Source organism: Anabrus simplex, chromosome 1 (genome assembly GCF_040414725.1).
Source record: "Anabrus simplex isolate iqAnaSimp1 chromosome 1, ASM4041472v1, whole genome shotgun sequence".
Classification (NCBI taxonomy): domain Eukaryota; kingdom Metazoa; phylum Arthropoda; class Insecta; order Orthoptera; family Tettigoniidae; genus Anabrus; species Anabrus simplex.
In genome coordinates, this window is record NC_090265.1 from 1,513,474,457 (window position 1) to 1,513,546,545 (window position 72,089).

Genomic DNA, 72,089 nt, shown 5'->3' on the forward strand with positions numbered 1-72,089 from the left:
TGGAGGAATGGGAAGATTGGAAGGGATAGGCAAGGAAAAGGGAAGGAAGCGGCCGTGGCCTTAAGTTAGGTACCATCCCGGCATTCGCCTGGAGGAGAAGTGGGAAACCACGGAAAACCACTTCCAGGATGGCTGAGGTGGAAATCGAACCCACCTCTACTCAGTTGACCTCCCGAGGCTGAGTGGACCCCGTTCCAGCCCTCGTATCACTTTTCAAATTTCGTGGCAGAGCCGGGAATCGAACCCGGGCCTCCGGGGGTGGCAGCTAATCACGCTAACCACTACACCACAGAGGCGAACTGACACTCACCTTACTCAGAAGAAGTAAGTCGTTTTAATAATTATTATTTAAGTATTTATCCACATATATTTATTTTCCATAATGGGGAGTACAGTATTAACAAGCTGATACAGTGCTGCGAACGTTCACTCCACTATTTCTGTAATAGCTAGGAGATTAAATGATGTTCCTCATAACAGCGTTATCCGTCGAATCTTATCATGTCCTCTTATCCTTTCACTAAGAACACTTCGACGTAGTGTACCAGAATTAATGAATGGATGTACGCTAATCCTACTGCTTAAAAGTTTTCATCGCACTGCATTCCCTAATAAATAAGTCAGAGAGGCATAAATAAGTAAGAGACGAAAGTGTAACCGCTAGGAGATTGCTGCCGGTGGAGCGGCTAACCGCTAGTTTTAAGCACATTGTAGAGCTGCCTGACAGAACGTGTCTCAAACCGAGCTTGCTGCTCGCGGAGCAGTGTTGCATTCCCTGGCTACGCTTGGTGGTAAACATAAACCAATACTTCGATCTACTGGCCATTTACCCAGTAATTCTGAACATATAACTTCCTACTACCACGAGGGTGAAGTGAGTGGATTGATGAATGTGTTGGAAGTACCATTTCCTTCAAATTTTAATCGCTGTGTTGAATTTGAACATAAGATGTCCTTTTTTTGTACAGTAACTCCCTGCACCACAATCCGTGCTTGTAACACATCCGTCTTCAACCTATTAGGTCGTGTTACGTACATTTAGTACGTGTTGAAGAGATGTTAAGTACAGAACAAAAATGGCCAACCGGACACCAGTGGGATCGGAGGTTGTGGGTTTGGATCCCACTGGTGTCCGGTTGGCCATTTTTGTTCTGTACTTAACATCTCTTCAACACGTACTAAATGTACGTAACACGACCTAATAGGTTGAAAGTCTCTTTCGATTACAATGCGGTCGTGAAAATTCAATATTCACACCCGTCTTCAGTTTGTGGAGAACCGTTTCTAATTACAAATTAAGATTAAAATTGTACAATAAACACTATATTAAGCTGACGTCTTAAGATTTATGGACTTGCTTCAATAAAAAATAAAACTCGCAATAGATATGCAAATGCTACGCACAAATGTGCTAACGAAGTAGTCAAATTTTGTTTAGATGAGAAGGTCTCGGATTCTATTTTTGTCCGGTTCGGGGATTTTTACTACATCTAGTTAATTCCTGTTATTCGGGGATTGGGTATTTGTGTTTTCTGAATAAATACATACTAAACTGTACAATACCAACCAGTAAAAGATCACGCAATAGTGAATACATCATTCCACATAGGGTTAGCATCCGACGTAAGAAACACGGCAAAGTCCACATGTGCGACGTAGCACGCATCTGCGATTCTGTTGGTGGAGGAAAGTTTGTGTTTATCAAGTGTGAACATGTCGCATGGAAGATTGGATTAAGGTGCTGCATGCTAACAATGTATATTCCGATAAACTACAGGGTGCGGCGACAACGCCCAGTATGTTGTGCGGAAAGGTAAAATGATTCCTTTTTTAGGCGGAGTAGACAGAAAATGCATGGCACTTCAAAGTTTGGCAACACTTCGGATATGGTGACTGGCATGCATTACCCTTTTTTAAAAGTAACCTCCACCATCCTAGTAAGACTACCATATCGTGTATCAAATTACAAAATGGGTTCGAATTTTTGAACACCAACTTGATTACGGAGCCTTCATGGATGGCGCAGATATTGTGCACATGGTCGAAGATGTGTGGTGATGAGATCAGTATTTAATTCCCTGAGATAAGTTCCTCCTTTGATGAAACAGGAATCCCGTACATCATGCCCTTGATAGTACTCCAGACAATAACGTGTTTGACCCTGTGGGCCAATCTCAGCGCCGATGTAGGCACTCCACTGAAGTCGACTTTTCAACCCTTTTTGTAATATAATGCATGTTTTGATGCCCTTGTGGGGTTGGTGGAGTTTTATAACAAAACGTTAAACACATGACCGTCACCATATACAAAGCCTTTTCAAATGTTGACGCTCCACGGTATCCAAACCATGCATTTCTATACATGGGTCCTCTCTTAACGATTAATTTGCCGTCCCAGACAACACACTAAGCGTTGTCGTATTCGTTCTGAATCACCCAGTGCAAATAAAAAAATATAATGGATAGCGGTGGTTTAGTGCAGGTTGTAGCAATACTTCTGACATCCCTGTTATATGTCCTCTTGTAGAGTCCCAGGTATCACAACTGCACTCATTTGTATAGCTTTGGTGAGTTCAATGCCAAACATAATTCTTGTTAAAACTGCACTTCGTCGAAATTCCATAGCCTGCTGGTACCACTTATTATTGTGTATTTAAACCTAATTTACGCAATTTTACTTTCAAACGTGTGTTTAGCAGCGTGGAAATATTTTATATTCTTACTGCTGATTGGTAAAGTACCCTAATTATGACCCACTAGCAAATGTACCCGTGCTTCGCTACGATATTCTACATTGTATACGGATATCGACGTAAATACTGTGCGTGCAGTAAATGAGATTGTTTTAAAATTGCATGTCTCTTAGCCTTATCCGAAAAATAGCATGGGGAGGTTCCCATACGTTGTTTCCAATGTAAAGTGAGGGTTGCGGAGTTGTGATGATAACGGCAGGCTCACTTGCCTACTGCCATTCACAATCGAGTTGGCAAGTTTACATTACAATTGCAGGCCCCATTGCCTACTGCGCGGTCACAATCGATTTAGGAAGTTTTAGTTACAATGGCAGACCCATTTCCTATTTTCAGACAGATTACAGTTGAGGAGTTTTTATTTTAATAGCAGGCAACATCCCTACCACCAAAATTGAGTTGTGCAGTTATCATTATAATGATAGGCCCTTCTTACTGCTGCCAGCTAGATTACTGCCAGTCACACAGAATTAGTGAGTTTCCATGAAAATAGCAGGCCACTATGCCTAATGCTAGTCAAATTTTAGATTGGAACATTTGTTTATAATGGCGGGCACCCTGGCCTAGAGCCAAACACAATAGGGTAGGGGACTTTCGAACAAAACTGCACGATCCCTTGTCTTCTGCAAGACAAATCGAGAAGTGAACTATTCATTGAAATGGTAGGCCCTCCTTACTAATGCCAGTTACACAGGAGTTGGAGAAGGACCCCATTCCTACTGCCAGCAGTCAATGTCGGTGTAGGGAGTACTGATTACAATAGCAGACACACCCTTTCTCGATCGCTACAAATCGACATCAACGAATATATATAGATGGACATACGAAAGTATATGCATGTTTACAATATTGCAGACCTTCATTTACAGATTAACTGCTGCTAAACGGTGCGTCATATTGACAAAGGATTGTACCGTAAGGCGCAGTATTAGCGATCTAAATGGCTGGTCCTATGATATTTTCTCGCATCTCATCTATTTATGGGTCAGATTGAGTCAGAAACGTTGAATGGGTTGAAATTTGTGTAAGATTATCTTACATTGCATTACTTTTCGGATAATTATGTGACATAGCATTTGGCTCACATATGGGCCAATGTTCGTGTAGAGTTTGATCACACTATCTTTACTGTAAGTGAATGAAAGTATGAATTATATAGGTAAAGAGTCCAAATTTACTTAAAATCGAGAAATAGAGACGAATCTAACGTATAAGCGATACATATACGACAAAAAGTTATAAGACTAAGGTTGAAGATCACTCCTAATTCAATGAAGATTGTGCCATCTGTTATGTGATAGGACTTCCCGTTTATCCCACGAAATACCTCGAAACGAAGGTCTGCACAATCATTAAAATTGCTTCCATATTTCGATATTCTTCGCGGATAAAAAATGAAAAATTAAAGATCTGTGAAGTTTTTCGTTCGTTACAGGCTGAAAAGTATAATTTTGCCAAATTTCAGTTTTCTTGCTTGTCTGGCAGAATATGCTGCAATCTGGATTTTGGGTGAGGGGGTAAAAATTATGACTTTCAGGAAATTAAACCGAAAAATATGCAGAAGATCATTATTACCCCTCAAACGGGTATCTGTACGAAAATTTCACCAAAATAGTCAATGTACAGGCACACACAGTCGTTACGATTTTATTTATATAGATAGATAAGGAATCTGCTCCACGTACAACACATTTTGGCTACGTCCGCTGGACTTAATCTGCAAAAACCAACCGTTCATGATGTTGTTGTTGAGTCATCAGTCCATAGACTGGTTTGATGCAGCTCTCCATGCCACCCTATCCTGTGCTAACCTTTTCATTTCTACGTAACTATTGCATCCTACATCTGCTCTAATCTGTTTGTCATATTCATACCCTGGTCTACCCCTACCGTTCTTGCCACCTACACTTCCTTCAAAAACCAACTGAACAAGTCCTGGGTGTCTTAAGATGTGTCCTATCATTCTATCTCTTCTTCTCGTCAAATGTAGCCAAATCGATCTCCTCTCACCAATTCGATTCAGTATCTCTTCATTCGTGATTCGATCTATCCATCTCACCTTCAGCATTCTTCTGTAACACCACATTTCAAAAGCTTCTATTCTCTTTCCTTCTGAGCTAGTTATCGTCCATGTTTCACTTCCATACAATGCCACGCTCCACACAAAAGTCTTCAAAAACATCTCTCTAATTCCGATATCAATGTTTGAAGTGAGCAAATTTCTTTTCTTAAGAAAGCTCTTCCTTGCTTGTGCTAGTCTGCATTTTATGTCCTCCTTACTTCTGCCATCGTTGGTTATTTTACTACCCAAGTAACAATATTCATCTACTTCCTTTAAGACTTTGTTTCCTAATCTAATATTTCCTACATCACCTGCCTTCGTTCGACTGCACTCCATTACTTTTGTTTTGGACTTATTTATTTTCATCTTGTACTCCTTACCTAAGACTTCATCCATACCATTCAGCAACTTCTCGAGATCTTCTGCAGTCTCAGATAAAATAACAATATCATCGGAAAATCTCAAGGTTTTGATTTCCTCTCCTTGGACTGTGATTCCCCTTCCAAATTTCTCTTTGATTTCCTTTACTGCCTGTTCTATGTAAACATTGAAAAGGAGAGGGGACAAACTGCAGCCTTGCTTCACTCCTTTCTGGATTGCTGCTTCTTTTTCAAAGCCCTCGATTCTTATCACTGCAGACTGATTTTTATACAGGTTGTAGATAATTCTTCGTTCTCGGTATCTGATCCCTATCATCTTCAGAATCATAAATAGCCTGGTCCAATCAACATTATCGAATGCCTTTTCTAGATCTACGAATGCCATGTACGTGGGCTTGTCCTTCTTGATTCGATCCTCTAAGATTAGACGTAAAGTCAGGATTGCTTCACGTGTTCCTACATTTCTTCTGAAGCCAAATTGATCTTCTCCCAACTCAGCTTCAACTTGTTTTTCCATTCTTCTGTAAATAATACGTGTTAAAATTTTGCAGGCATGAGACACTAAACTAATAGTGCGGTAGTTTTCACACCTGTCAGCACCGGCTTTCTTGGGAATAGGTATAACAACATTCTGCCGAAAATCGGATGGGACTTCTCCTGTCTCATACATCTTGCACACTAAATGAAATAACATTACCATGCTGGTTTCTCCTAAGGCAGTCAGTAATTCAGAGGGAATATCATCAATTCCAGGTGCCTTGTTCCTATTTAGGTCACTCACAGCTCCGTCAAACCCTGACCTCAAAATTGGGTCTCCCATTTCATCAGCATCAACAGCCTCTTCATGTTCCAGAACGAAATTATCTACATCGTTACCTTGATACAACTGTTGGATATGCTCCTGCCATCTTTCTGCTTTGTCTTCTTTCTCTAGAAGTGGCTTTCCATCTGAGCTCTTAATATTCATGCACCTAGATTTCCTTTCTCCAAAGGTTTCCTTGATTTTCCTGTATGCAGCATCTACCTTTCCCAGGACCATACAGCCTTCGACATCCTTGCACTTCTCCTTCAGCCATTCTTCCTTAGCTACCTTGCACTTTCTATCCACTTCATTCTTTAATCGCCTGTATTCTTTTCTGCCCTCTTCATTTCTAGCATTCTTGTATTTTCGTCGTTCATCAATCAGGTCTAGTATCTCCTGAGTTATCCACTGATTCTTAGTTGATCTTTTCTTCCTTCCTAACATTTCTTCAGCAGCCCTACTGACTTCATTTTTCATGACTCTCCACTCTTCCTCTACTGTGTTTCCTTCGGCCTTTTCATTTAGTCCTTGTGCAATATGTTCCTTGAAACAATCCATCACACTCTTTTCTTTCAACTTGTCTAGATCCCATCTTTTTGCATTCTTTCCTTTCTTCAATTTCTTCAACTTCAGATGGCATTTAATGACCAACAAGTTGTGGTCAGAGTCTACGTCTGCTCCTGGGAAAGTTTTGCAATCCAACACCTGGTTTCTGAATCTCTGCCTAATCATAATGAAGTATATTTGATACCTTCCAGTGTCTCCAGGTCTCGTCCACGTATACAGCCGTCGTTTGTGGTGTTTGAACCAAGTATTGGCGAGGACTAAATTATGGTCAGTGCAGAATTCAACCAGCCGACTTCCTCTTTCGTTCCTTTGTCGCAATCCAAATTCTCCTACTGTGCTACCTTCTCTTCCTTGGCCTACCACTGCGTTCCAGTCTCCCATCACAATTAGATTCTCGTCACCTTTGACATATTGTATTAAATCTTCTATCTCCTCATATATTCTTTCAATTTCTTCATCATCCGCTGAACTAGTAGGTATATAGACCTGCACTATTGTGGTGGGCATTGGTTTGGTGTCTATCTTGGCGACAATAATTCTTTCACTATGCTAGTCGTAGTAGCTTATCCGCTGCCCTATTTTCTTATTCATTATTAAACCAACTCCTGCATTACCCCTGTTTGATTTCGTGTTGATAATTCGGTAGTCGCCTGACCAAAAATCCTGTTCTTCCTGCCAACGCACTTCACTTATACCAACTACATCTAACTTTAGCCTATCCATCTCCCTTTTCAGATTCTCTAACCTACCACAACGATTCAAACTTCTAACATTCCACGCTCCGACTTGCAGAATGTCAGTATCCATCTTCCTGATGATCGCCCCCTCTCGTGTAGTCCCCACCCAGAGATCCGAATGGGGGACTAGTTTACCTCCGGAATATTTTACCCTGGAGGAAGCCATCATCAGTACATCATTCATACAGAGAGAGCTGCATGTCCTCGGGAGGTGGTTACGGCTGTAGTTTCCCGTTGCTTTCAGCCGTGTAGCAGTATCAACACAGCTAAGCCATGTTGAGTATTATTACAAGGCCGTATCAGTCAATCATCTAGACTGCCGCCCTTGCAACTACCGAAAGGCTGCTACCCCCCTTTCGATGATATCTCACTTATTAATACTCCTGTTGAAAAATTCACATCAGAACAACAGTTTTAGAAATGGGTCTCTATTAAGGATTGTAGATTTCGATTAATTTCGGATGTGCATATTTTGAGGAAGTACAAAATCATGGCTCCGGTTTCGGATACATCCCCAGTAAATTTAGGTATTCAGAAATAATATTGGCCCTAAAACCTACACAAGGACAGGTGGATTCTAAATATCAAGTTTGGTAGAAATATGTTCAGTAGTTTTCATAAAAACTCATACAATCAAACCGACAAACAGACACCAAAGTTAAGAAATATGCAGATGGTCATTATTACAACTGAAGCGGATAACTGTACGGAAATTCCGCCAAAATAGCCAATGTATAGACAGACGGTCGTTGCGATTATATTTATGTAGATGACAGATAAGCATGGGCACGTTTGAAAGTGCAGATCTTCATTTCGAGATGTACTGCTCCTAAACGGTACATCATACCAACAAACGGTTTGCACCCTCAGACGTCCCTTTTATCGCTCTACATGTTTGGTGTTAAAACATTTTCTCGTATCTCACATATTTATGGGTTCGATTGAGTTACGATATGTGAATGGGGTGAAATTTGGGTACATTTGTAATATTTTACACTATATTAAACATAATTATGTGGAAGCTACAATCATGAAATTGGGTTCGCGTATAGCCATTGGTCGTGTCAATGTACGTGCCACCGGGCGAGTTGGCCGTGCGCGTAGAGGCGCGCGGCTGTGAGCTTGCATCCGGGAGATAGTAGGTTCGAATCCCACTATCGGCAGCCCTGAAGATGGTTTTCCGTGGTTTCCCATTTTCACACCAGGCAAATGCTGGGGCTGTACCTTAATTAAGGCCACGGCCGCTTCCTTCCAACTCCTAGGCCTTTCCTATCCCATCGTCGCCATAAGACCTATCTGTGTCGGTGCGACGTAAAGCCCCTAGCAAGAAAAATGTACGTGACGTGCCAAATTCGATGACTCTACTTTCCTTTAAGTGTGTCAAACTAAGTAATACACGTGTAAAAACCACAAAATTTACGAACCATCGAAATATATAGCCAAATCTACCCTATAAGGGAGAGAGAGAGAGACGACAAAATATCACAGGACCAAAGTTGTAGATCACTCGAAATTGAACGGAGATCGTGCCGTCCGTTTTGTGATAGGACTTACCGTTTAGCCGCGAAATACCTCGAAACGAAGGTCTGCACCGTCATTAAAATGCCTATATTTCGATATTATTCGGCATAAAAAGTGAAATCTCCATCTTGGAAGTTTTCTCTAGGTTACCGGCTAAAACGTATAAATTCGCTTAATTTCAATTTTTCAGCTCGTGTGGCAGATTGTGAGGCAATCTTGAATTTGGGCGAGAGGAGGGGGGGTTAAATTTAGGACTTCCAGGAAACTATAGCTAAAAAATATGCAAGTGGTCATTATTACCCCTTAAACGGAAAGCTGTACGAAAATTTCGCCAAAATAATCAATGTACAGACACACGGTCGTAACGATTTTATTTATATAGATTCTCACATATTCTTGATCGCATTCTTGACTCCTCACGATGTTGCTGGTGAGAAGGATCGGTTTATGGCATGTCGTACACCTATTAGTTTCATCGCGAAGTAGCTTTAATGTTAAGTCTCATTTTCTCCCCAAAATCTGCAGAACAATTTATCGTTCTAAGAACATTTACGTTCTAAAACTGCCTGACTTTGATGCCTTGAGCTTAGACTACTGCAAGGTAAAATAATATGCTATACATTCTCTCACACTCATATCAAGCGCTAAAGGAATGAGCAGAGTATCAAAATAATAAATTTTTTTTAAAAAAACCAAGAACAGGTAGGCCTTTACAGATGGTTCCAATTCAAGGTCGGGTGCGTCCAAAACAGACTTTAGTTGAATGTATACGTCTGACTGATATATCTGAGAATATTTAATTTAGTCTTTCATTGCAGAATTCAAAATGAATTATTTATCCCTAATGCAACATTAGTTGCGCAGTCAGAGGAACGATGATTTGCTTCAGATGGGAATTCCAAGCATTAACGAACGTAAGATTATAATAATTTAAAATTTGACTGATAATTTCCGCATTTACTCGAGGGAATAATATAACGATTTTAGACAATGACCGAAACTAACAAAGCTAAAACCAAACTAAACCCCATGGCACTACAGCCCTTGAAGGGCCTTGGCCTACCAAGCAACCCCTGCTCAGCCCGAAGGCCTGCAGATTACGAGGTCGTGTGGTCAGCACGATAAATCCTCTCGGCCGTCATTCTTGGCTTTCTAGACCGATGCCGCTATCTCACCGTCAGACTGCTCCTCAATTCTAATCACGTAGGCTGAGTGGACCTCGAACCAGCCCTCATGTCCAGGTAAAAATCCCTGACCTGGCCGGGAATCGAACCCGGAGACTGCGTGTAAGAGGCAGGCTCGCCCCTACATCACGGGGCTGGCACTATCAAAGCTAAGAACTGAAAATATATCCTACCTGCTAAAGGCCCCTGTTCGATCACTGTTCACTTTTGCTATGTGGATCGTTTTCTTTCTGGCAAGTTGATTACTTCGTTCTGTCACCTTACTCATATAATAAACAAGGTGTCCGCGAATCGTCGTCCATTTTGTTCGAATAAGCATCCCAAATGATAACATTGGAAATGATAAAAGCTTCTACCGTTTTACCCTGACATTAAGTTGGACTGTCCGACTCGTTGGCTGAATGGTCAGCGTACTGGCCTTCGGTAGAGAGGGTCCCCGGTTCGATTCCCGGCCGGGTCGGGGATTTTAACCTTCATTGGTTAATTCCAATGGCCCGGGGGCTGGGTGTTTGTGCTGTCCTCAACATCCCTGCAACTCACACACCACACATAACACTATCCTCCACCACAATAACACGCAGTTACCTACCCATGGCAGATGCCGCCCACCCTCATCGGAGGGTCTGCCTTACAAGGGCTGCACTCGGATAGAAATAGCTACACGAAATTTTATTTATTAAGTTGGACTAACACACTTACCACACACGAGGCAAGTGTACTTGGTGTACTAATATTATTTTAGCTTTGACTGTTATATCGTTCTAACCGACGTAGGTTTATTATTGTTAATTACTTAGCACTATAATGTCAATATGAATACCATTAACATATTCTGCAATAATAATAATAACACATATTATAAAACCATGATTAAACCAGAAGCACTATACGCAGCAGAAACAGTAAACATGAATTTCTAAAGCTAGATGGAGAAACTCGAGGTTGATTATATCTGACATGTTTGTGAAATTAATAACTGGTTGGATAGGCAGTTCGGTTTTAGGAAACGTTATTCCACTGAAGCTCAATTTGTAGGATTCCAGCAAGATATAGCAGATATCCTGGATTCAGGAGGTCAAATTGACTGTATTGCGATTGACCTGTCTAAAGCATTTGATAGGGTGGATCATGGGAGACTACTGACAAAAATGAGTGCAATTGGACTAGACAAAATAGTGACTGAATGGGTTGCTGTATTTCTAGAAAATAGATCTCAGAGAATTAGAATAGGCGAAGCTTTATCTGACCCGGTAATAATTAAAAGGGGAATTCCTCAGGGCAGTATTATTGGTCTTTTATGTTTCTCATATATATAAATGATATGAGTAAAGAAGTGGAATCACAGGTAAGGCTTTTGGCAGATGATGTTATTCTGTATAGAGTAATAAATAAGATACAAGATTGTGAACAACTGCAACGTGACCTCGATAATAATGTGAGATGGGCAGCAGGCAATGGTATGTTGATAAACGGGGTTAAAAGTCAGGTTGTGAGTTTCACAAATAGGAAAATTGCTCTCAGTTTTAATTACTGCATTGATGGGGTGAAAGAACCTCTTGGGGATCATTGTAAGTATCTAGGTGTTAATATAAGAAAAGACCTTCATTGGGGTAATCACATAAATGGGATTGTAAGTAAAGGGTACAGATCTCTGCACATGGTTATGAAGGTGTTTAGGGGTTGTAGTAAGGATGTAAAGGAGAGGGCAGAAAAGTCTCTGGTAAGACCCCAACTAATGGTTCCAGTGTATGGGACCCTCACCAGGATTACCTGATTCAAGAACTGGGAAAAGTTCAAAGAAATGCAGCTCGATTTGTTCTGGGTGATTTCCGACAAAAGATTAGCGTTACAAAATTGTTGCAAAGTTTGGGTGGGAAGAGTTGGGAGAAAGAAGACGAGCTGTTCTGCTAAGAGGTATGTTCCGAGCTGTCAGCAGATAGATGGCGGGAATGAAACGCACCACAAGAAAATTGAAAAACTCTCAGATACTGTGCGAGAAAGAAGAATACATTTTCTACGATCATCTTCTCAGAATGAGCTCTAAGAGATTAACCAAACAAATCTTTGACTTCTTCCGTAACCGCAGAACAAAACCCAACTTGTTTAAAGAACCTGAAAAGGACCTAGTAAATTTAAAAATTTTAAAAAAAGTTCACTATTCGATCGAACAGCTTAAGTGAAATGGATTGGCGTATGGCTTTAAGTGCCGGGAGTGTCCGAGGACATGTTCGGCTCGCCAGATGCAGGTCTTTTGATTTGACGCCCTTAGGCGATCTGCGCGTCGTGATGATAATGAAATGATTATGAAGACAACACATACACCCAGCCTCCGTGCCAGCAAAATTAACCAATTATGGTTAAAATTCCCGACCCTGCCCGGAATCGAACCCGGGAGCCCTGTGACCAAAGGCCAGCATGCTAACCATTTAGCCACGGAACCGGACACAGCTTAAGGAATAACTAACGACGAACATATAAGGTTTCAAGACATATCTACATTTAAAGCTAAATCTATTATCACAGAAGATGAGGGGAAACGAAAATCAGAAAGAATGAAGAAATACTGGACTCTAAGAAAAGAACAACTCACAAGGAAGTGATTGATTCGTGGTACGCCAAAGAGGGTGGACCGAAGTAATAATAATAATAATAATAATAATAATAATAATAATAATAATAATAATAATAATAATAATAATAATAATAATAAAACGTATCGTCCATCAAAAGCAGGGAACTCAATATTACCAGTGACTGATCTACGTTCTGTGGTGTAGTGGTTAGTGTGATTAGCTGGCACCCCCGGAGGCCCGGGTTCGATTCCCGGCTCTGCCACGAAATTTGGAAAGAGGTACGAGGGCTGGAACCGGGTCCACTCAGCCTCCGGAGGTCAACTCAGTGGAGGTGAGTCCGATTCCCACATTAGCCATCGTGGAAGTGGTTTTCCGTGGTTTCCGACTTCTCCTCCAGGCAAATGCCGGGGATGGTACCTAACTAAAGGCCACTTCCCCCGTCCTCGTCTATCCCTTCCAAACTTCCCATCCCCCACAGGGCCCCTGTTCAGCATAGCAGTTGAGGGCGTCTGGGCGAGGTACTGGTCATCCTCCCCAGTTGTATACCCCGACCCAGAGTCTGAAGCTCCAGGACACTGGCCTTGAGGCTGTAGATGTGGGATCCCTCGCTGAGTCGGAGGGAAAAACCGACCCTGGAGGGTAAACATCTTCTTCATATGATGACTGATCTACGTATCCACAACTGTGTTTTGTGTACGAATGGTTAGAGCGGTGAGCTTCTAATAATGGGACATGCCGGATTGGAAGCCCCGATCCCACCTACAGCTTTTTAACCTATAATACATACCTACATTTATGTGTTATTATATCCTCTTTCTAGGCGTTCTGAGAAACATTGTTTTACTAGTGTACAAGAATACGTTTTCATAATATTCTCGTCGGAATTAAAAGTGATACTTCGCTTCAATGAGGGCGTCTTGTAAAAGTAAAGTAACGCAAGTGTACACATCACCAAATTTTAGGGCGAAGGTCCGGAATAGTCAGAGTGAACTACGCATACAAAGAGGAAATAGAGGGCACACACCCATTTTATGAGAACTGCAAATTACTCTATCACAGTCAAACCCTATGACATGAGCTGATAATTGATGACCTTCTTCATTGTTCTGGTGAAGCTAGCTAACGGCTGCCAGAACGTAGAATGACGGAGCCCGATAGCTGCAGTCACTTAAGTGTGCAGCCCATATCAAGTATTCGTGAGATAGTGGGTTCGAACCCCACTGTCGGCAGCCCTGAATATGTTCTTCCATGGTTTCCCATTCTCACATCAGGCAAATGCTGGGGATGTACCTTAATTAAGTCCATGGCCGCTTCCTTCCCACCGTCACCATAAGACCTATCTGTGTAGATGCGACGTAAAGCAACTTATAAAAAAAACAGAGATAGAATGATAAACTCTAATTGCTTGTAATTGGAAGGTTTTACCAAAAAATGTTAGAGATAATAATCATAGATTCAACATGAGCTTAAATTTCCCCAATCATTAACCGAATTCAACTCTAACCCATATATGTACTGATTTAAACACTTTGTATCCATTCGCTCATGAACGTAATTGACCTGTGCCCGCTCTGAATCTTGTATTGCTGTTACCATATCGTTGGGATCAAATGAACTGGCCCATTGATTTCAACACCGCCATTCTGGTGATCGAATTTTCAGTTATATATATATATATTTTTAGTATAGTGATGTTGTGGTTGACACGAGATTTATGTCGCTGAAAATGGATATTGACTTGCAGTCCCATAATGGTTTGACAATACGACAAGCTCCACTGATAGTTGATCAAGCTGCTCCAAATAAATTCAACTAGCATGTTAATAATTTTTTCAACATAGGCCTCGTCACCACCATCTATATCCATTTGATGCAGAGATATTTTGAGTTTTTTTTCAAAAAGAATTGGTTTAAATCAGTATAAAGTTTGAAATGGTAATGTCCGTATTTTTCAGTCGAAAATATGGCCATTCACTTGTGAATTCAGTTTAAAATAGACACTTGTATAGGTTAGTGGCTAAGCATATAGCCACCGCTTTTTTTTTCTCTGTACGATCAACTTAATTCTTGTCCCGAGTCTGCAACACATTGTGCTAGTGCAGTTTGTATGGGTGTACTTTGATCAGACAAGTGTGCTTTGATTGCTTATTAACACAATTGTTCCTGTATTGGATGGCTAAATATTTAACCACTATTCATCCAGGTTCATTATGTGAAAGGTGGTCAAATATTTGTCGGCTGTGTCCACACTAGCGTGCCTGCCTCTTACCTGGAGTCCCCGGGTTCGATTCCCGGCCAGATCAGGGCTTTTTTACCTGTACCTGAGGGCTGGTTCGAGATCCACTCAGCCTACGTAATTAGAGTTGAGGAGCTGTCTGACGGTGAGATAGTGGCCCCAGTCTAGAAAGCCATGAATAACGGCCGAGAGAATTCGTCGTACTGACCACACGACACCTCGTAATCTGCAGGTCTTCGAGCTGAGCAGCGGTCACTTGGTAGGCCAAGGCTCTTCAAGTGCTGTAGTGCGATGGAGTGGAGGTAAGTGTCCACATATATAGCCACCGATCATCTAAGCAATAACGGGCATGAAGAAATGTGAGCATTAAGGGGTTAAAAGCGTAATCACTAGATTATTAGAAAAATTCACCCGACTTAATAATTTTCTACGTTCTCCACCTAATATCGTGCGACAGTTGTGTATTCCATCTCCATTGTCATGCTTAAATAAAGAAATAAAATTATGATAAATAAGAAAGGGACCCTATCAGTTTAATGCCACACTAATACAAATATGTTTTCGGCGACGTTTGGATACTAAAGGGCGAGCACTGGGAAGGCATCAGCCGTATCCTTAATTATCATAGAGCCGATTAATTCGGCTGGCGTAAAAATGTGGAACCACAGAAAACCATCTTCAGGCCTGCCGAAGGTGTCATTTGTATCCACCATCGCTGGAATTCAAGCCTAGTGCTAATGACCGCACCGCTTAGATAACTTAATGACGATTAGAATTATTAATTTAGTAAATATTTCAACTCACTGGTATGATTTGTCTGAGTGACCTTTCTTATAACTTGCTTAACGTCGCATCGACATAGATAGATCTTATGGTGACGATGGGATAGGTAAGGGCTAGGAGTCGGAAGGAATCGGCCGTGGCCTTAATTATGATACAGCCCCAGCATTTGCCTGGTGTCAAAATGGGAAACAACGTAAAACCATCTCCAGGGCTGCCGAAGGGGTGTTCAAACCCACTATCTCCCGGATGCACAACTGCGCGCACCTAACCACACGGCTAACTCGCCCGGTTTGTCTAAGTGAAACAGAGGATGAGTGGGTTTATTATTAACGGGGGAATAATAAATTTGTCCTGAATATGATGACAATTAATAGAGTATCCGTGGCTCAGGCGGCAGCGTCTCACCGCTGGTTTCCGTCGTTCCAATCACGGTTTCTCCATGTGAGGTTTGTCCTGCACAAAGCGGAGGACGCGCAGTTTTCTCTCCACGTACTCCGGTTTCCCTGTCTTTCATTCCAGAAACACTTTCCAATATAATTTCATTTCATCTGTCAGTCATTAATCATTGCTGCCCCCAGAGGAGTACGATAGGCCTCGCAGCTACAGTGGATAGGGGCTTCGTTCATTCCATTCCCGACCCGGTCGAATGACTGGATAAAGGTTTTTGATTTTTTCGTGATGATAATCAGATGAATAAATGTCTTTTTAATAGTTATTCATATTCGTGAAGAAGAAAAAGAAGAAGAAGAAGAAGAAAGGTGGAAACAGATGATTGGCGATTTAGTGATAATTCTTTGTACGATAATACTGCCGAGATAATCAACTCGTTAGCTAAGGAAAAGAAATGTTTATTCCAACCACTCGAACAATGGGGATATTGGATTGAAGAACGTGTCATGAAGAAGGCTGATTTTAACTTTCACCAACGTACTGATACTATGTGATGAAATTCAGTATATTAATAGAGTTAGAAAAATGTGACTAGAAACTTTATTACAAACATTTGCGACCAAATGCATTGCACAGTGACCCTGTTCGAAGTGAACACGTACTGAGGGGAGCGAAAATTAGATATTTCTATGTTACCATTCGTTTGGCAACTACAAAATTATCAACACAAAATCAAACAGGGGAGTTTATTTAATAATGAGTAAGAAAATTGGACAACAGGTAAGCTACTTTTATAAGTATAGTGATCAAATTATTGTTGTGAAGATAGAGGCCAAGCCAATGCCCACCACATTAATGCAGGTGTATAATTAGGTCAGAGAGAAGATTTAATACAATACGTAAAAGGAGATGATGATCTAATTGTAATTAGACTCTGTAATTTAGTATTAGGTCAAGGAAGGAAAGGGCATGCAGTATGAAAATATGGGCAAGTACAAAGGAATGAAAGAGAATGTCAACTGGTAGCTTTCAGCTCTTCGGCCTTGCTAATAGTTGGTTCGAAAACCACAAATGACAGCTGCATGTGTGGAAAAAACCTGGATAGACAGGAAGGTACCAAATAGATGTCATTATGATTAGACGGAGATTTGCCGGGCTGAGTGGCTCAGACGGTTGAGGCGCTGGCCTTCTGGCCCCAACTTGGCAGGTTCGATCCTGGCTCAGTCCGGTGGTATTTGAAGGTGCTCAAATACGTCAGCCTCGTGTCGGTAGATTTACTGGCACGTAAAAGAACTCCTGCGGGACTAAATTCTGGCACCTCCGCGTCTCCGAAAACCGTCAAAGAAGTTAGTGGGACGTAAAACAAATAGCATTATTATTATTAGACGGAGATTCAGAAGCATATGGCTTTGGGGTTCACTCAGCCTACACCAAAATGAGTACCAGCTTAATTCCTGGGGGCAAAGGCGGCCGGGCATAGAGCTAACCACTCTACCCCATCACGTGTCGCGGTTAACAATGGTGGAAGCCTTTACCTTCCACTCCTCCAAGGGCCTTCATGTCCTGTACAGAGGTGACTTTGTCTTTGTCTTTGGAGATTCAGAAACGATTTATTGGATTGAAAGACCTTCCCGCTATCGGAAGTGGTTTCTGGCTGCAACTTAGTCTGAAGTGGAAAAGAATTGAAAAGAAATAAAGGAATGCTAAGATATGGGAGGTAGACAAGTAGAGGAAAGAGGGATGCTTCAAGAAGCATGTTGCACAAGAACTAAATGAAACAAGGTAGATGACGAGTGGATAGTCCTGAAAGAAGGCTACTGAAGAAAATTTAGGAAGAAAGGCAAGATCAAGCAAGAATAAATGGATAACTCAAGAGACACTGGATCTGATAGACGAACGGTAGAAATACAAGAATGCAGAGTATGAGGAGGGGAGAAAATAATACAGCGACTAAAAAATGAAGTAGATGGAGAGTGCAAGACACCTAAGGAAGAATTGTAGAAAGAGAAATCCAAGGGTATTGAAGGTTGTATGTAGTAAATTCAAGGAAAAATTTAAAAAGATAAAAATTTGTGCGAAAATTAAGAGTTGTATGAAAATTAGAAGCTATATAAAAATTTTTACTTTCATTGACCTTTCTCATTCTCATCCTTGGCTTTGACAATATGAAAGTGACTGAGGTATGAGTGATGCTAGTAATACCATTGCTTATGCAGCCAGCCCCTGTTATGAATGGTGTGAAAGTATCGCTCATAGGGTCGGTTGGTGCATGCATTTCAGTGGGTTTGGCAGACTGATATGTAATAGCAACGGCTGGATCGGTGAGGAAAGCAACGGGAAACTACCTCACTCCTCATTTCCCTAGTACGCCTCTTCAGTGACGCCTAGGCTATTTATGACAGCTGTTGGCGGAGCTGCAGAGGATCAAACCAGCCTTCGGGCTGAATACCCAACATATAAAACCACTTCTAGGAAAAGAATAAAATGCAGAATTGTGACAGAAACATATTCATCAATTATTTCAAGGGAATGAAGTATGTTCTAGAATAAGCTGAGGCTGTTGATTCTAATGGAATATAAGATTGAGTACTGACAAAACTAAGTACGAAAAACACATGGATGAAAAGCTAGGAAGAAAGGCAAGATCAAGCAAGAAAAAATGGATAACTCAGGAAATACCGGATCTGATTGACGGACGGTAGAAGGGTAAGAATGCAAAATATGAGGAGGGCAGAAAAGAATACAGGCGACTAAAAATGAAGTAGGTACAGAGTGCATGACACCTCAATTATTCTCTCAAGAATACTGAGTGGCTAAGTAGAAACCCGCATGGCGAAGTTATTCTATTTAGTGTGTAAACGTTTTGATGCAGAAGTACCATCCAATTTTACGGAATGCTGTTATACCTATTCGCAAGAACGCAGGAGATGACAAGTTTGGTTTACCTGTCATGCTTCCGAAAAATGTTTAACACGTATTATTTACCAAAGAATGAAGAAACAAGTTGAAGATAAATTGGAAGATCATTTTGTTTCACGAGTAATGCAGGAACACGCGAAGCAAACTTTACTTACGTCTGAGCTTAGAGGATCGAATTAAGAAGGATAGGCCCATGTACATGGCATTCATAGATCTAGAAAAAGCATTCAATAACGTTGAATATACCCAGATATTTGAGATTCTGAAGGTGATTGGATCAGATATCAAGCAGGATTATCTACAATCTGTTCAAAATCAGTCTGCAGTTATCAGAGCTGAGGGCTATGAGAAATCGAGAAATGAGTGAAGCAGGGCTTCAATTTTCTCCTCTCCCCTCTTCGCTGTTTATACAGAAGTGGCAGTAAAGGAAAGGAAATTAAAACACAGAGGTCTTCCGATGTTAATTTAATTGGGTCTGAAAAATATCTGCAGAAATTGATGAATGGCATGGGCACAGCCTTGAAGAAGGAGTACAAGAAAGTAAATACATTCAAAACGAATGTAATGGAATGCAGTCGAACGAAGTCAGGTGATGTAAGAAATATTAGCTTAGGAAATTAAGTCTTAAGAAAGTAGATGTGTGGTAGTGTTTCGTGGCTAATAGAATAACTAACTATTGTACAATTAAGAATAAAAAATCCAGACTAGCACAAACAAGGAAAAGCTCTCTTAAGAAATATGCTCAATTCAAACATTCATATACATATTAGGAAGATATTTTTGACGACATTCGTCTGGACCGTGGCATTGAATGAAAGTAAGAGATTGACAATAAGCAGCTCAGAAAGAAAGAGAAGCCTTCGAAATGTGGTATTACAAATTAATGCTGAAGGTGAGATGAGTAGATCGAATCACGAATGAAGAGATAATGAATCGAATTAGTAAGAGGAGAACGACGTGAAAATTGATCAGAAGAAATACGAAATGATTTGTCACATCTTAAGATATCTAGAGGTTATTAAGTTAGATTTTGAAAGAAGTGTAAGTGGTAAGAAAGGTCTGGGTAGACTAAAGCATGAATATGAAAAACAGATTAGATTGTAAGTTGTATTAAGTAGTTACGTAGAAATGAAACGGTTAACACAGGTTTGGATACCATGGAGGGCTGTATCAAACCAGTTTATGGACTGACGAATCAAACAACATCATAATTCCTTGTTGGGCAAGGTGAATAAAGACCTATGGCTTGAGAACAGCTTCATATCCCAGCGATCGAATAACATAACCTAATCTTATTAAAGAGTAGTTGGGTATATTTAATTTAATATGTAATAAATGAACAGGTAAATACTCAACAAAATTTTGGAAAATTACGTCCCTGTGGTTCGGAGTGCTAGTAAAACTAGAGGCCCCGTTGACTATGATCAAGATGTCAACAGTCCCCTGAAACTATAAGTTTGATATCCTTTTCCTTTGCCATTTACAAAGGAAAAGCAGATCGGTCTTTTACTGAAATGCAACGGTCACTTTCGTGAAAGTTAAACAGATTGTTCCCTCGTTGATTAAGTCTTACATTCAGGACTTGAATCTCTGTGTCCAGGAATGGGATCGTACAAAACAGAAGGTGAGCTTTCCTTACCTGCACTATCTACCTCTTTTCTTTGTTCGGTCTAACATATATATTCTCCTTTTCCCATTAATGTTGAATGAGTTGTTAATGCTTGCAGAGATGCAATTCCAATTGAAAAAATATTCCCAGAAGTTATGAGAAGTTTTCAATGCAGTATTTTATCCATATTTTAAGACAGTCACATTACTATGAAAGATTCGGAATGGGAAGCAATGGATTTTTTGATAATATTTTACTTCGGAAAGATTTTTTAAAAATTCTAATTCCGTATGCGTATAAGACAGTACTGTGATTTTTTTTTATTCTGAGGAATTCTTTCGAATTTTAAGTATCGTTGCCACCCAAGTCATACATTCTTTAGTGTGGTAGGAATCGACTCAACGAAAAAAACGCGCACTTTTGCCGATGTTAATGCTTCATTTTAAATTTATTGAACTGTATTGTCTAGCGAAGCAATTAGCTAAATTAAACTACGAAACTTGAAGTCATTAAAATACAAACTGGAATTTCCCTACAAAATATTTGTTAAATCGACAATCGCTCGAGAGTATTATACAGACAAATAATAATGCAGACTACACGGCTTAACTTCAATTGCTTACAATTTCAAGTCGTTCATTAAAGGACGAATTGAATGTAACGCGCATATATCCACATGCGTAAGATAAATCTGTCCCATCGTGCACATACTTGCAGATTCGTCAAAACTTCAAATGATCACTAATACCAACCATTTGGCTGTCAGGTATGTACACCCGTGTTACTAGCGGTCTGCATGGAAGGGATGAACCGCCCTGTAAAAACGCTGGGCTAGGGGGCAATGGAGACAATAATTATAGCGTCCGGAGGAAAGGGGGAGTAAGTCCAGATGACTCCACCGGAGCTAAAACAAATTTACCTCATATTTCAGTGGCAAGGAAGGAGCAGATGTAGCAGTCAGCTTTGCATAAGGAAGTAACCAGACAGAGAAGGAGATCAGCGAGCAGTTGTCTCCAAGTAACTTAGTTCTCCTCAAGGAATGGGCGAACTTATGGGGCTTAAGGTAAATGAAGTGCAGTTTACACTGAGTTATACTGGAGTGTATCACTTTGACAATCTTTGATCGTACACAATCATCAATACAATATCTAAACCTTTGTCACCAAAATACGTAAATGAAGAAAGCACGACAATCCAGTGTAATGGAGCTGGCGTTGAATTCTTATCGCAACTATATAGATTGTGTTTTGTTTGCAGCACCAGTGCAATATATGACGAAAGTATTTCTAACTGCAGGCTAAAGTAGAGATTTTTTCTCTAAATTTAAGGAACTTAATCACCAAAGTTAATAAATAATTTTTTACTCCAACATTATACATATCAAAGCTTAATGTTACGTTTATGTGTATTTTCTGTAATAATAATAATAATAATAATAATAATAATAATAATAATAATAATAATAATAATACTAATAATGGCGGCCAGAGAACAAATCGAAAATTCGTATATGGAACCTTCTCGGCGACTTATAAAACAACTAGATAATGCATCAGTGCTTCGCAACGGAATTTTACATTGTATTCGGAATTCTAGGTAAAACACTATACACGTTGTAAGATTTTATAACATTGCATTGCCCTTAAAGTTAGCCTAGAAACACCACGGCCTGAGCACCGTACGTCGTTTCACATGTAAAGTCCGAGTTAGTGAGTTTTCATTATAATGTCAGGCCCCATTTCCTACTGCCAGTCAGCTAAGATTTTAATGGGAGGCACCCTTGTCTACTACAGTCGATTTTGGTACATTTCATTACAAAGGAAGGCCCGCTTTCCTACTTCCAGTCACATTCGAGTTGGATAATTTTCATTATAATGGCAGACTCACATTTCCTACTGACAGTCACTTTCGAGGTGGGGAGTTTTCATTATAATGGCAGGCCCCTTGCCTATTGCCACTCACAATCGAGTTGGGGTGTTTTCATTATATTGGCAGACCCCATGCCTACTTTCGGCCACACTTGACTCTGGAAGTTGTCATTATAATGGCAGGCTCTCTTGTTTACAGCCAGTCACACCTTACTGTCGTTCAAATTATATTATCGAAGAGTGTTATTCATGTCAGGTTGTTTTCTAAAACTTCTCAGTTAACAATATTTTTCGTTCGATCCTGTGGCTGCAGAATCACAAGGCTGTCAGTAGAGCTTACACATGAACAGGCTACGTATAACGGGCTATGGGAATATCAATCATTCCTTAAATCCACACCAGCAACTTTTAAAGACTGCCGGCCAAAAACTTTATTTATTGTCATTGTGAAGCATGGTAGCCGGAGGGAATGCGGGGTATGAAAACTGTTTCTCCCGTGAAGATGGTTGCTTTGATCACGCTACTATGTAAAGACTTCACTTGCAGCCTGGTGCCATTACAAAGCTTGGTAGATATCAGATTCCGTAGCATCATTACAGGTGCTCCATCTTTCACTGTGAGACTGTGAAGTGGAAATCTGGTTGATTAAAAGTGTAGACCACATCCTCTATCTCCACCACTGAATCCACAGATTTATATCTCACCATCTTAGTAGGAAGTTTGTCCAATAAGGAATCATTGATTCTTGGTGTGGTATCGTTCTTAGGCATAAGAATAGATCCTTCCTTAAGCCAATTCGGCCAGCGAATCAGTGCCGTACATTATGTGAGAATAGAAAAAAAGACCTTGGTGGGTACAACACAGTGAGGTACCATTACTCCACCAATAACAATAAGCTCAATGACTAACGAATCCTATTATGGAAAAGGAAAGGAAAATTTGGTCAGATATGAGAAAAAGAAACTACGGTATACAGGAGCTGTATAAAGTAAAATCTGACAGAACAACTATAGCGTTGTGACCTATTGAGTTTGAATAGTTGGACATTATTAATAAAACAAATGAAGAGAAGATAAGAAGATGTGTATGACGAAAAGTTATTTCAGTGAGCTGTAGCCTATGAAGCGGTAAGAAGCTGTGTGATTGAACGCAGAAGCACGTCTGATCGTATTGATGTAAATGAGACAACTTACAGTAAGGACAGTAAAATTCTCTCAAGGAATAATATCTTCTTCTGCAATCTTTTTGCCTGTCTTACGCAACCTGCCCAGGAGGAAGCTATGATGCTTCTGATCACCTCATTCGTGAGTCTGTCCAAATCTACTCTCCAGTACTTTGACCTAGAGTGGTCTCAGTGTGATGCCAATATCTCGAAAATGTTTGGTGGCAGATTTGTTTCTCGCGTTGTAAGACTTCAAATAAGCTTTGTCTCGTTCGAGCGGTGACAAGGGAACAGGGAACTGGAAGTCAAGTAGGGATGACATAAAAATGTTAGTGCTCAACTGTAGAAGTATTGTAAAGAAGGGAATAGGATTCAAGAATTTAATAGATATATACTCACCAGATATTGTAATAGGAGTTGAATCGTAGTTGAAAAATGATATAATGGATGCAGAAATTTTCTCATAGAGCTGGAGTGTGTATCGTAGAGATAGAATAGGAATGGTAGCGGGGAGGGAGTATTCATTCTGCTGAAAGAAGAATTTGTAAGCAACGAAAAAGTTAAACATGACAAACATGAAATTATAGGTGTAAGGCTCATCTCTAATGATAATAGGCAACTTGATAACTATGGAGTGTACGGACGGGAAAGGGTAGCACTGACGCTGATTCAGAATTATTTTATTAGATAATCAGCTATGTAGGAAACGATAAGGAAAGAAACGTGATTGTAGCGGGTGATCTCAATTTATCAAATGTCAATTGGGAAGGTAATGCGAACGACAGGAAGCATGACCAACAAATGGCAAATAAGTTAATATGGGAAGGGCATCTGATTCAGAAAGTGATGGAACCAACTAGAAGGAAAAATATTCTTGATGTGGTCCTGGTAAAACCAGATGAGCTCTAGAGAGAAACCGAAGTAATAGATGGTATTAGTGACCACGAAGCTGTTTATGTGGTAGTTAAAAATAAATGTGAAAGAAAGGAAGATATTAAAAGTTAAGACTGTTAGGCAGTACCATATGGGCGAAAAAAGAGACATCACAGAGTTTTTAAGAAGTAACTATGATCGGTGGAAAACGGTAAATAAAAATGTAAACAGACTCAGGGATGGGTTTAAAGTAATTGTTGAGGAATGTGAAAGTAGGTTTGTACCTTTAAAGGTGGCAAGGAATGGTAAAGATCCACTATCTTATAACAGAGAAGTAAAGAGATTATGAAGGAGATGCAGGTTGGGAAGAAATAGAGTTTGAATTGGCTGTGAAAGTAAAGAGAATTTGAAGGAACTTACTAGGAAATTGAACCTAGCAAAGAAGTCAGCTAAGGTTAACATGCTGGCAAGCATAATTGGCGGTCATACAAATGTTAGTGAAAAATGGATGAGTATGTATAGGTACTTTAAAGCACAAACAGGTTACCAGAAGGATATTCCAGGAACCAATAATGAACAAGGGGAGTGTGTATGCGAGGATCTTCAAAAGGCAGAAATATTCAGTCAGCAGTATGTAAAGATTGTTGGTTGCAAGGATAATGTCCAGATAGAGGAGTTGACTAATACTAAAGAAATATTAAAATTTACATATGATAACAATGACATTTACAGTAAGATACAAAATTTGAAAACTAGAAAAGCAGCTGGAATTGACAAGGTTTCGTGGGATTTACTAAAGACAATGGGTTGGGATATAGTACCATCTCTGAAGTACTTAATTGATTTTTTTTTGCACGAAGGAGCTATACCAAATGAAGGGAGAGTTGCTACAGGAGCCCCTGTGTACAAAGGAAAGGGTGATAGACATAAAGCTGAAAATTACAGGCCAGTCAGTTTGACGTGTATTCCATGTAAGCTTTGGTTAAGCATTGTTTCTGATTATATTAGAGTTGTTTAAAAAACTAATATCTGGTTTGATAGAAGGCAGTTTGGGTTTAGAAAATGTTATTCCACTGAAGCTCAACTTGTAGTATTTCAGCAAGACATAGCAGATATCCTGGATTCAGGATGTTAAATAGACTGTAACGTGATGGACTACCTAAGATATTTGATAGGGTAGATCATGGGAGACTACTGGCAAATATGAGTGTAACTGGACTAGACAAAAGGGTGACTGAATGGATGGCTAACTTTCTAGAAATCTGAACTCAGATAATTTGAGTAGGCGAAGCTTTATCTGTTCCTGTAATAATTAAGAGGGGAATTCTTCAAGGCAGTATCATTGGGCCTTTATATTTTTATATATATATATAAATCAATGATATATGTACAGAAGTGGAATCAGAGACAAGGCTTTTTACAGACGATCTTATTCTGTACAGAGTAATAAATAGGTTACAAGATTGTGAGCAACTGCAAAATGACCTCGATAATGTAGTGAGATGGGCAGTAGGCAATGGTATGATGATAAACGGGGTTAAAAGTCAGGTTGTGAGTTTCACAAATAGGAAAAGTCCTCTCAGTTTTAAATACTGCGTTGATGGGGTGAAGGTTCCTTTGGGGGATCATATAAGGAAAGATCTTCATTAGAGTAATCACATAAATATGATTGTAAATAACGGGTACAGATCTCTGCACATGGTTATGAGGATATTTAGAGGTTGTAGTAGGGATGTAAAAAGGAGAGGGTAACTAGAGTATTGTTCCGGTGTATGGGACCCTCACCAGGATTACTTGATTCAAGAAATGAAAAAAAGTCCAAAGAAAAGCAGCTCTATTTGTTCTTGGCGATTTCCGACAAAAGAGTAGCGTTACAAAAATGTTGCAAAGTTTGGGCTGGGAAGACTTGGGAGAAAGAAGACGAGCTGCTCGACTAAGTTGTATGTTCCGAGCTGTCAGTGGAGAGAAGGCGTAGAATGACATCAGTAGACGAATAAGTTTGAGTGGTGTCTTCAAAAGTAGGAAAGATCACAATATGAAGATAAAGTTGGAATTCAAGAGGACAAATTGGGGCAAATATTCGTTTATAGAAAGGGGAATTAAGGAATGGAATAACTTACCAAGGGAGATGTTCAATAAATTTCCAACTTCTTTGCAGTAATTTAAGAAAAGGCTAGAAAATCAACAGAGGGAATCTGCCAATAGTGATCAGTAGTGATTGATTTTCGCTTATATTAGCCTATGCTATTGTGGCAAAGGGTCTAAATCTAAGGTAGAGACAGAATGTTGAAAAATCGTTTCTTACTGCAACTCTAGAGCAAAGAATGAACCGATTTTCCTATTATTATTATTATTATTATTATTATTATTATTATTATTATTATTATTATTATTATTATTACCGAGCAAGTGGCTATGTGTTTTGGCTCACGTAACAGTCAGCTTGCAATCGGGAGATAGTGGGATCGAACTGCTCTGTCGGCAGCCCTGAAGATGATTTTCTCTGGTTTCCGCTTTTCACACTAGGAAACTGCTGAGGCTCTACCTTAATCAAGGCCACCTTCGCTTCCTGCTCACTCTTTCCTAGGTAATTTAGATCTGGATATTTAGTGATCAGTGAGTGGTATTTCGCTTTTATTATATAAATTGTGTGGTTTTCCTGGTCATGTCTTCAGTTCTTGATATGCAAGCGTATCCAGTGCTGTGCTGACGAGTGACAGCTTTGAGAATGAGGGACTTGGGTAGTAGCGAACTGGAATGGCGCCATGTTAATGAAGTGCAGCAAGGCTTCTGCTGATGACAACTGAGGGATTCATGACGCAGTGATCAATAACCTGCCACGCTTTTCATCATGATCAAGGTTCACAGCCATATGTGCTGCAGTTGATGATGGATGAACGGCTATGAAGTTTCGTGACACTGAGATTGGAAGACCACGGTTGCCGTGTCTCACATAAAATGGCATTACGATATTTCTGAAATACGTAGTGTAAATGAAGAGTGCTATCTACGAAGTGTTCCGTTGACATTATCGTGAAGTTGGCAATCATTTCCCTTGTTTTTGTTTCATGTTATATACTGCAGAATATTTTTATCATCAATTTCTGGTAGTAACGTCTGAAAAAAACTGTCCTATTGTAGGATCTTTGGTACCAGTAGTGAATAATATTTTGTTTGGCTATTTGCTTAATTACGCGCCCTCACATATAGGTCTTACGGCGACGGTGGAATAGGAAAGGCCTAGGGGTGGGAAGAAAGCGGCCGTGGCTTTAACTGAGGTACAGACTGGTGTGAAAATGGAAAACCATGGAAAACCCTCTTCAGGGCTGCCAACATCGGTGTTCGAACCCACTATCTCCCGGATGCGAGCTCACAGCTGCGCGTTCCTAACCGCACGGCCAACTCGCCCGGTAAATAATATTTTAAAATTTTCACTATTGTTTAGAGCTAATGACGTAGCCGTATTGAAACGCAGGATCCAGCTAGTTAGCAACACTGGGCAAGGTCACGATTTGGAAGGGTAGCACACCTGCTGACGACCAGAGGAGGAATCAAACTGACTATACTGCCGTAACTGAACTGACTCAGTGGCTTCTGGTCCAGTTGGGGCCAACGTCACGCACTTCCGTATTATTATTATTATTATTATTATTATTATTATTATTATTATTATTATTATTATTATTATTATTATTATTAGCTGCCTCTGTGGATCAGTGGTAGAGTGTCGGCCTCCGGATCCCAAGATAGCGGGTTCAAAACCAGCAGAGGTAGTCGGATTTTTGAACGGCGGAAAAAGGTCCATTCGTCACTCCATGTCCTACGATGTCGGCATGTAAAAGATCTCTGGTGATACATTTGGTGTTCACCCGACAAAATTCATTAAATCTCAGCCATAGACGCCCAAGAGAGTTTCGGTTTACTCGGTCTGCCATCTAGTGGGCCTAGAGTAAAACGGAACGTCGAAATTGACGAGCAGACAGCCAGATGGCGCCAACTTGAAATGTCTGCACACGGTAGCTGAGGCCATACGGTTATTATTATTATTATTATTATTATTATTATTATTATTATTATTATTATTATTATTATTATTATTGTAATCCACACAAGAGAAATATTTAGCCCGCGGAGGATACAATCCGCTCTATAGCAGCGATTTCACAGGTGTCCTTGCCCTGGAATGGCTAACAGATAAGCCGGCAACTTGTCCTTCCGCGCCGTTAAGTAGGCCTACCTATGCATACTTTCCAAGCCTTCTAGATTGCGATACGAACGGACTTTGATCGCCATTATTATTATTATTATTATTATTATTATTATTATTATTATTATTATTATTATTATGGTATTCGGGAGATAGTAGGTTCGAACCCAACTGTCAGCAGCCCTCGGACACTCCCGGCACTAAAAGCCATACGCCATTTCATTTCATATTTTTTAGCCTAGCTGCACTAGTTCAGGAACGAGAACCTAATTTTGATTTAAATTTTTATCATGTTTAAGACAAGTTTGTTTGCTTGGACTAATTTACATTCTATGCTTCCTTCCTTCCTTCCTTCCTTCCTTCCTTCCTTCCTTCCTTCCGTTATTATTATTCATGACAATTAGTTTCCCATTTTCACACCAGGCAAATGCTGGGGCTGTACCTTAATTAACGCCACGGCCGCTTCCTTCCCACTCCTAGCCCTTCCCTGTCCCATCGTCGCCATAAGACCTATCTGTGTCGGTGCGACGTAAAGCAACTAGCAAAAAAAAAAAAAGTTTTATTACTGAACCATGGTAAAGAAAAGAATTTGGGCCCAGAAAGCCATGGTTTTAAACCCATTTAGCCTAGCTGTCCGGCTCCATGGCTAAATGGTTAGCGTGCTGGCCTTTGGTCACAGGGGTCCCGCATTCGATTCTCGGCAGAGTCGGGAATTTTAACCATCATTGGTTAATTTCGCTGGCACAGGGGCTGGGTGTATGTGTCGTCTTCATCATCATTTCATCCTCATCATGAAGACCAGGTCACCTACGGGCGTCAAATCGAAAGACCTGCACCTGGAGAGCCGAACATGTCCTCGGACACTCCCGGCACTAAAAGCCATACGCCATTTCATTTCATATTTTTTAGCCTAGCTGCACTAGTTCAGGAACGAGAACCCAATTTTGATTTAAATTTTTATCATGTTTAAGACAAGTTTGTTTGCTTGAACTAATTTACATTCTATGCTTCCTTCCTTCCTTCCTTCCTTCCTTCCTTCCTTCCTTCCTTCCTTCCTTCCTTCCGTTATTATTATTCATGACAATTAGTTTAGCCTGAAATCTCATAAGAAATTAAGTTTGAGATTATTAAGCCTGAGAAACAGATTAACAAAATTGGAAGAATAACTTTCCTTTTGGTTAAGAATCATTGTCTCTTGACAGAATTCTTGACAGAGTCATTGAATGCAGAATTTCAAGATGGAAGCCGAGCTCCTTTATTGCAAATCCCCGCGGCTAGTTTTTTCAATGCCTGGCCAATAAAGAGAGTGCTGTAAGTGGCGGCAGCAATAAAGAGATTTGAGAGTAAAGCGGTTGAGTAATCCGGCGCAGTAATGAGCACATCTCGATAGTGTTCCTTTTAATTAAAGACCTTTGGCGCAGTTGGCACGACTTCCAGCTCGGCAGACGTCCTTTGTGCATCACGGATTGCATTTATGGAGCAGTTCCCTTCATAAAGATTGCCTTCGAACTCCATTTCAAGTGAATATTTAAGCGCTGAGGTTTAAAAAAGTATTCGCTTGGCCCTCTCTGCGTATTTTGAAGAAAACTAGGGCGGTATTCTGAAAGAAAACCCAAATTCCTTCTGGAGTATTCTAATCCGTGCACTGTTGTTAAAGAAACTGAGGTTTTTATGACTCGCAAAAAACAGTGCGCCCTGCAGGGTGAGTAGCTCAGACGGTAGACTAATGGCCTTCTGAGCGCACGTTGGTAATTCGATCCCAGCTCAGTTCGATGTTTTTGGCATATCCGAAATATGTCAGCTCATATGGAACACATTTTCTTGAAACTCGGCCTCACCGAAAACCACGGAAGTAGTCAGTGGGATGTAAAACCAAAATAGTTATTATTACAAAGTTGCTTTCTTGCCTAATCTACGTCTCGTAAATACCATTTGCCTATTTACCGTTCTCATTAATTTAACAATAACATTATTTGTTTAAAGTCTCCTTCGACTTCTGTACATTTTAACGTACCAAAAGACAACAGCGCGGAGTTGTCTCATTTCAACAATCTTAAACGGGACTGAACTCACCCAGAATTGAGTCCAGTATCTTGATAACAGAATTAGAAGATCACATTTTCTTCTTCTTCTTCTTCTTCATCTGTTTACCGTCTAAGGTCGGTTTTTCCCTCACACTCAGTGAGGGATCCCATCTCTACCGCCTCAAGAGCAGTGTCCTGGAGTTTCAGACTCTGGGTAGGGGGATACAACTGGGGAGGTTGGCCAGTACCTCGCCTAGGCGGCCTCACCTGCTATGCGGAACAGGGACCTTTTGGGGGGATGGGAAATTTGGAAGGCATAGGCAAGGGAGAGGGAAGTAAGCGACCGTGGCCTTAAGTTAGGTACCATCCCGGCTTTGCCTGGAGGAGAAGTGGGAAATCACGGAAAACCACTTCCAGGATGGATAAGGAGGGAATCGAACCCCCTCTACTCAGTTGACCTCCCGAGGCTGAGTACCCCGTTCCAGCCCTCATACCACTTATCAAATTTCGTGGCAGAGCGAGGAATCGAACCCGGGTCTCCGGGGGTGGCAGCTAATTACACTAACTTCTACACCACAGAGGTGGACAAGATCATAATTATTTTCACACCAGGCAAATGCTGAGGCTGTATCGTAATCAAGGCCATGATCGCTTCCTTCTCCCTCCTAGCCATTTTCTATCACATCATCGCTATAAGATCAATTTGTGTCGGTGCGATGACTTAAAATGTATAAAGGATGAGTTGTGTTAAAAGCACAGCTGCAAGGATTATTGAGTAGAATAAATATTTCTCTACAAACATGACGAAGGCTCAGTTAGATCAATTATATGTAACTATAATTTGTAGCAAAACTCGTCCACTCACCACACATTCAATCAAATCAATCAATCACTACTGATCTGCATTTACGGCAGTCACCCAGGTGGCAGATTCCCTATCCTTTTTTTTTCTAGCCTTTTCTTTAGTGACTGCAAAGAAATTGGAAATTTATCGAACATCTCCCTTGGTAAGTTCTTCCACCTTCTGCACCTTCTGCTCGGCCCTGGTCGTCCTCCCGGAATTGCTAGAGGTCAGAGATGGTATGCGAGAGGTTCCCAGCGACTGTAACGTGATTCCTTTCCGCAGACTCGGTAGAAATGCTGAGCTGTAGATCCTGCTACACAGACATTTTACAAATTAGCACAATTTTCGAATTTTCAACTGGTCTGGTCACGAGGATGTAGAAATTATGGTGGCCAGTGGTAGTTAGGCGCTTAGGAGATGCGTGTAGCAATACCCTGTGCATCACTCTGGCTCCACGTAATAACGAGCTATGGTAATTTACTTAGTCGCAACAATCGCAATTTCAACGCAAAATGGTGGATGCCTCCACCACTCATCATGACATCGCCGATAATCGGAACTAGTTTTAAAAAATAATGTCAACTTTTACCTTTTTAACTGTATGATATAAATTTACTGTTGCAAAGTTATGAAGCCAAACTTGCTATACACTCATTCGAAATTCAACGCAGGCCACAGTACACGAAATAAATGAAAGGCCTTTTCTATGTAAAAATGCTGCCATGACATAAAATGTTCAAAACTCAGTTTAAAGCAACGTTTAGAAACATTTCTAAATAATACTGCCTTTTTCAAAATATCAGCAAGAATTATTCGAATCTCTCTAAGCCCCCTTTTCTGCTCTGAATGTCGTGAAGCCAATCAGCTCAGCATCTAAGTTAGATAGCATAACTGTAAAATATAGGCCGATTTTCATAAAAGTATGCCCTGCGGTTTTAACCTGATACTGGAACAAACAAACGTACATAAAATAGGCAATAGGCAGACAGACAGACGAACAGGCAGATAGCCAAGCAGAAACATTGTTAATGCCCTCTTAAATGCCATAGTAATTTTCATAGCCAAGCAAAATGACTTTTTCTATAACGTACAGAAAAAACATAAATTTTACTTGTAGAGATCAATGACCATCATTTAAAAGAGCGTATCGCGACTGTGAGCTTGCATCCGGTAATAATGGGCTCGAACCCCACTGTCGACAGCCCTGAAGATGTTTTCCGTGGTTTCCCGTTTTCACACCAGCAAATACTGGGGTTGTACCTTAATTAAAGCCACGGCCGCTTCTTTCCAACTTCTAGGCCTTTTCGCTACCATCGTCGCCATAGGACCTATCTGTGTCGGTGCGACGTAAATCCACTAGCAAAAAAGCGTATGAGAAATCCAAGGTTACGACAACTGAAAACTATTTTGTTATGAAATCATGTTGATACCCCATTCTTCAACAGTATTTTGCGTATGTGCTAAATTTAGTTAGCATCAAGTTTGTGAAGTGGTTCTGTGATAAATTAACTATCAACTGCAATAATTATGCTTAAATAGCATAAATCAGGCAAAGCATTCCCTGTACTAATCTTAGCTAATTAATTTTGAGTCTCTAATTCCAGGACATTAATAACAGTGCATTGCTGCACCTCACTTCAGGGAACACACGAGCATAACTCATTTCACATGCACGAGAGGCGTATTAATAATATGTTGAGGTAATTCAGGATGTGCCCACAACTTTTCTAAATTATAGTAACTAACTTCATGAATTATAATCGTACGGTCGTTTATACTACAGCTGTTACTCATTTAGCATGTATGTGCATGGATCAGCGGTAAATTGTAATCTCTCATATCTCTACGACTTAAGTTCAAATCCGAGAGATGTAATCGTATTTTTGAATGGTGGAAAAGGAAGGGGAAAGCCGGTAGATTAAAATAAAATATTAAATTGACATGCGTACAGTCAAAATACGTCAAATCAAAATATCCACACGTGGTATCTTTGATCATTGGATAATAATTATTAATTTAGCATCACCTTGGAGACTAATACACTTGGAGGAAATTTCAAACTGAAAAACACTGGTATTTCAGTTTGAAAACATCTTATTTGGGTTTCATGGTAATTGGTAGGGGCTGCCTGGCCGAGGCGGTAAAGGCGTGCTCGGTCCGCCCGGAAGGACGTGGGTTCGAATTCCCGTCAGGAAGTCATAACATTTAAGAAAAGAGATTTCCGCTTCCTGAGGTTCACTCAACCTACACAAAAATGAGTAGGTACCAGGTTAATTCCTGGGGGCAAAGGCGGCCGGGCGCAGAGCTAGCCACTCTACCCCATCACGTGCCGAGGTTAACAAAGTGGAAGCCTTTACCTTCCACTCCTCCAAGGGCCTCCATGGCCTGTACGGAGGTGAATTTGCTTTGCTTTTTCACGATAATTAGAGACTGTCAGGAAGTAGTAATCTTACCAAAATAATGGAATGTTTAAAACTATATATTGCAAGACTAAAACGTCATTAATTTAGACTATTTTAGATTATATCGAAGTTAAATTTAAACTGCAATACATTCCATTGTTTCATTTGTGGAGTTGCATGCTACTGAATTCCAATTAGTTATACAAGTGGCTCCTTAGGATATATAGGGAACCTATTACTGTGTATAGATATACTTCAGTAATCAAAGTGTTCCTCAAGCCAATATTCTTCCAGAAATGTGTAAACCTCAGGTGTGTTGTCTCTTCACCACCAATCAAAAAGCCAGTTATTTCAATAGATGGTGGTTTATATTTTTCACGATAGCAGGGGGTAGTTGAGTTGTCTTTGGGCTTAGTATTCAAACATGAAACAAATACACTTGTTATTCTCATGGATTTTCTGAAGCCGTTAGCCATTAACCATTAGCTGAGGTAAAGTAGTGAAGGAGTGCGTAGTTCACTCAGAGGAATGTGTTTCCGATCCCCTTTTAGTCGAGAAGTTTGAAATTGAGACCACTTTCTGGAGAAGCGTATAATACTAGAATTCACATATTCTATAGCGTAGTTGAGTAGCCAGTAAATCCTGGCTTGGCTGAGCTAACCATTCATCCCGGTGAAGTAGGAATGATTATCAACTTATACGTACTTCCCTTTAAAAGAGTAATTGCCAAAATCCATTAACTTTCACTTCTCCATGAATATCAACCTTCAGTAAGAGAAATGTCAGATTAGCCAATCGAATTAGCTTCCCCAGACAACTCTACAGTCGTAAGTAGTTCAATAACCTGTCATGAACAGGTAATTCATATAGTTCCTTATAGTTTTAAAATTTGTTCAGTAGTAAATGTCGCTACTGGCGAAGTTCGTCTTGTAATTTTCAGGATAAATTTGATGCAATTACTGTATTCTCTAACATTCGTCTTCTTATTTCCCTACCACTTTTCCCACACCTGTGGGTTCGCGGGGCGAACTGTATCAGACACGTGAATTTAGCCCTGTTTTACGACCGGATGCCCTTCCTGACGCCAACCCTATATGGAAGGATGTAATCACTATAGCATGTTGCTGTGGTGGTTGGTAGTGTAGTATGTTGTCTGAATATGAAGAGGAGAGTGTTGGGATAGATACAAACACCCAGTCCCCGAGCCAGAAGAATTAATCAGAAGCGATTAAAATCCCCAGCCCGGCCAGGAATCGAACCCGGGACCCTCTGAACCAGAGGCTAGTACGTTGACCATTCAGCCAACAGACACTGTACTCTCAAACATTATCATTCAAGAATTCCACCGAAACATTACTTCTATGAACCAGCATTTTTCCATACATAGAAACAACATTAGACAATGAAGCTGATTGCTTCTACACCCCTTGCCCAGAGACACGGCATTTTATATTATTAAATTAATTCATTAAGTGGCTCTTTATTTATTTGAGTAAATGTGATGCTGATTAATAACAGCACTGCCAGCAATGTGTTCCTGTAAAAAGCAGTGGTTTCTTTTGTGTACGCTTAATGACGTGAAAATACCAGCCACAGATCGATACATTTCCTCAAGCTCTAGTAAGAGGTCACGGACAACGAAGTTTCGATCACCGAAGCGTGTGCCATATTTCAAGAAATGAATTTTGCCGTTATTTCTTTGTCAACATCTTTCGCCTACTTGACGTTTGTTTCGTAGATTTATAGCTAAGGCTGTGTTTTAGTTTCACTTGAAGTCTACAACGTCCACAAATCTGTTAGCACGTCAAAACATTCGTATCCCTTTTTGTTCATCAGTTCGGTGAGTAATTGTTTTACTTCATGGTGCCTCTTTTATATTAACAATGAACTGAAGAGGTAAGGTCTGAGTAAATTATTCAGTGTTGTGCATCGTTTACAAGGGGGTAATAACCTATTTTATTTGCATGTCCATATAGCGTGGCGGTTAACCTTAATAAACTGTAAATGCTGGATAGGGCTAAGAATAAATGTACCTACAGCGCAGGGTACGAATATATATTGTAGAAGTGTGAGTGGGTAAATATGCGTGTTTATTTCATGGAGGTGTATGTTTTCTTTGGGTTCTCCATTTCATATAATTCCAGCTAGATTTATAATTTTGTGATTGTGAGTACTTGTAATTTGGAAGTATTTACTTAACTGTGTTATTATAGCTACCACTGTAATGTTTTTGCCTTGAGCAGGGACACCATTATAGTAGCATGTTGCTCGTTGTTATCGTGAATCCACGTTAGGATATTTTTTTAGAAAAATGTAACGTGCTTATGAGTTTGTTAATTATTAGAGTACTTATTTATGTGTGAAATGGTGTGAAGACGACTTGTGACCGAGGTTCGAACATATGACCACCCTTTATGGCTAGGTGTCCACCTGCGGGTGAGCCGTGTTTATCTTACCCTATTTGTATTAAAAAGGCCATGCGTAAAAAGAACATGAAGTTACTGTAAAGTAAGAGAGATACCGTTGTCCTGTGATGTAGCAATTTTTGAAACCAGGATTCTAGTGTGAAGTGCTGTGTGAGCGCCGTAGACCGAGCGTCTGATTTGATGTGTACTACCTCACTGAATTAATAATTAATTTAAATGTGAACTATGGATGCTACATAATAGTAACCGATATGAAATAAAAGGTCTGATATAAGGACCATTTATTTTCATTTGCTGTGGAGATATTCTTTTGTAGTGAAGACGACACATCACAGAGCTGTTCCACAAGCCCAAAGTTAGAGGAAGGCGGTATGCAGCCCCATTCTTATTGATAAACTAGTAGGGTTTCACAGGCTCTCGTCCTGAGCAGCAGAGGGCTGCCTATTCGAAACTCGGCGTCCGGATTGGGTGTGTCTACCCACAAGGAGTGTTTCGGAGCCACCTGCATTCACCAACACGTCAATATTGTTGTTGTGTTCTAGATGTTATTTTACTCAGATTTGCATAGTGTTTTGTGTAAATATACTACCAGTCTAAATGGACTATTGCGTAACTCGTCCCGCACGTACATGGTTAAGGCAGGAATGCTTACTATGGTAGTACTTGATCTCATCCTCAATCATAGATAGTTCACAGGACCGCCAAGATATTTTTATACAAAGGATTCAACCTTATATCAAGATCCTATGGACTAGTGTATAATATTGTAATCATTTTGGTTATTTTTCAACTTTCGTTCGTCACCAAGAGGTAACAAATCTTCTTTATATTGAATATGTGATTTCTCATTCGTAGTAGGTTAGCTGCTACCTTTCTCCTGCCCTTACGTCTGTAAGTTTTGAATCAGTAATCATGAAGTGAGTACGACCCTCAACTTAGCCGGAGCACTTAAGGGGGCAGATTGACGGGTGCGCCATGTTGAGTTGCAAAACGTGGGTCGCCTACGGTTGAAAAGAGATTTTGTGTTGCGTCGATGATTCGAAGAGCTCAACTGATTCTGCAGGCAGTCACATCTGGATCATATTCAGATTCTGTGTGGCAGACAGCTATTTCTTACCACGCTATTACTGATCAGTTATCGAATGATTTTGATATCAACATTCGGCAAATTTGAGTACTGTTCTAAGCTCGAGCAACTCCCAATGCTTTTATTCGCTCAAGGCATGTCTCATTTTCTTGATCATACCTGAAAATATACATAGAACGGGGAATGTCACACTTAGTGACAGATTGTTTTAGCTACTAATAGGTGTTGTACTGGAACTTCCAACTTGCTCTTCACTACGCCGAGACCGTGGCGCATTGGTTCTATCTGGAAGTCCCATAATTTCTTTGACACTTCGTCGTAAGGCCCTCAATTGTACACAGTGGAAGTTTTGTATGTGAGGATAGTTGCTGTTGGTAGACAGGGGTAGCAAAGATAAAAATGGATAATATTAAGCTACTGATTCGGTGACGTGAAAACATTGTTTAGTCGTCCTAATAACGAACTATCTGGCGTTGGTAGTGGTTGTAGTGATTGTTTTTTATAAGCTAACAAACCGCGTGGTAATAATCCATTGTCGATAAGAAAGATAATGAAGAAAACTATCCAAATGAGAAGGAAGACATGAAGGTGCAACGTCTCGGAGAATGAAGAAAAAAGGGAATCAAAAGAAAGTAGATGCGAAGTTCGAGCTTTGAATGCTTTACTATCATCGAGCCGAAAAGAATATGATGGCCAACAGTCATCCTGTGTACCCAACACTGATTGATTATTATAAGTTGATGTGCGTTTTACATTACCACAATTCGTCCCAAAACTTTTGTACCGAGGTAATTCTACCCAGACTGTTCCGAGGAGAAATTTGTTCTCACATACGGTACTTGTTCAGAATTTTCTTAGTATAAAGTCCAAAATAACTAACGGTGATGTTATTTGTTTTACTTCCCACTAACTACATTGTTGGTTTCCGGAGACACTGAGGTGCTAGAAGTGTGCTCCGCAGGAGTTCTTCAACGTGCCGTTAGTGTACTTGTCCCGGGCATCGACAGAGTACTAAGTATAAAAATCATGCCTCACAAATATTTCATGGATGGAAATCTTATGGATGAAGAACCTCGGAGAATCAAACCCGAGCAACGAAGTCCCATTCTCCCTACTTTCATTCCGAGCAACGGCTTCGCTCGAGACCATATGGGTCATAGTTATGTCCGACGAAAATAAAGTGGGCAAGTAACATATCTTGAACAGAGGGCACTATACTAAGTGGAATACATTAATCTAATAAATAATAAGAATGGACTTTTACTTAGTTCTAAACACAATTTTATTCACTGAGAGAACATCTATGAAAAACTCTCTACACACACAAAATGACAGTTAATTTGCCTGCGTGGCAATTTTTGAGATATGCTACACTTAGCTTATCGCATGGGTAATGTCATCTAATGTCTTTATGAGTTCGTTATTCACTCTCGAATTGTATTTTGACATTCCCAAGTCGAAACCACTCAACATCGCATATATTGTAGATTCACTCCCACATATTAGGGACTCTACCCTTCCACTTTAATAATGATATAATTTGGATATCCACACTTCATTACCGGTGTCAGTGACCCTGTTTGGCCCTATGGCAAATATACCATCTACTTACTGAAATAAAGAAAACATTCATTGGGCCGATGACCTTCGATGTTAGGCCCCTTTAAACAACAAGCATCATCATCATCAAAACATTCATTACACAAAGCCACTAAGTTTAATTGTTAACCGCTGTCGAATAATTGGCATTTCTGATTTGTCATATTTTTGAGAGTATTCAATAAGTGTGTTCCACATAAATCATCCAAACACCTAATCATGAAAATTCCGCAGTCACCTATTACAAATGGCTCCTATAATATCTAATTACAAACTACCATACTACCGAACACACATGCGTCTCTGAGGTGACAAACTTATTACAAATACTTAAAGTTGTGGATATTATAAACATGGTGAGCCTGTAACTCCAGAAACGAATCATCAAACAATACACGTAACGCAAACAATAAAATACATAATACAGTGGACCATCTCCCCTGTAACAAAGACATAGAAAGCACACAATGCTCTCCGGAGTCTGTAACCCCATGAAGGTCCTCTGGTATCGACCCAAGAACTTCGGTACCAATCGGGTATCGAACCACGCCATTTCGACTTGAGGTATTAGATTAAATTCCCTGATTGGAAAAATGCATCAACTACCGCCTCATTAAACACAGAGCCTTTCGGTGGTAAAGACAGCTTACTACTCACGTGACTATTTTAAATTATGTGCGTTAATGGTCGAATATATCACTGCAGGTCGAGGACGTCACATACTCAGAAACAGGGCCAGCAGAAGAAACCAAACACAACGAAGGGTCTAGAGTCTTGTCTACATCTCACTCCACCATTCTGAGGCCATATTTATCACTCACCTAGGGTAACACGCCCTGGCCAAGGCAACTGAACGGCTGCACAATATTATATCCGGAATGAGCGATTTAGTTATTAATCCATATCTATCACATATTTTCCGGACACATTATCCTCAATGGACATTAATCTCATATTATTCAATTTCGTCAATGCCTCTGCAAATTACACTACTGGCTTATATCATACCATTATTCCTATTATCCTGCATACCTTTTCACCTATTCTCTCTACCGTTCTCAATTTCATACACATGTACTTAATATCAACACTAATGAAATGCCTCTAGGATATATTTCCATGAACCTTACCGACAGAAAATTCAAGTATAGTACTACACACACTCGTCTAGGTCAGTAATCCATACCTCGAGTCAGCATTTCCTTTCTTCACTTAGCAGCATCCTTAAACTAATGGAGGATGTCTGTAATCCGCAAATTTTAGTTCGTGAAGCACCTGTCTACCGTTTCATAGCACAATTAACAATCGGAACTTAGGAAGATCCAACCAGCTGATTTAAATGAAAATATTATGAAAGTCAGCCGAATTATTTTAATCCACCCCATCTACGAATGCTTCACTAAACACATATAACAACAGATAGGGTATCAAGCTCTAATTAATGCAGATTCCCGGAGATTACTTTAGTGATTAACCAATAATAACCCTGAAGGTAGGTAAACAAAACTAATAAAGAAACTATACCCCTTTGAGACTGGCGTATCTCGTTATCTGCACACTAGACATGAACTCAAAATGCATGCTGTTGAATTTATCTACAAAGTTAAGTTTTCATATTAATGCTACTTTTGACAGATTTTCATGCTAAGGCATCAGTGGACTATACTTATCGTTTTCGTGTGTAACGTGCTATCATCTGGCGATACCCATATGGATTTAGCTATCCATGACCGCCATATCTCTAGTAGAGGATCCTGATTTCAACTGGCTCCGTGTTGCCATCTACAAGCCGTGAAAATCCCACGCAGTCCTTCCACTCAGGAATACCACTGGCACGTAGGCGCGTTCTTGTCGTCGCTGGTACTGGGTTCAAGAGGCTCTCGCATACATGTGATATACAAATGTAAGAGTTATTCGAAGTTCTGTATATCTGTCTTATAAATAAGTACGATAATTGTGGTGACCACTCATGGGCTCGAAATTGACTATCACAAGTAGCGATTAATATTCCTGTAGATCGCCACTCGCGCCCCGTTCATTACAGATAGCAATACCTGATAATATTATCTATTCCACAAGCTGAGTGTCACTATTCAACTCACTCGTCCCTAGCTAATATTGAATAACTTGGACAGGATGCACATACCCGTTAACAAAACCTGTTTAGCAAGAATGGTGCGTAACTTGTCATGTACCAGTAGCACCATACTTCAGCTGTTATCCTGGACAGGCTGCCCAGTCCGGCTCCATAGCTACATGGTTAGCGTGCTGGCCTTTGATCACAGGGCTCCCGGGTTCGATTCCCGACAGGGTCGGGAATTTTAACCATCATTGGTTAATTTCACTGGCACTGGGGCTGGGTGTATGTGTCGTCTTCATCATCATTTCATCCTCATCATGACGCGCAGGTCGCCTACGGGAGTCAAATCAAAAGACCTGCACCTGGCGAGCCGAACTTGTCCTCGGACACTCCCGGCACTAAAATCCATACGCCATTTCCATTTTACAGGCTGCCCAAATGCATGAAGAAAACCAGCTTGGCAAGAATTGAGCGTAACTTGTCATGACCAAGTAGTATTCTCAGCACCACTTACTAGGCCACTCAGCCGTTGCCTATACAGTAGAGCACGAACAGGAACATGACTACAGGAACTCACAGTGGAATCAGGACAGGTTACCTAGGAAAATAATGGCCTCAGCAATGGAAGGTAAGAGGAACAGAGGGAGATAAGTGACTATAGCTTGATCAGATACGTGTGGAACCAACCGTAGCCACAGTGCTACTGTAACGGAAAATAAAGTATTGTGGAGACGGATAGTTTTAAAGAGGCTTGCAGACTGAATTCTAAGAAGCGTAACAGTCGTTATCGAGATAATGGTTCCGATCTCAGCTGAGGTCGGTGGAATTCGAGAGAGTTTAAATGGAGCATCCCCATTTCATTGTTTTCTGACACGTTGAGGTACTCCTGCTGATCAAAATTCCAATACTCCGAAACATGTTAAGACATTAACAATACGAATGGACGTTGAACTAAAGACATGACGTTGATTTTTGGAATGTTAGTAAGTATCTGTGTATCCTTCGAATCCACTGTCAAGGGATACAAAATGGGTCAAACTCGGGAGATGAAGATATCATTTACCAGGATCACTGTCTGCTACCTACGCAGCCCAGAGAAGTTTGTTCTTGGAGAATTTCAATGCCTCTGCCACCGCTGCTGTTGCTGCTGAGATGAATTTATGACCGCGATGATATTTTATCAAGGAGACAAGTTATGTATTTCGCCCTGAAGTTATACCACTAAAGCGGGAAGAGAAAACAACGCTCAAGAGTGAAAATAATAAAACACCATCAGTCAGTGCAAACTTGCCTGCACGAGAAAAACTCTTCTTCGTCGTCAGACTAAAAATTTATGTCAGTGTCAGTGTTAGTAGAAAAGGAAGAAATCAAATGTCTCATGTGTCACAAAGTAAAAGACTTCATAATCTGGAATTAGAGAGTCTCCTTGATTTCAACTTCGACAATAGTCTTCAGCGTTTCGTTTAGAGAATGCGGCACCATAAATATACAAAAGTAGAAATATAAATAATTATTGTACAGAAATTATGATCAATAATCTATTGGTGATGTAATTAATGTTTTACTTTCCGCAGATGCCCTATTGATTTTCTCTTAAATCTGATCATTTGATCAGAGTAATCATATCTTTCACGTTTATCCTTGACTTTTCTTGACTTATATATTCTCCCGTCAAAATATTTTTAAAAACGTAATATCTGATTAATTCTAGGACACAGTATGAAACTATTATAACTAGAAAAATTGACACTTGTATGCTTTTGCACAAATCAATGCAAATTTGATCTTAAAACTTGGAGACAATTGGTCATGACTCAGTTATGAACAATTTTGTGTAGCGCATAATACAGTTCCTAAGTATAAAACATAATGGCATATTTCATGTGAAATGAAGGTGTTGCCTGTCAAGAATTTCGTCGACAATTTAATGTGAAAGAAACGCACGTATCCTTACAACACCAATACCATCACTTCTACATATGAACTGAAGGCTGAATCAACGATGATTAATGAAAAGTTACCTTTCATTGTAAATACAAACAGGATATAAGGTAATATAATAATAATTTCTTCACCTTGTATGGTGACAAGAAGGCGTACGCCAGTAATAATTAACATAATTCATGACTTTTCTAAAGTTAAAATATCTAAGCGTGTTTTATAAAAAGGTTTTCCTTCATATATGCTCATTTGATTCTTGAAGAAATAATATATTTGATTTCGTTAATATAAATAATATCAATAATTTTGTATTTAGTACACGTTATTTCGTCTCTCCTGAAAACTTTAAGATTTGTACTTGCGTTCGTTTCATACTAAGAGCTCTAATTGTCCAAATATCCTTCAACATCTCAATGTCTCCTGTTAAATCAACGTAAAAACATTCCATATTCTACACCATTTTCCCCCAGTTAATTCTTTATCATCCTTCATCTTACACATAGTCATGAAAGAATTTCATTATTTCAGAATCTACTAACATTCTCTATTCTAAGATGGAACTCTCTTGAAAAATAATCAAGCAGGTTTATCTTACCATCTTAGTTTTTATATCAAGCTAAAATGGTTGTTATTTAATAAATTTATTAGTGATAAGTTGTAATAAGTTGATGATTACTGATAAATAAAATCATGAATAAAAATATATAAATAAAATTACTCAAAAACTTAATAAAATTAATAAGCATAATTAACCGAAATGTCCGTAGTATGTGCGCCAGAGTTCACCATAACGGATCCCTCGAATTTAGATAAGAGCATGATAAACTTTATATCCCAGGGCGTGTACATAATGCTGCGTACTGGTACATCTGCTGCAGGTCTTACCTAACCTCCTGAAAACGACTAATTAGGTAGGAACTGCACCTAGGTTCATCAATAACACTGATTCTAAAATAGCTAACTATATTCTTAACAAATTCCGTGCATGAGCACCTCATCAACATACAACATTATACATATAATACACATATAAAATATTGCTGGAAGACTCCATATTTACAACAACAACAACAACAACAACAATAATGAAAATCGTGGGGAAAACGAAAGCGAGAACTAAGTTACCATTTGTAAATAGTCCGATGAACAATGTACATGTATGAAGATAAATACCCTTCACTGTCTCTATATCAATTCGACTTACCGATTCTCATAATCGGCAGTTATCACATCACACAGATACTGTACCTTGTACTACTGTGTTCACATATTTTAACACTTGTTGTAAAGATATATACACACGTCTGTCGATCCTCAACATAAATTTATGGAAAGTCTGAGATAGCTTTCACCAACATATAATGCTAGGCCGCCACAAGTGCTACACTACTTAATGCGCAAGCACTCTCCACAATCAGCCACTTTCCACAAACATAACAAGACTACGCTCCACGAACGTTTGAAGTCCAGTCCATTGCAGCCGTGTCACTCCAGTACCGTGTATCAGCACCACTTCCTTCCCGTACAGTGTCAGTTGTCGTTCCTTCATACAGTGTCACTGGTTGTAGTTATCTTCCTTCTCGTTCCTTTACAATCACCTCTACAATCACCCTTACAATCTCCCTTACAATGTTTCTTTACAATCTCCTGGTTGCCACCGTATCATCAACCTTTATAGACATCAACATCCCCCTCCTGTCAGATGATACGTCTGGATTGGTGCTTGCCCACCAATCATGAGTGAACCTCTTGTCAAGACCAAGCCCTGAACTACTTCTTCCTCCCAAGACAATAACAAACTTTCCTAATACAACAACAAGCTCATCTCATCAGGCTGGGATATATACATGACTCATGAATTTCCCAACACAAGTACATCAAAAACAAACACTGGGGCAGCCATATGACTCATTCAAATTACCAGAGTTATTAAAGCAATGTTTTCCCACTCATGCAAAACAAATTACTCATACCTACATATGTGGATATCTTCCAGCTTATAAATATAAATGACAAAACATACAAATGAAATACCGATAATAATAATAATAATAAATCGAATACTGACAATAATATCTCTACCTTCTACATATAATTCGGGGGTGTGATATATGTACTATCACATAACGCCCCCTTGGTGAATCGATGATATCTCATATTATGATTCACCATAAAACAGAACTTCATACATAACCTTATAATGACATAACTGAACACATAATTTGCTGTAATAATGATATATACATACAACTCTGATTGTTTCACATACCATTGAATACAATCCCTTCTTACTACAGTACACTTAACTCAAAATTGATAATATATACATCCCAGGTGCAGATCCTATCTCTTATATCTGCGAAGGCTATAGATATTAAATGTCACAAGGACCTTGTTGTCAGTGGTTAGGAGCCTATAAGCACACTTGCCTATTCTACTGTCCACAGTATACGGACCCTGATTCAATTGAAAAAAACTATACATAAACTTAACATTGGCATCGATAAGCGAGGAATGCGTACCGCAATAAAAACTAACTACGTCTAGAATCCACTCTATCTCACACACAAACATTCATACCATCCAGTCACACAAGAATCATACAAGCTTTCATTCAGGACATTCATAACAATGAAATACCTATTTCTGAAATGCGCGGGAATCTCACTACGTTTACTCTTCCACAAACCCATAATTAATGCAAGCAAACAGATCACATACTTTTTCACACATTCCACATCGATATCATTCAGCACGTCATTCAAATCATTCACACAACTCTCAGCCATAAATAAAACTTTACACACACGCTTGGATAGACTTTCTTTCATCTCACGCACACTTCCATTCTCACTTACGCTCACTCTATTACTAAAATTCTTACCATAATACACATCGAAATTGCTGTCATTACTACTTAATGACTCAACAATCAATCCATCTTCACCACCTTCCATATCAGCTCCTACTTGCACCACTTTCATGCCAACAACACTGCTACTTTCGACTCTCTTATCAGAAGTTTCATTAATCTCAAAGTCACCATTTTCACACATAATGGACCTAACTTTACTCTCCTTACGTACACTTAAATCAACAAAAACATCCTCATGATGTATACTCCGTGAACACTCTTCACTAACTAAACAACCTTCATCAACTTCACAAAAAACTTCACTTTCAATTTCAGAAACTTCCACAAGATTATCTATCGCAACACCGCTATTACCATCACCACTAGCACAAAGTAAGACATCCGACACATCCTTCTTACTTTCATCACGCCCCCTATTCTCAAAATCTCCCTGAACACAAAACACATGGTCATACAATAATTCCTCTTTCACGTCTAAATCATAACTTACCTGTTTCATCACGTGAATAGGAATTTCGGTATCGGACTGCCTATCTGACCCAACTAAGAAGTCCGATTCCGGTTTAAATTACTTGACGTGGACTGTTCACTATTATCATGCCTCGGCACTTGATCTGGCGGTCTTTGATCCGTACGCCCCCTACTTTCTGATTCCCCTTGATTAGGTCTTCTGCTAAAATATTCCTGGTGATTAACTCCCTGGTTAGAGTGTCTGTTTCCCCTTCCGGAATTACCACCCTGATTCCCATGCCTAGAATGACTAAAATTCTGATTATTCCTATCTCCCCCTAGCTGATTACCTTGTCTCCCATTATCCCCGTAATTTCTACCTTCACTTTGCCTAGTCCTCCCCTGCCCTTCCAAAGCATCAAACCTCTCTAACAGCTGCTCTAATTCTTTAATCGTAACAATATTCTGCATACATGCAGCTAATCCGACCTTCTCAGGAAAATGCCTCAACATCTGGCGGACTGTATCTCTCTCCGATGCTAGACCTTCAATATTCTGGCTGATCAGAACATGCGCCAAGAAATACTCCGTCATAGATACACCTTCCTGAGGTTTATACTTGTCAAATAGCACGCGATCTCTTTCCCTTCCCTGAATAGCTTCACTCCAAAATTTAGAACTAAATTTCTCCCTAAATTCCTCCAAACTCGAAATACCCTGTCTGTAGACTTGAAACCAAGATCTCGCTTCTCCAACAAATGCAACATCCAACAGCTCATCAACCATACTCCAATCAATCAAACCATCGTCAAGATTCTTGGAAAACCGTTTCTCCACCGTTTTCAAGAATTCCATCGGATTAAACTGCCGACCATTAAACTTGGGTAATTCAGAGTCCTTCGTACAAGATACGTACCTATTACATATGCTGCTACCTACTTGGATTTGACTGATCTCCTTCCTTAACTTTACATGACATGCTTTAATTCCTTCTTCAACTACCAGTCTGGCATTTCCTTCTACTGACTTGAGGTCATCTTTTACCGACTTAAGGTCTTTCTCCAATTTCTCATCCTTCTCATCTATACGCTTCGCTAAAACGTTTCTAATTGGATTTAATTCTATCTATTTCTTCGACTTTATCTTCCACTATTTTTATTCTCTTATCACATTCCTTGCTGTTTTCAACAAATTCTTTCCTAACTACATTAAATAGGCATTCAATTTTCTCAGTCAATTCCAAGCATTGAGCTTCTACCTTATTATTGACTTCTTGAATTTCCCTGCTTTGATGGTCAAACTTCTGGTTCAATTCATCTATTCTACCATTCACAGCACTACTTAAACTATCAATTTTACTAGACAATTCAACACTCACTAAATTTAACTCCTTACTTTGATTCTCAATCTTACTGGACAGTTCCGTACTAACTGAATTTAATTCACTATTAATACTGTATATTTCATTACTTAAAAAACTCAATTCACTCTTCAGTTCTTTACTCTGACTATCAATCTTACTGGACAGTTCAACACTCACTGAATTTAATTCAACACTCTGATTATCAATCTTACTGGACAGTTCAACATTATTATTATCGATTTTACTGTTAACGGCATTTAATTCAACACTCAATGAATTTGATTCATTACTCTGACTATCCATCTTACTGTACAATTCACCCTTCAACTCTTCGTTCTTACTAAGAAGCAACTGAAGCATACTACGAATGGAAGCCTCCTCTTGATCCCCTACATTCTGAATTTGAGACGGGTTACTCGGTTCCTTACCTATCGCTGCTAATTGATCTTTTCTACTATCAGCCATTTTGCTATTCTCAATTAATTAGATAAACTCAATGTGGTGGAATTCTTTTGACTTCTCTTATCCTGATTCATAGTACCAACAACATTCAAAACCTCTCTACTTCTCAATTTTATAACACTGGACTCGCTACAACATTTCTTCATACTCCAAAATACACATGAAACATATAAAACACTTCACTGACATTATTTGTAGAATTCCAACCACACCTGACAAGTGCACCTATGCTTATAAGCCTAACAGATGTACCAATCATTCAGCCACACGTTGGGAAGCCAATTGTAACTTTTTGATGATAATAATAAATAAAACCATGAATAAAAATATATAAATAAAATTACTCAAAAACTTAATAAAATTAATAAGCATAATTAACCGAAATGTCCGTAGTATGGGCGCCAGAGTTCACCATAATGGATCCCTCGAATTTAGATAAGAGCATGATAAACTTTATATCCCAGGGCGTGTACATAATGCTGCGTACTGGTACATCTGCTGCAGGCCTTACCTAACCTCCTGAAAACGACTAATTAGGTAGGAACTGCACCTAGGTTCATCAATAACACTGATTCTAAAATAGCTAACTATATTCTTAACAAATTCCGTGCATGAGCACCTCATCAACATACAACATTATACATATAATACACATATAAAATATTGCTGGAAGACTCCATATTTACAACAACAACAACAACAACAACAACAATAATGAAAATCGTGGGGAAAACGAAAGCGAGAACTAAGTTACCATTTGTAAATAGTCCGATGAACAATGTACATGTATGAAGATAAATACCCTTCACTGTCTCTATATCAATTCGACTTACCGATTCTCATAATCGGCAGTTATCACATCACACAGATACTGTACCTTGTACTACTGTGTTCACATATTTTAACACTTGTTGTAAAGATATATACACACGTCTGTCGATCCTCAACATAAATTTATGGAAAGTCTGAGATAGCTTTCACCAACATATAATGCTAGGCCGCCACAAGTGCTACACTACTTAATGCGCAAGCACTCTCCACAATCAGCCACTTTCCACAAACATAACAAGACTACGCTCCACGAACGTTTGAAGTCCAGTCCATTGCAGCCGTGTCACTCCAGTACCGTGTATCAGCACCACTTCCTTCCCGTACAGTGTCAGTTGTCGTTCCTTCATACAGTGTCACTGGTTGTAGTTATCTTCCTTCTCGTTCCTTTACAATCACCTCTACAATCACCCTTACAATCTCCCTTACAATGTTTCTTTACAATCTCCTGGTTGCCACCGTATCATCAACCTTTATAGACATCAACATCCCCCTCCTGTCAGATGATACGTCTGGATTGGTGCTTGCCCACCAATCATGAGTGAACCTCTTGTCAAGACCAAGCCCTGAACTACTTCTTCCTCCCAAGACAATAACAAACTTTCCTAATACAACAACAAGCTCATCTCATCAGGCTGGGATATATACATGACTCATGAATTTCCCAACACAAGTACATCAAAAACAAACACTGGGGCAGCCATATGACTCATTCAAATTACCAGAGTTATTAAAGCAATGTTTTCCCACTCATGCAAAACAAATTACTCATACCTACATATGTGGATATCTTCCAGCTTATAAATATAAATGACAAAACATACAAATGAAATACCGATAATAATAATAATAATAAATCGAATACTGACAATAATATCTCTACCTTCTACATATAATTCGGGGGTGTGATATATGTACTATCACAAAGTAAATCATTTCATGAATGTATTCGTATTCACATTTCTTGTGCGTTATTACACGTAATAAAACAATTGAATTCACTAAAACATAGTATAATTTCCAATTTATTAAGAGTATATTTTTTACTAAACGATAAACTTTCCCGTACACTTTGTACTGGAATTGTTTGCATTTGATTTAAAACATTTTTATCGTTTCGTTTTAGAATTTGCTAAAATAAATTATCATTATGCATTTTTGGGATATAAATTTCCATTCCATTCCATCCTTCATGAGTCAAACCGTGATCACCTTATGGAAAAGCTAGCACACTACAAAGACACAGGACATCGGAGAGATAACATCGTGTCTACCTTTTAAACAAGTAAGAACTGATATCGGGATTACTGTCGTTCCATAATGATGAACAGAGGTTTCCTAAGCGTATCAAGCCTTAAACCAGGCCAATCTGTGTTACGTAAAGACGGGGAAATCAACAAAGGGCAAGGGGGCTACTAGATCTGTTTAGAATCTGTTTAGAGATAAGTGGAAGCCCCACAAGAAAAGTTATTATTTCGGATTTTGATTATTCAGCATATTTTGTAGGATATTCTAGTCCCATACAGGTACTATGCTTAACTCTTATCTGCACCGGGTTCGATTCCTGCCTATTTCACTTCGTTATAACACCGCCATCGGGGTTTGCGGTTTCTATTAGCTCAAGAGCTGGCTTGATCTTCAAAAACTCAACTGAGGAGTTATATGGAGTTATAATTAAACCACAAAAACCGATAACTGCACAATCTTCGGTTGTGATATTTAGGTACTGAAGCGGCAGTCGGCGCCTTACGCATATCCTTCCAACATCGCTATGGTTCAGAGATAGCTATTGTTTGTCTCTCTCCCCGTAGCCCGCTCCATCAGTGTGTCCTCACCCTCTTCCTCTACAACGATTTCTTCCGCTTACGTTCCTTCTACCAGCTTTCCGTCATTTAGCGTAATGCGAAGACTGAGTGGGACATTATTATTAACCCGCAAGTGGTCGCTATATGAGATTTTCTCTCACATTATTTTTTATTGCGATATTACTTCACAGTGATGAAAGGGAGGTGACTGTTCCCTCTTCTAGCTGAGTTTATAACTGTCGTGAGTAGAGCGATGCATATTTGAAGGGTAAGAACCCCCTCCCCTAGCCAGAACAAAGGTTCCTATATATCCGTGCGCGCTGTGTGAGAGTTTCTCTCATCGCGCGACCAATGGCGTTGGTGTTATGTTGAAGTGGAGCGGAAAACTTACTCCTGTTGTACGCGGTAGTATTTGTATTATGAGCACCTCTTGTTTTTGAAAATGTTATTGTGTTCAGAAACCTTGCTTTTTACGCAAATGTTACCAGATATAATGCATGTGTGAGATTTTATTTTTTTACAACTCCAGGACGGAAGTTATTTTTATGTACATTGCATATGTTATTTTAAGTAGCAATTTGTGTCTTTAATAAACAGCTGATCATTTCATATTTATGTCCGTCTCCATGGCTAAATGCTTATCGTGCTGGCCTTTGGTCACAGGGGTCCCGGGTTCGATTCCCGGCAGGGTCGGGAATTTTAACCATAATTGGTTAATTTCACTAGCACGGGGGGCTGAGTGTATGTGTTGCCTTCATCATCATTTCATCCTCATCACAATGCGCCGTTCGCCTACGAGAGTCAAATCAAAAAACCTGCACCTGGCGAGCCGAACTTGTCCTCGGACACTCCCGGCACTAAAAGCCATACGCCATTTCATTTTCTTTATTTCATTTTTATCTAAAATATATAAGGTAGAACTTGCGTTTGATTTCAGTGGTAAATTTCAGCCTTACGCCCCACAAAACTGTGAAAAATGTCACATTTATTTTAATGTGAGAGAAAGTCTCACGCGCGACCACTCGCGTTACATTTTGGCTAGCGACCACTTGCGGGTTAATACTTAATATATTACAAGTGTAAGAGATGCACTGCTATTAATATAAAAATAAATAAATTTCATGACTAGGACAATATTTCAGCACATAGACGAACGCAAGTACTTTCGGAAATTGTAGTCTCTAATGTATACGTGCAATCTTAATTTATTAATTTATTAAGTGAGATAGTTCGCAATTGCTTTTCCCACTGAGCCAAAAAGAAGTGCTACTGCAGCACATCCGACCCTGCATGTAGATAGACTCGTCGTGCTCTGAATATTATTACACTTCAGCAGCTTCTCTACCGCCACAGTCACAACTCAGACCGAAATTTCAGTAGAAGCCATATTTCGCTATGTATAGTGCCAGAGACAGATGAAAGAATATTGCAGCTGTCAAAAATTAGCCACTTGCGGAATTCTTCAAAGTGTAAAGAGAAATAAATACTTGATACTTTATTTAACCACAAAGGGAAAGGCTGAATGCAAACCAAGTCCAGGTCGAATAATAAGAACAAGAATATCATAGTTCTGGAATGGAATGTACCGGTACAAGATTGGACAAAATTCAGCGATATTTTCACGCTTCTGTCGATAGAAATATGTGTTCAAAGTCTGATGAGCGAATGTGCAACAAGAAAGAAGAAGGAGACTGAATTTTTTTAAATTTAGACATTCTTACGCACATAAAAAATACACTTGATAATTTACCGGCGGTAAGAAAAGTAAAAACATACGTGAAGCGTGTACGTGCTCAGACATCGTCCTCTTACAAATAATACACTGTAAAATACAACCAATTACTAGCTTCATTACATTACGTTTCTCCGAGAGACAGATCATACCATCCGCCCTCTCCTATTCCAATTGTCAACACTTGTTTTCAGTGACCCACTTCCTCTGTCACTAGGCCCCTTGTAGCCTTCCCTCACTAACCTTCTTGCAATGTGGGAAAGAGGGGACGGTTTTCTCCACAATGGGTAGGAAAGGCAGATAGGATGGTGAAGAACTCGCGAAACTAAGCCACGGTTTATTAACTCTGAGGTATCGAGCAAATCCCTTTGTTTACTGCTGATTTAGAATCCGCGCGTAACACGGACATTAATAGCTACGATCGTGGATTATGAGAGATGCTAGGTATTTCATGAATGAGTGGAGAGAAACAATGCTATCTCCGAACGCAGCATATCAGCAATTCACTTAGACTACCCTGCCTCACTAAGAGTTTTATACTAAAATGTTTTCAGATTTAAATATTACCTAAAACTTCTCTAAGCAGAGTGATTCAGTACAATGGGAAAGGAAGCTTTCAGAACAGTTTATCGTGTGGTCTCGAGTACACCCGAATTGCCTCAACGGCCCTGAATGAAATGTTCCTGAGGGACCACAGAAAATTGTCTGGTACTTCCATTCATGTAAGTGCGATGAAGAATTCACAGAATTATCTAGATCTGTCTTGAGCCTGGGTACAATACATGGAGGTCTTTAATATGAAGAAATACAATATTAGAACACCATTTACGATAGCTAATTATGACAGAGGACTACGAGTGAACATAACGCAAATTTATTAGAAAATACTTCCGGTGCTATATTCTCATACTGTACATACTATATACATACATACATACATACATACTGTATCGTATCACTATATTACGGCCTAAATATCTTCATCTTACGTTAATAAATTATTCGAATATAGCACTGTGCAGAGTCTGAACTGCGTGTTTTAGGGGAAGACGAACCCCGTAGCGCAAGCTGCAGTCCATGCGTTTACTCATGGTAACCCCAACGGGAAGCAAGATTTATTTTGAACTTACTCGTGAAGACCCCGTAGATAGCCTTGCCAAGCGAATCACAGTAAGAGAAAGTCGATTGCGAGACAGAAACAGAGATGTTTTAATTTGTCACTTAAAGCCAGTAGTGCTAACAACACGTAGTCAAATTTGAGCACTCCAGGCCTAGTAGCACGCTAATCTGAGATATTATTTTCACATGAGTGAAAGTTTGAGCAAATGTAAAACACAGGAAAATATTGATTGGAATTATGGAGTGCCATAGCGGTGACAAGTAGGTGCGTTAAACGTTTCCTCACATAAAACCAAACAATCGTTTGAAAATGACGGCCGGTACACAAAGACAATCTCCTATGAGAGCAGGGAAGTTCCCAGCCCAACGGAAACTGGCCATACTACAAAGGGTAGACAGCCGTGCGAGCTAGAGGCTAGTTGCTGAAAGACCCGTGTATAGTGCGGGTCGCTGGTGTCAAACCTCGAGACAATGTGCTTCTAACGAGGTGATAAGAAAGCTACAGTTAAAAAGTGGACTAGCTCACCCCAGCATTGACTGTGGGTAAATACATATCGTAACTAGATCGAGTTCTTCAAATTAGTGAGGTACGCGTAATTTGACTGCCATATGGACTTGTTGTGACCGAGTATCACACCCATAATAGGCTCTACTCATGGCTGAACTAATATCATAAGTAGCAGATTAAGTTGCTAACATCTGGCCTAAGTCGCGGCATTGTACGCGAATACATACAAGGCAGTAAAGAGGAGTGTCATACTTCATCACCCAGTTTCCAGTATTTGCCGAGGATCGACAAAGAAGAAGACGGCATCTGTAATGGTGTTCCCAGGATTCTAGTGCCAGGCTTCAGGGTCCAGTGCACATAGAATGTGCTAATTCCACAACGCAGCCCTGGACGGTACGCTGAGGCAATGACGGAGGATTTCAGATGAGTTGATCTGCATGTAAATATATCTTGTAGCTATAGATTCGACTCAGGGCCTTTTCAGTAATGTAAATATTTAATAAATATAAGTTTTAAGGCCTTAGGCTTTAGGCTTTTAAGTGTAGGTTAAGTAATAGCTTGGGGCTGACGGCAGGTGCCAGCCATGTGTTTTATTAGCTTTGCTTGAGGTGGTATGAGAGTAATGAGAGTTTAGTGGTTATTACGTAGATTTCTTATGCGCCATGTATGGAAGCGAGGGTTATGTTGATGTCAAAGTCGTCAAAATGAGTTGGAGGACAACATACCTCTATAGATTCGATCGGAGAACCCGATATCGAATACGACATAGTTAACAGCTTTAGGATGTGTATCATTACGCATCGGGCATTTACACCGTTGTAATTCAGAGAGGGTCTTTTATATGATACCGCAACAGATTAATCCGTACCCTGTGTGGGATGAGAACCTAGATAGGGTAGGAGCGTGACCAGATAGAGCCGAGACATGTGTGTGTGATCCAACAGTGGGATATGTGTGAAAGTAGCCCGTGGAGGCTTAGATGCGAGAATAGGCCAATAGTGAGCCTAGATTCGAACCTGTGCATTCTAGATGTGAGGCGTGAGAAACCGTAAATGAAACAGACTATCCTAAGGAGAGATGTGAACTGTGTAATTGAGTACAGGTTGATGTGAGGCATAATTGCGGCGTAATATTGGGACGGAGTTTGATGAGTCATAATGAGATGCAAGTTAGCTCAGAGACTCGCCTCTCTGACAACGTGTTGAAAGTTGAGAATGGTTTGAAAGCCGAGAGGAAAAAGGTCCGTTGTTTTCAAACGCAGGTAAAGACTGTCGATGTTGGTCGACTGAGCCGCAATGAACGAATGGCGTGTACACATAAACTCGTTATCCAGACCGAGACAGGTTAGATTTGTTTGCGTGTAAACATGTTTCCTCGTTCACTTTCTCTCTCTACAGTTGACCAGGGGTTGTTAAGGTAGACGGTAATTACCAACCGTGCGTAATACATGGCAGTTGACATCCAGAACCCTACAGGTCTTGCGTTCGAGGCCAAGGACTCCAGACGATGGCATTCAATGTATACATCTGTTTTCTTTTTCATGATTTGTTTATTTTGACCTTGTGGGTGTTTGTCCGATGTGTTTTTGTCCATTGTTATTGTACGCATCGTTGATCAAGGGATTTGCAGCACGTACTGATTTTGAGGTTGTGAAGTTCTGTTCCCTTCTCAATCCGCTCCTGGTGGATTTCGTGATTGTAAATTCAGTGTCCTATTGGGGGTATATGCCAGTCCCAAGCAAGTGTTTATTGTTTAATCAGGCCGAAATGTGCGAATATTTCATGTTAGAAAACGACCGGGTGAGTTGGCCGTGCAGTTAAGGGCGCGCAGCTGTGAGCTTACATCCTGGAGATAGTGGGTTCGAATCCCACTGTCGGCAGCCCTGAAGATGGTTTTCCGTGGTTTCTCATTTTCACTCCGGGAAAATGTTCGGTCTGTACTGTCCCCTTCAAAATTGGCAAAATTATTTATTGGAAAGCATTTATTTCTACTGTATGTTAAAATATTATTTATGAACCAGGAAGGGAGTTTTAACACGTCGAGTTGACTGAGCGAGATATGCCAGGTGGCTGGGAATTCCACTCAAGGCCAGGCGAGGGGAGAACGCAGAGACAGCTAGCCAAATAACCTTGGAATCAGCCGTGAATGACACGTGACCAGGCTGAATGTGTGTCAAGTGCTCGATCGATAATTGTGAAGGTGCGTGACGTCTGACTATGGCAGCCAATCAAGCGATTAATTTGGTGCTAAGTTAATAAATTAACCAATCGCTTATGAGGAAAAGACGCACCCCTGTCTTAAGACAGTGAATAATGGATTTTCCTAGGGAAAATTTACACAGAAATTTCTACCTCTGAACACGTCTTGTGGAGGATTACTCTAGCTTCAACTGCGGACGGAAGAAGACGTATTTCGCTTACTGAGAAGAATTACTCGAGCTTCGACTACGGACAGAAGAAGACGCATTTCGCTTGCCAGGGAACTTCGTCATTCAGAGCCTACAACTGGTTACAACTGCAGTTCAGATGTTTGCGGACTCCATCTATAATTCAGCAGACTCTAAAAGTTAAGTTTCCTTGTCATCTTATCAGACATCGGTGTGAGTTTTGGACCTTGTCTTAGACGTGATTTTTAGTTTCAGCTTCACAAGATTTCCACTGAAGAGGTCACCGGTTCGAGTCCGAGTCAGGATGTCAGTCTTCTTTCTTCGTGAACGGTGTGATTTCCAGCGCGCCAGCATGTCTCCAATGCACGAGTAAAATGTAAGGCAGTCCAGACGGGCGTGACGAGGATCGATGGTGCGTAAGGTGATAATGCACTAGGTCATCAGCCCGAGTTCTACAACCGACAGTCACCACCAAGTAATATTTAAACTTTGTTATTCTTTCTTTCCTTTTGTAAAGTAATTGTAATGACATAGCCTCTACTTATTTGTTTAGACATTTTCTATTAGTTAGAATTTTTCCATCTCTTCTTTCTTGGTGATGGTAGATTGAGGATGAGTGAGTATTTGAACCTATTAGTTTGTTTGAGTGGATGTCTTCGAGAAGTGTTTCAACTGTCCCGAGTTCGTTGTGGCAGGAGAAATAAGTGTAAATTGACCCCAACGTTAAACTTGGACTATTTGAATATTATTTTTGACTTTTAATGAGATCAAATGGGACAGAAATTCCGTGGATTCTATCATGTCAGAGTTCATTCTTCAATTATGCGACATATGGTTGAGTTTTGTGTGCAACAGAGTCATCTGAAATATTATTGTGTAGTAGCTTCCGCACGTATGATCTTGCGCGGCCAGTAGTAATAATAATAATAATAATATTAAAAATAATTTAACTAAATTACCGCGTAAAAGAACACCTAAGGTCATGAGCATAATATTAGTTATTATTGAAAATGGTTGATGTGCGCTCATTATTGTAATTTAGGCCTGGGAAATGGCAGTATCTGACCGATACAATTTGTTATATATTTGCTGTGCTGTGATGATTAGTTGATTGATTGATGGATATTATTGAATTCAGCAGTCGAGCTGTGCATCCATTAATGAGTCAATGACGGAATAAATATGTTACTTGATGTAATGTCTTCGTTATGAGTGCAGATTAATCGAGAATCACAATTATAGTGGAGAAGTAAAAATAAATATCGTAGCTCATGAACCGCGTGCGCGGGATGTTTATTCTGGCCTATGTTTAAGCGATTTATCGATGATTTTTTGGATGATTTTGTGTTCGTAAATTTTCTCTAAACGTTGTCGTATAACTGTGTTCTATAATTAAGTGATAATCCTTGCTCTGTCACATTTCCCAGTTGATGAGAGGAGGTCACCACGATAGTGTCATCGTGAGAATAATTTTCCTAACTTTGTCTAAACATAAAAATTAATAATCAAGGGCTAGCGTTCGTGTAAATATGTATATAATATTTCCGTGTATCCTTGTGTGAGTGTAGTATGTGTGATTTGACTGTGTTTTGCTTAATGTAAGTTTATAATCCATAATTGTGATGATGCTCTTCATTATTTTGTGGAATTTTCGGCCTGAATTTACGCCAACTTTAGTGGTTCACCATTTGAATGAATTCAAACCTTTAGTAAATTTTATTCGTTTTTAAGGAGGAATAGGATCTTATTTAACAAATACACATGAATAAGTATAGGCCATGTCAGTGGATTGAACTCACAAAGTCGAAAATTGTAAGAATAATTTAATTACTTGTTTCGAGTAACGGATAAATGTAAATTGACATGAGGTCAAGTTCCGAGCTATTGTGTGAGAAGCAAATACTAAATAATTATAAAGTTGAGTTTATTCATTAATTTAAAGGTCAAAGAAGACGACTTAACTATAATTTTATAAGAGAAAAATTTTTATTTGATTTTCAAAGAGAAATGAAAATGATCATTTTCAAATTTGTTTAAAATCAAATCCATGAAGGAAGGAAGTTTATTTTCAAATTATTAAATTATAAATAAGAGAGATCATCTCAAATTAATTATTATTAATTATTTAATTAATTTTTCACTAAAAATATGAATATTATATTTGCAGATACAGGCATTTCCTGTTTCGTTTACCGATGAAGTATCTATGTGACTACGACATAAAAGAAGACAAATCATATAAACAAAATACCTAGATTTTGTTAATTATTGTATAATTTATGAAGAGCAGTAGTTGTAATAAATGTCTAAAACCTATTTAGCTTTCTCTCATTTGCCACTAGTTCATTACCTATCCCTGCACTTTAAAATTTTCGCACAGCCGATAAGCGAACGATCTGCACCCTGGAGATCTTCGCTCACCGGCCGAGCTGAGCCCGGCATGACGGGTGCAGTACCTTAATTAAGGCCACGGCCGATTCCTTCCAACTCCTAGCCTTTTCCTATACTATCGTTGCCCTAAGACTTATCTGCGTCGGTGCGACGTAAAGCCACTAGCAAAAAATGTTAAGAGACGATTCAGATCGAGGCTACGTGCCATGAGGAGTTTAATTTATTTGAATCCTACGTCAAAACACAATAATACCACCGTAACCCACAGTAATAACTGTAATTTGGGTTCGAGACCCGTGTTTCTATTTGAAATTGTTAAGGCAAATTTTATTGTAATATTTCTGTTATTTCATTTTGATTTGGGAAGATTATCATTATTTTCTCATGTTCATTGTTAATAAACCTTTCCACCCATTTATTTCTTCGAGTTCTCACTTACAAATAATATTTTTTAGAAACTGTTTTATGATTTTAAGTTAATTTTAGATAGACTTTTCGTCCCATACTGTTATTTAAAGTTGAAAACATAATTGATCCGTATTGGACTGAGAATCACAATGCTAAAAAGAGAGATGTTCCACCTATTCAATTCAATGAGAAACTGTTGCACATATTAATGTCACAACATGTTTAATTTGGTTTGGGACCAGTTTCGACACATATCTATGTCATCATCAGCCGATAGAAAAAAACATGGCAACAAGTATACAATTATCAACACATACAAACAAAAACACATTAAAGGATAACTGTAACACATATGACACTTTCTTGAAGAAGTGAACAATCGAAATTCATGTAGCACTTCTCAAGATCTGCAGCAAGAGTGCTCAAGAACATCACACTGCTAACGTCACTACAAAAATTACCTTCATGGATGTTTCAGTGGATTTGAGGTTAAGTGCGAAGGAGCCATTGAAAGTTATAAGTAAATCAACAGAAGCGGTAAATAAATACATAACCAGCCGGAATGTGTCCAGTTTGTATGTTCAACCACGGAAAACGAGACAACTCGCTCATAAAAAGAGAATTTAATAGAATGAAATCAACGAATTCACAAGCTCAGAACCCCGTGGTATTCGGAGGATTGAATTAAGAACATAAGTTGAGATGCAATAAAGACCAGCAGATGAAAGATCGTAGTAACAGCTGTGAAGGAGAAATGTCATAAGTAACATTCAGGCCCGGAAACATCATGCGGCAGATGGCCATGGAATAGTCAGATGCAGTGCAAGTTCTAACATCAAGAAGGCGTATGCGGAATGACGTATCATATGCATTGAGGAAATAAATGAATAGCAGAATGTGTTCCTTTGTGCAGTCCCGTGAATAAAAAGAGTAATTGTGTTAGGCAAAGTTCCTCAAATGTCAAAAACATATGTATCGGAGATTACGACATAGCAATTTCATGTGAATCAGAAAATGCGAACCAAGTATTATTGTGATGTTCTAAAGATGGGATTTTGTTTATGACAATGTATGAGAAAAAAAAAAGCGAAGAAGGTTGACATCGAGAATAGCTCTGATACCTATTGAAAGAATTAAGGAAATTATAAGAGTTTAAAATGTTATAAAGATTTAAATAGCTTAGTAACTAGTTATATAGTGCCGATATACGAAGGCGAGTTAGTGGACAAAATTGTGAATTTCAAAACTCTGTTTAGCATTGTTTTAATTTGGTCTTTACAAGTTTCAGGATGGAAGAACAACGGATCTGGTTATTATTTGCGAAGGATCTAACTAATACGGAGATGGGTTACTAAGTCGAAGTGGGGATCCTGATGGATCCGAATTCTGCTGGAGTGGCCACAATTATATGAGAACAGATGTCCATAACTACCACAACCTAAGGATGGGATGAACAACAGAGACTGTAAACGTAAAGTACCAAGATTGTCTTCCCTTATTCTATTTTGTAGAAACTTATAGTAGTGTTAGATTTGTCATCACATGGGTGACTTTCTTTTTTTAAATACGATGTGAGTAACCTAACGTGTCGATCATTACGGATCGGGGAAGTATGGATCTAATCATTGGTAAATGCTGGGGCTGTACCTTAATTAAGGCCACGGCCGCTTCCTTCCCACTCCTAGCCCTTCCCTGTCCCATCGACGCCATAAGACCTATCTGTGTCGGTGCGACGTAAAGCAACTAGCAAAAAAAAAAAAAAAAAAAAGAAAGAATCATTGGTAATAGTAAAATTCGGTCTATCGTCAGTGACATGTAGTAAAGGTATATAGGTGCGATTATATTTCATCTAATGTCTTGATACTGTCTGAATAATCGTGATCTAGTGGCGATGAGATGATATCGAGTGATGTGTAGATAATTTTCAGTTAGCGATTGTACGTAATTTTATGTTAATGTCGAGATCTTAGAATAATTTGTGCCGCGGAATAATTTGATGAAGTGCGTACAGGTTATAAGTGATGATGTTTGCATGTGTATGGTGAGGTTCTTCGATACTTACGCTTGTATATTTGAGCAATGATGTAGACATAGTGCATTCTCTTATAAGGTGTGGTAAATAATTATGGTCGTCGAATATGTTATGGTAAGTAGTGTGATGATTATAAGAATGTAGTTTGTTGAAATCGACTACGGTAATGTGGTAAATCTTCGAAATGTCAACGAACTTAAGGTAATAAGGTGATTGAGATGTTCATCATGTGATTTTCAAGATATGAATAGGCAAGCGGAATAAGATTATGCTAGTGTTTTAAAAGGGTATTTCGGAGAGTTTGAGTGCTAAACATGTAGGAATCATCGGAATATGAATTTTAGGCACAGTATAGAGATGAGATGGATATAGTAGCAAATGATTTGTTAGGATCTTCGATAAATGGCATAGTTAAATAGTAAAAATAAGTTGTTAAGAGGTAATGTCACCTGATGAAGTGCGTAGGCATTCAAGGTAATTTCTTGCTGTAGTTATTTGGCAGTAGCATTATTTCCAGGAGTTGGATGAGAGCACAAGCAGCACAGATCTTCGATTATTGTTTCATTAAACATGACTATAGTTAGATGTTGTTGATTTCCAGGTACGGCAAAGCTGGTGATCCTGATGAGTGTGACAGCAACACGATTGTTCATTTAATGATTTATTTGCGTCTGATGGATGATTGACAGATGACATATTTTATCTTGCAACGTTAGGGAGGCTAACCGTCAGGATACTCAAGTTATATATCAGATAGCCAGACATTTAATTACTTAAACAGATAGAACTGGGGAAGGCAAACTATGGGCAAATATCGACTCATATGAATGAACGAAGTGAATTGATGATTGGCGGATTTTCAGGACTGTTAATAACTTCAGTGTTTGTGGAGAATATTTCGGACATTGTGATTAATTATTTCGAGTTTTGAAGTTAACGCCAGATAATATTTTGGTTCTTTTAAGGTGTTAGCGAACCAACAAAGGTTGATAATGAGTGCTAATGGTATTACCCCGTCATGTTGTTTGATCAGATGATTATCATTATTATATTTTCTTCATGATTATTAAATTAAAGGGACCGAGCTCGATAGCTGCAGTCGCTTAAGTGCGGCCAGTATCCAGTATTCGGGAGATAGTAGGTTCGAATCCCACTATCGGCAGCCCTGAAAATGGTTTTCCGTGGTTTCCCATTTTCACACCAGGCAAATGCTGGGGCTGTACCTTAATTAAGGCCACGGCTGCTTCCTTCCCACTCCTAGCCCTTCCTTGTCCCATCGTCGCCATAAGACCTATCTGTGTCGGTGCGACGTAAAGCAACTAGCAAAAAAAAAGAAAAAAATTAAATGGAATATCCTTCCAAAATTTTATTGCGATCTTTCATTTCAAAAGTTAATTTAAGAGCCTTGTCATATTTAGGTAGGATGTAGAAATTACTCTGTCAGAGCTAACGTTGAAGAGGTGACCGGTACTCGCATGCCCGTCAGTGGAGTTTCTTGCGAACCGTTGAATTCTAGCCGAGGTCTGATTAAAGAAAATACATCATATCGAGCCACTCACATCCACGAACGGTCACAATACATACATACATACATACATACATACATACCGTATCTTCATTATATACCTTTCGGCGTTCAGCCTCCAAGACTCTGAAATATATAATAAAAACGTCATCGCAATTCTCCATTTCTAACCAGCGCTATGGCCACATTTAGTTCCATAACTCTTATCTTTAAATCGTTGAAAACTGAATCTAACCCTCATCACCTTCGTCTCTCTTTAATTCTCCTACCCTCCACGACCGAGTCCACTATTCTTCTAGGTAACCTATCGTCTGAAATGACAACACCCCCGCCCTCCTGGAATCCGGTTTATGTGTAGAGCTACATCTATCGTGTTCATTTTAAATGAGCCTTTATCTCCTCATTCCGAGCATCCTTCTGCAATTGTTCTCAGCTGATGATACTAGCAATCATTCCCGACACAATCATGACTGTTGATTTTCTTGTATGAATATGATATCGCGAGGTCACCCAGCTTTCAACCCTATACAGCAAAGTTTGTCTGAAAAGAGGCCGCGGATGTAGTTTCGACCGGGATACCGCTGATTGCAACTGCGAAATCACTGCATTAACTTTGCTGCAGCTTGATTCAGTATCACACGTGAACTAGTAAAATTCCCAAGTATTTAGCTGAAATACATATATAAATTAAATCAAATCACACTGTCAGCATAGTTATTCGCACTCCAGATTTCTCTCTCTGAATTTTTCACCCAGCTGTGCCAGGTGGATATCCTTCATGTCATTTTTCATCACATCATCACCTGCATACAGAGTGTAAGGGAAAGTTATATTGAAAAGTGAGGGGTTTATAGGAAGTGTATTTGTCCAGGAAGACTAAAGTGAATGTTTTCCAATTTGCTTTATGTCGCACGTCTGACGAATATTTTAAAACACATACGTTTCCACTACACACGATGACCGTCAGACAAACATCCATGGCACTGGTGCCTTTGTCTATGATACACAGCGATTGCTTGTAATCTTCGAGTTACATAACTAGTTTGTGTGCTTGTTGTGATTCATTCTACTACTCTAACCTTAATCTGCAGTAGGTGTGTTGTGTACGGTTGTGTTGTCACAAGTCCCTTGCCCTGGGGACTGGAGCGATTGTGACTCACACCATACAGAAGCAGGCCACTGTATTGCGGTGCACATTCTTACTTGAAGTATTAAGCTGTACGTCCACCTCTGTAATGTAGTGGTTAGCATGTTAAGCTGCCACCCCCCGAAGGCCCGGATTCTATTCCCGGCTCTGACACGAAACTTGAAAAGTGGTACGAGTGCTGGAACCGGGTACAGAGGTCAACTGAATAGATGAGGGTACGATTCCTATCTCAGCCATCCTGGAAGTAGTTTTCCGTGGTTCCCCCTTTCTCCCTAAAACCGCGGCCGCTTCCTTCCCTCTTCCTTGTTTGTCCCTTCCGATCTTCTCATTCCCCCACCAGGCCCCTCTTCCGAATATCAGGTGAGGCCGCCTGGGCGAGGAACTGGTTCTCCTTTCCTGTTGTATCCCCCGACCAAAAGTCTCACGCTCCAGGACACTGCCCTCGAGGCGGTAGAGGTGGGATCCCTCGCTGAGTCCGAGGGAAAAACCAAGGGAAAAAAGGATTTAAATAGAAATAAACATACATGTCTACACATTTCTAAATATTTTGGATATATCTTGATAGAATCTGATGATGTCCTCTCAAGAGCGAAACATGCCATTCTGTTTTAATCATGATGTTCCTTTTCTCAGTTATAATTCTCTTACCATGTTTCCTTTTTTCAGGTAGTTTCTTCTTGTTCTTCTTCATCTGTTTACACTCCAGGGTCGATTTTCCCTCGGACTCGGAGAGGGATCCCACCTCTACTGCCTTAAGGGCAGTGTCCTGGAGCTTCAGATTCTGGGTCGGGGGATACAACTTTGCAGGATGACCAGTACATCGCCAGGGCGTCTTCACCTGCTATGCTGAACAGGGGCTTTGCGGGGATGGGAAGATTGGAAGGGATAGACAAGGAAGAGGGAAGGAAGCGGCCGTGGCCTTAAGTTAGGTACCATCCCGGTACTTGGCTGGAGGAGAAGTGGGAATCCACGGAAAACCACTTCCAGGATGGCTGAGGTGGGAATCGAACCCACTTCTACTCATTTGATCTCCTGAGGCTGAGTGGACTCCGTTCCAGCCCTCGGACCACTTTTCAAATTTCGTAGCAGGGCCGGGAATCGAACACGGGCCTCCGGGGGTGGCAGCTAATCACACTAACCACTACACCACAGAGGCGGACCAGGTAGTCTATAAATGTATTTATTCAAAAATAGTATCGACAGACCGAAGAACCTAACAGTTATAAATTGCCTTGCAAATATCTTTACCGTGCGAGTTGGCATAACTTAGGGGCGTGCAGCTTTGAGTTTGCATTCGGTGGGTTCGAACCCGACTGTTAGCAGCCCTGAGGATGGTTTTCCGTGTTTTTCCATTTTCACACCAGCCAAATGCTGGGCCTGAACCTTAATAAAGACGACGGCTGCTTCTTTCCCCCTCCTAACCCTTCCCTATTCCATCGTCGCCATAAGACCTATCTGTGTCAGTGTGACGTAAAGCAACTTTTAAATATATATCATTATCTGTTATTCCGTACGATGCCCGGCTCCATGGTTGAATGGTTAGCGTGCTGGCCTTTGGTCCAGAGGATCCCGAGTTCGATACCTGGTCGGTCGGGGATTTGAACCTTAATTGGTTAATTCCAATGGCTCGCGGGCTATGTGTGTGTGGCGTACTCAGCATCAGATATCGTCCTAGGTAGGGCTCTCATCTTCACAGACATGCAGGTCGCCTAATAGGCCGTGTACGAGAAAAAGACCCTGACCAGGCCTCTCCGGAGCCCATACGCAATTATTATTATTATTCCGTACGATCGTGGTACAACATTCCATTTGACACTGTACTGCAACAATTATATTAAACGTTCGAGCATAATAGCCAATAATTGAGGATGATATAACGATGCACCATGACAACAAGCATAGACTGTTCATTCAATTTAGGTCAAAATGGCAAAATGGCAAAATGCTACCACCTGATCAGTCCGTCACCATTCAGTAGAATGGACTTCAAACATCCACCGAGACAATCAGTGTTCTTAAAATTGGCGTGAAATATGGTGTACAGTAACCACACTGGTCGGGTTTGATGCTGTTTTTGTCTACATGTTTCCCAGATTTACCTCCCGTTTCTAACTTTAGTTGATCTACACTTCTTTCTTCCCTCTTACTTGATGAACAGGTCAAACTTATTTCTGAAAATGTTATCACACAATGTTGTACATAGTTTTGTAACACCTAGATTTCACAAGGATTTAGTATTTAAAAAAGTTCGTTTCCTCATCCCGAGTTGGCACACACCCAATGGAAATGAGCTGCATGTACCATTTCAAGCACATAAGAGCCCACCTAACCTTCTTAAAAATTAAATGTCGTATGGCTTTTAGTGCCGGGATATCCCAGGACGGGTTCGGCTCGCCAGGTGCAGGTCTTTCTATTTGACACCCGTATTGTATTCGACCTGCGCGTCGTAATGAGGATGAAATGATGATGAAGACAACACATACACCCAGCCCCCGTGCCATTGGAATTAACCAATTAAGGTTAAAATCCCCGACCCAGCCTGGAATCGAACCCGGGACCCCTCTGAACCGAAGGCCAGTACGCTGACCGTTCAGTCAACGAGTCGGACAACGTTCTTAAATTTCTGGCATTACCAGGAATCAAACCTGGGCCCCCGAGGACGGCAGCTAATAATACCAACCGTTACGCTATGGAGGCGGACGAAGATTTAGTGATATGTTGGCATTTGCATATCACTAGTAGCGTCATTATCATATAAAAATATAAAAAAATAATAAATAAATATCCGTATCATATTTCAAAGAATGTTACACGTGTGAAATTACAATATCCTGATAATTTTGTGTACATTTTTGAATGATTGTAATTCAAATACAACGTTAAGCTAATCATATAATTGCATCACTCAATCTAATGAAAATCGTCGTGTTACGGTATTGGAATGTATTTATGTTATGTTAGACCTGTTTGCTGACCTCACATAAAAGTACGGTAGAATGAAGAAGTAGAGAAACTACACAGGTACACGCACTTCAAAAGGTTTCATTTCGATTCCGGAACGAATTAGCGATTTTGTTGCTGGAGAAACAACAAGGACCTTATCTTCAACAGCGTTTTAAGGCATATTGAATGTTGATATAGTGATGATTAATCGAAGGACTAGTCTGATAAGTACACTGACTGCTATTAAGTTGTCATATCCTCAATGGAACAGTGTATCCGAGGGTAAGGGTATCACATTCAATAAAGCAAACTGTGAAAAGGTTAAAAGGTGATGGTGGCGGGCTGATCGCTGTAATCCGCCTGTGTTCAGGCACAATAAATCAGCGGGATCCGATCACTTAACGGCACACCCCGAGTGAGAGGGGAGACTTGTAATTGAGTTAGCTAACAGTTGCATGAGAAGTTCGGGTAGTCTACCGCTCACTTCACAAGCAAGGGAATTTCAAAGAATGTTACACGTGTGAAATTACAATATCCTGATCATTTTGTGTACATTTTTGTGTGATTGTGATTCAAATACAACGTTAAGCTAATCATATAATTGCATCACTCAATCTAATGAAAATCGTCGTGTTACGGTATTGGAATGTATTTATGTTATGTGCGAATTTCTATAGAATTGCAAAATAGGATTTTTGCTGTTTGTTTACGTCGCACCGACACAGATAGGTCTTACGGCGACGATGGGATAGGAAAGGCCTAGGAGTGGGGAGGAAGCGGCCGTAACCTTGAATAAGGTACAGCCCCAGCATTTAACTGGTGTGAAAATGGGAAACCACGGAAAACCATCTTCAGGGCTGCCGAGAGTGGGGTTGGAGCCCACTGTCTCCTGGATGCAAGCTCACAGCTGCGCGCCCTTAACCGCACGGCCAACTCGCCCGGTAAATGTAGCGTTTATTTACAAGAATTTTTTTAACATCATACTAACACATCGGAGTTTTTCATCAACATAAGGATGGGAAAGGTAGCAGCCGTGGCCTTTTAACTTGCAGCCCCAGTATTCGGCTGGTGTGAAAATGGGAAAACGCAGGAAACAATCTTCAGTGTTGCTGACGGTGCGATACGAACACACCATGTCCAGAATGCTGGCTCACAACTACGCGATCCTAATCGTGCGGCCAACTCGCTCGGTGTATTGTAGTTATTGTAGTTATTATATTTGTAACTAGCAAATACCCGCGGCTTCGTTCGCTTGGATTTCGTAATTTGATCAAAGTAATCGTTCCTCGGCATTGTACTAATACATTATCTGAGAATTTCTAAAGTATAAAAACTCACCCAAAAATTGAGTTTCATTTACCCCAGAAATTCTTTGTAAATCATGTTTGAGGTTTTACCTTTTGGGGCTAAGACGACCTTGCGACATATGAGAAACAGCCTTCTCTCAAGTCGAAAAAATAAATACATGTTTCTTTATTTTTAAAGGAGATTCCAAATACCTATTCCCACATCTGTAACAACTTCAGTTTTTGTGATATACATAAGTATCCCCGTAAAAGGAATCCAACTCCTTGATCAGTCCTTCCCCCCACTCTCTCGCCCATCTAAGTGTAGGCCTACTTTCGAAAACAAAAATACATGTTGCTTTATTTTTAAAGGAGATTCCAAATACCAATTTTCACCTCTGTAACAGCTTCAGTTTTTAAGATATCAGTATCCTCATAAAATAATTCAACTGTTTTTCACTTCTAGTAATCCCATGTTAAGTGCCTTCTCCGAAAACGAAAAGGTACATGTTCCTGTATATTTAAAGGACCTTCCAAATACCAAGTTTCTTGTCTCTAACATGTTAAGTTTTTGACATATAATGTAGATATACCGGTATTCCTTTCAAAATTTCACCCGCTTTTCCAATTCTTCTCAGCCTCCTAACTGGATATTCCGAAAACAAAAAAATACGTTTCATTTTTTTTTAAGGAGATTCGAAATACCAGTTTTCATGCCTGTACGTCTAAAACACCTTCAGTTTTTGAAATAAATGTTTACTCGTAAGAATAATAAGTTACAACTTCTTCTTTCCACCCCTATCCCGCTTTAGGTGAACTTTCCGAAAACAAAAGTATGCGTTTCTTTATTTTGAAAGGAAAGTCAAAATACCAACAACAGCTTCAGTTTTTAAGATAAAGTATACTCATAAACATATTCCAACTCCTTATTTACTTACTTTCAACCCCACACCCCTTACGCTGATTTTCCGGGAAAATACAAGTGCGTGTTTCTTTATTTTTAAAGGAGATTCCTAATGCGAAGATCGTTTCCAAAAGGTACCAAATCCAAAAAAAAAATCGAAATTGAGATTATGATGGAAAACGTACGTTGGTAGGTAGCTGCATCGTATGAAAGAAAAAGAAATAGCCAAAACGACCTAAATCCATATCAAACAGGGCATTAAAAGTCTAGTTTGATGCCAGTAAGTACCAAATCCTGTGGCCTTGAACGTGCCAGTACGTACTGTATCCATGCAGCCAATGAGAGGCCATTTCTGTGTCACGTGAACAGCAACAAAATGGCCGCGCTATGTTTACATGACGTGAAGTGAGATTTTTCTTTCTTCTTAATGTTGCATGGTTTTGTTGTCATATATTATCATTTTCATTATCTATTTCACTTTTAGTACTGGATAATATTATCCATTGTCTAGTTCACAAGTTATTTACTATATTCATGTTCTTTAGACACAAACTACAATCACAGTTCCTTAAGTTCAGTACAGGTACTTCGCATTATTTTCTTTGTTTTTGTTCAATTTTTATTTAATATTATTTAAGTAATCTATTCCTTCGCCGTAAATACGTTAAATCTAATTATTGTGTAACTAAATAGAGTCAGTTTTATAGAAGATTCTGATGACTGCAGTGAAATTTATGTCTTTCGGGTGAAGGTATTTAGAGTTTCAGTGCCAAAAAGTACCAAATCCATCATTTTCTTTGTATATTTCCTAAACCGCAGTAACTTAAACAGAAATAATTTGTATAACAATGCATGTATTCTATCTGAACATAATAAAAGTGCTCAAATGAATTTTCAGTTGAAATTTTACACTCTGAGAGTACCGGGCGGGTTGGCCGTGCGCGTAGAGGCGCGCGGCTGTGAGCTTGCATCCGGGAGATAGTAGGTTCGAATCCCACTATCGGCAGCCCTGAAGATGGTTTTCCGTGGTTTCCCATTTTCACACCAGGCAAATGCTGGGGCTGTACCTTAATTAAGGCCACGGCCGCTTCCTTCCAACTCCTAGGCCATTCCCATCTCATCGTCGCCATAAGACCTATCTGTGTCGGTGCGGCGTAAAACCCCTAGCAAAAAAAGAAAACTCTGAGCGTTTTTCCTCTCTCCTGTTAAATATTACTTTTGGGATTTGGTACCTTTTGGAAATAAGCTTCTCAAATACCGTACTAATTTTCACGTCTGTAACATCTTCAGGTTTTGAGATATAAGTCTCCTCATCAAAGGTGTTCAACCCCATTTTCTCCCTTTCTCACCCCCTTTAATGAGGTTTTCCGAAAAAAAAAAGTACGTGTTTCTTTATTTTTAAAGGAGATTCCAAATACCCATTTTTACGTCTGTAAACTTTTAAGTTTTTCAGATATAGATATCCTTATTTTAAAAATTCACCCCCCTTTTCACCCCCTTAGCGATGGAATATCCAAAAATCCTCCCTTAGCGAGCACCTACATGCTAATATGAATGTATGCCAAAAATGTAATTTCTTTATGTCCAGTAGTTTTGGCTCGACGATGATCAGTCAGTCAGTCAGTCAGGACAAGTTATGTTATATATATAGATAATAGGCTATGTTTCTGTTATATTATTAAATGTTGTGTGAAATGTCTGCCTCTGTGGTGTAGTGGATAGTGTGATTAGCTGCCACCCCCGGAGGCCCAAGTTGGATTCCCGGATCTGCCACCAAATTTTAAAAGTGGCACCAGGCTGGAATGGGGTCCACTCAGCCTCGGAAGGTAAACTGAGTATAGGGGGTTCGATTCCCACCTCAGCCATCCTGGAAGTGTTTTTCCGTGGGTTCCCACTTCTGCTTCAGGCAAATGCCGGAATGGTACCTAACTTAAGGGCACGGTCGCTTCCTTCCTTTTCTTTATCTGTCCCTATCTATCTTTCGAACCCCCTACCCCCTCTCACGCACACAAGGCCCCTGTTCAGCGTAACAGGTGAGGCCACCTCACGCTCCAGGACACTGCTTGAGGCGCTAAGTCCGAGGGAAAACCAACCCTGGGCGATAAACAGATTAAGGAAGGAAGGAAGAAAGAAAGAAAAAAACAGATTTGTGTGAAGTACTGTGTAACCACTTTCCAGTTGTTATGTTATACGCTACTTGAAACATAATAACTCAAGTTATTTTTGGCCGGGCTGAATGGCGCAGACGGTTAAGCCGCTGGCCTTCTAACCCCAACTTGGCAGGTTCGATCCTGGCTCAGTCCGGTGGTATTTGAAGGTGCTCAAATACGACAGCCTCGTGTCGGTACATTTACCGGCACGTAAAAGAACTCCTGCGGGACTGAATTCCGGCACCTCGGCGTCTCCGAAGACCGTAAAAGTAGTTAGTGGGACGTAAAGCAAATAACATTATTATTTAAGTTATTTTTGTAGATTTTCTGTAAATTCTTATTCAATTGATTGTAATTATGTTACACTACGCTTAGTTGTCTTTAATTTTCATGTAGGCTTATATGTTTATTCATGATTATATTTTATTGCTTTCTTAGCCCTCTTCTTTCGTTATAATGTAACTTATAATGTAATATTTCTTTACATTTAATTATTTTGTGGATCTTGTTGTTACGTAATGTATGCTTTAATTTCCTTGTATTAGCAACCATTGTCATCAAAATATCTCCCAATTACAATGCATTTTTAATAATAATAATAATAATAATAATAATAATAATAATAATAATAATAATAATAAAATAATGTCTGCCTCTGTGGTATAGTGGTTAGCGTAATTAGCTGCCACCCCCAGATGCCCGGGTTCGGTTCGATTCCCGGCTCTGCCACGAAATTTGAAAAGTGTTTAC